Consider the following 52,026-nt stretch of genomic DNA (forward strand, 5'->3'; position numbering starts at 1 on the left):
ACATCACTGTTTCTGTGCAATCTGAGAAAGGACATTTGGGAACGCTCTTAAGAATATGCTGAAAAAGAAATACACTGCGATAAAAATCAGAAGGAAGCTTTTGTGAAACTTCTCTGTGTCTTGTGAATTCCCCTTGCACAGTTAAGCTTCTGTTTTCATTGAGCAGTATTCTAACACTATTTTAGTTTTGTCATCTAAGGGATACTTGGGAGTGCTTTGAGGCTTATGGTGAAAATGGAAATATCTTCAGCTAGAAACTGGAGAGAAGATTTCCGAGGAGCTGCTTTGTGACGTGTGCACTCCATTCACAGAGTTATACTTTTCTTCTCATAGAGGAATGGGAAATGCCTTTTGGAGAAAATGTTACCAGGGGACATTCGGGAGTATATGGATGGCTATGGTGAAAAAGAAAATATCCTCAGACATAAACTGGAAAGAAGCTCTCTGTGAAACTGCTTTGTGATAGACATGTTTATTCATTTCACATAGATAAAACTTTCTTTCCATTATGCATTTTTTTTTCAGATCATACCAGAGCTGACACCAGTTTCTACCCCAGCCCACATGAAGATGTTTTTATTCAATACAAACCGGAACAGAGGCAACACAATGGCCACAGAATGAGAACATAAGTGCACTTGAATTTTTTCTGAGTTCTGGCTATAGGCTCTGACAAGCCTAGCATTCTTTTCTTACCAGGTGAACAGAATCATCTGCTAATGCCAGAAACTTTAAAGCTCTTAATTCAGCTAGAAACAACTATAATTGAGGGCCTTTTTACTAGCTTCTTGCTTCCCAATTTAGGGTTGCCTAGCAAGTTAATTTCAACATAACAGGTCATCTGCCTGGCCACATCATGCACTAGTGCCAGGGGCAGGTTTAATGAGTTTTGTGCTCAGATCGCTGGGTCTCCTGGCTGCTCTTGTCCATCTCTGCACCTTGGTCCTGAGCATTCTGAGACTCAGTCAGCTGAGGATAAAAGGGACCTACCAGCCAGTTGAGGGGCGTGTTGTTAACAAGATAATCCATCACATCATCTAAAGATTCCTTCATTTTCTGCAGCTGCCCCTTGCTAGAAGTGAGGAGGCTGTCAGACACTTCCTTAAAGGAGGCAGCACTGCGGAACACTGAGTAGATGTCGCCTGCCATCACCCCCATGTGCTTGGCCTGATCTTGGATGTTCTGCGGTACGCCTTGGATGTTGGACAGGAGGTTGTGGCACGTGGTCTGGAGCTGCTGAGTCAGGTTGCGGGCAATTTCAAGAGTACGTGACTCAATGTGCTGAAAATAAAACTTAAAATTAGCAGTGGATCCAGCAGTGCTATGTTAAGTTAGTTCAATGACAGTAAGCTGGTTATGTGTCCACCACATATATGGATTCTTCGGCTTTTAAAAATCCTCATTACAATGCCGAGTGCAGCAGTATTATTCACATTTCATAGATGTGGATATAAGCTTAGAGTTTAAGTAGATGGCTTCAGTTAACAACTGGAAAACAGCTGGGTAGGGATTCGAACTAGTGCCTGAGTCTCCAAAGTTCATCATCTTAAACTGAAGAAACATATTAGGCAGGGGAGACCCAAAAGAATGGAAATGTACTTCATTCTAGTAATGTAATATATATATTCCCTCCTCAAATAAGATGACAAGACATGCTCCTTGCAGGAGATCGAGACCATCTTGGCCAAAATGGTGAAACACTGTCTACTGACTTCAGAGCTTTTGGGAAACAAAGAACCACTTTCTAGGACATTTCCTAGAATATCCTAGAGGATATTTCTTTCTGTTTTTTTTTTTTTTTTTTTCTTTTTTTCTTTTTGAGACAGGGTCTCAGTCTGTCTCCCAGGCTGGAGGGCAGTGGCACAATCATGGCTCACTGCAGCCCTGACCTCTTGGCTTAGGTGATCCACCCACCTCAGCCTCCCGAGCAACTAGGACTACAGGTGCACACCACCATGCCCTGCTAATTTTTGCATTTTTTGTAGAGATGGGGATTTCACAGTTGCCCAGGCTGGTCCTGAATTCCTGGGCTCAAGTGATCTGCCTGCCTTGGCCTCCCAAAGTGCTGAGATTACAGGTATGAGCCATTGCACCCAGCCAAGATGCTATGTCTTCTCTCCAGAACCTTAGTCACCTTATTGCCCTTTCACCTAGTTTATTCACCCATTAGTTCTCAGTTCACCCATTCATCTCTTCCAGGAAGCAATGTGACTCACCTACCCCTACTCCAAGGCTGCCTGAGATAGTCTTCCCATATATTTTCTTTTGTTTTTTGAGACAGAGTCTTGCTCTGTTGCCCAGGCTGGAGGGCAGTGGTGTGATCTCGGCTCGCTGAAACGTCTGCCTCCTGGGTTCAAGCGATTATCCTGCCTCAGCCGCCCAAGTAGCCGGGACTACAGGCGCGTGCCACCATGCCTGGCTCATTTTTTGTATTTTTAGTAGAGAGAGGGTTTCACCATGTTGGCCAGGATGGTCTCGATTTCCTGACCTCATGATCTGCCCACCTCAGCCTCCCAAAGCGTTGGGATTACAGGCGTGAGCCACTGCACCCAGCCAATAGTGCCTGTATTTATGCTGTTAAAAAACAACCGGACTTGGCTACTCTGAGCATACTGCCTATGGGATAGCCCTTTTCTGCAAGGAGCATTTGAAAAAAAAAAAAGGCACAATAGGACAGCATGGCTGGCTGTATCCCCTGTTATTCTGTACCCATTATGAGGGCAAGGCCTGTGTTTCTCATTTAGTTGTATCTCACTTGGGGCATATGTATACTCATAGGTTGTTAGATAAAATTATTCCCTGTCTAGTTTTGCTTTTCTGCCACATAACTAGCCACCTATGCACATGGTATTGTTCAACCTTTTGATACAGAAGAGTATTCTAAGACATAGTATGGAAGAATTGAAATGAAAAGTCTGACAAGAACTTCTTCAGAAATCAGCGAATGACTGTCCCAGTCATCTTACCTCAGCACAGTGGGACTCATCAGTATCATCGTATCCAATGCTCCTTTTCCACTCCACCCATGAGAGGTAGAGCTTATCCTGAGCATCCTGAATTTTCTGATTGGCACTATGCACATTCTTCCTGGCAAATTCAATCTAGACACATTGAAACAAGACAAAGGAACACGCGAGTCAGATATTCATGTTAGCCCATTTGCAGATGTATGATGTAAATCAGGCAATATAAAAACTAAGAATTGGCCGGGCGTGGTGGCTCAAGCCTGTAATCCCAGCACTTTGGGAGGCCGAGACGGGCGGATCACGAGGTCAGGAGATCGAGACCATCCTGGCTAACACGGTGAAACCCCGTCTCTACTAAAAGATACAAAAAACTAGCTGGGCGAGGTGGCAGGCGCCTGTAGTCCCAGCTACTTGGGAGGCTGAGGCAGGAGAATGGCGTAAACCCGGGAGGCGGAGCTTGCAGTGAGCCAAGGTCCGGCCACCCGGCCACTGCACTCCAGCCTGGGCAACAGAGCAAGACTCCATCTCAAAAAAAAAAAAAAAAAAAAAAACACTAAGAATTTCCTGGAGTTGAATGAGATCTATTCCTGCTATCATTGTTATTTATTATCAGTACGTGTAAATTAACCAAGCAGTAATAGCTCTTTACTGCCTCTAACTGTTAAATCACTGACTCCAAATTTACCTCCAGTTTAGCACAGGTAAAGCAACTAAAAAAAAATTTTTTTTTTTTTTGAGAGTCTCACTCCATCACCCAGACTAAAGTGCAGTGGTGTGATCACAGCTCCCTGAACCTCCATCTCCTGGGTTCAAGCAATTGTCCTGCCTCAGCCTCCCAAGTAGCTGGGATTACAGACATATGCCACCATGCCCAGCTAATTTTTGTATTTTTAGTAGAGATAGGGTTTCACCATGTTGGCCAGGCTGGTCTCGAACTCCTGACCTTAGGTGATCCGCCCACCTTGCCCTCCTAAAGTGCTGGGATTATAGGCATAAGCCACCACGCCCAGCCAGCAACTAAAATTTAATGTGTACATCAGTAAAGGGTAAGTTAGAATTACAAAACAGAAAGGAATTTGACCTCCTCCTTCCCTGTTGCCAACCACCTATTTCCCCTTCAAGGAAGAAATGGTTTTCTTATGGCAGTACAGAATGGTACATATTGTTCTCCAACTTGGCAACCTTTAATGGCTACAGTAGTCTATTGTGATATATCAATTTAATTAGTCCTATTAGTGGATGTGCATTGTTATAGTCTCTTGCAACTTTAAACAAATATACACATCCATAAGATAAAAAGTAAAACTGCTCAAAGAGTGGGTATGTTTGTAACTTTCCTAAAACTGTCTCTTGAATCAGTCCCTTAGAGCAAGAGCTGTATAAGTGTGGTTCTTTCTCTACACCGTTGCCAACAGCCACATTTCCCGTGTGGCAGGACAAGAGAGATGTTGGTACTTGACCCCTCAGAGCGAGATTAGCATTGCTTCATATATTTCAGCTATTTATACTTCCTTTTTCTGTGAGCTGTCTTCATATTCTTTGTCCAGTTTTCTATTGGGTTGTTCAAGTAAAAGTGAAATTCTTGGATTTTGTGATTACATTAATTCTTGGTCCTAGAGATAAATGAACCCACTTCAGATACCTTAAAATAAAGTTTTACTCACCAGGTGAACAGTGGAATGGAGCTGAGAAATGGTCTCTTGGCTTTTTTGCTTAGCTTCTTTAACCCTGCTGAGAGCCTGCTGGTAGGCACGGGAGCGAAGCTTGGTAGATAGGGATCCCAGTCTAACATAATAACTTGGCTTCTGAACCAGATCAAATCCTTCAACTTTTTTTGCTTCTTTTTCTGAAGTTAGAAATAAGAGATAAAAAAAACTTAAGGGATCACAGCGACAACTGATAAGGCCTGGACTCTAACCTGGGTCTTGACTTTCTCACTTCTACCCAATCACTTAGCAATCTTGTAGTCATTTTTCCAAGACTGCTCATGTCTGCTGCTGGACTTGACTACCCTGAACATATTACTGTATCTGCTACACACTGCATGCATCTACAGGTTTTTCCCACTAGAGTAAACTACCTTTTTTTTTTTCCTGAAACAGCGTCTTGCTCTGTTGCCCAGCCTGGAGTACAGTGGCGCAATCTTGGCTCACTGCAGCCTCAACCTCCCAGGCTCAACTGATCCTCTCACCTCAGCCTCCCCAGTAGCTGGGAATATAGGAACAAGCCACCACGCCCAGCTAATTTTTGTGTTTTTTAGGGTTTCGTCATGTTGCCCAAGCTAATCTCAAATTCCTGAACTCAAGTGATCTGCCTGTCTCAGCCTCCCAAAGTGCTGGGATTATAGGCATGCACCATTGCGCCCAGCCTACAGTGAACTTGAGCGGCATGGTACCTGGCACACATTACCTAATGATGATTCTTTGTAATGAGGATTTTATAAAGCAATCCATTAAAGACAATCCATTTACAGAAAATATTTTTCAAGGCCAATTTTTGCTAAAATTTGAAAACTTACTATGTACAATTCAATGTGAACTTTATGATTGCTTTAGGAAGGAAAATCTATAAAGGCAAAAAGATTAGTGGTTGCTCACATCTGTAATCCCAACACTTTGGGAAGTCAAGGCAGGTGGATCGTTTGAACCCAGGAGTTCGAGATCAGCCTGTGTAACATAGTGAGCTCCCATCTCTATAAAATTAAATTAAATTAAAAAGGATTGACTGCAAACAGGCATGAGGATCTTTTGGGGTAGCAGAAGTATTCTAAAACTGTATTGCGGTGATGCTTGCACAACTGTGTAAATTTAGACTAAAGATAGGAGTGTATGTCAGTGAAGCCGTTTAAAAAAGATTTAATATAAAACAGTATTTGAAGATAAAATTCCAGTTACCTAGTTCTTCCTCAGTGAGAGGGAGGTACTGTTCTACCAACAGCTCTGATTTGGTGAGTGCATTTTCTACGCCACTGTTCACGAGCTGCATCATCCGACTCCCCAGTACTGTGTTAATGCTGCCACTGACCACGGGCTTGTGCCTCACTTTGATCCACTGCCCTTTGGTCTGTCCATGCCTGTAGTCGTGCTGTGTACAGAATCATGGCTTGATCCGCGGTGGTCGTCACAGCATCTTTGCTGATCCGCGCAGCGGCATTGGCAGCAATCTCTATAAGTAAACGGATCGCGGCTGGTAAAGGCTTGCGCGGCAGGACATGCTCAAAGGTCTTAGCTGGTGGCACAAGAATTGAAAGAGAGTTAAAGAGAATCCCTGAATATCTCACTCTAGCTTTAGGTCTTGGGCAAGTCACTAAGAGTTGATGAGCCTGAATTTCCCTATCAAGTATATCTGCCCTACCTGCCAATCCTTGGGAATTGCTGGAGGAGCAAATGAAGTAAACAGATATGAAATCTGTCTGTTTGCCAAGGCTGCAGTGAGCCGTGATTGTGCCACTGCACTCAGCCTGGGTGACAGAGCAAGACCCTGTCTCAAACAAAAAAGAAAAAAAGAAAGAAGAGAAAAGAAAAGAGAAAAGAAAAGGTAAGTTATATAGCTTATTTCAAAGTCACATAATTTCAGAGAGGAAACTGAAGATCAAACTAAACCTGGCCCTCAGGGTGTTATTAGTATGCAGTTATTATACATGGCCAGCATGGTGGCTCACGCCTGTAATCCCAGCACTTCGGAAAGCTGAGGCAGTTGGATCACCTGAGGTCAGGAGTTCGAGACCAGCCTGACCAACATGGTGAAACCCTGTCTTTACTAAATACAAAAAATTAGTCGGGCGTGGTGGCACATGCCTGTAACCCCAGCTACTTGGGAGACTGAGGCAGAAGAATCGCTTGAACCCATGAGGTGGAGGTTGCAGCGAGCCAAAATTGCACCATTGCACTACAGCCTGGGCAACAAGAGTGAAACTCCATCTCAAAAACAAACAAACAATAAAAAAAAAAAAAAAAAGCTGGGTGTAGCGGGGCGTGACTGTGAATCCAGCTACTAGGGATGCTGAAGCAGGACAATTGCTTGAAGCCAGGAGGAAGAGGCTGCAGTGAGCCAAACTTGTGTTGGTAACACAAGTCACCAACATTTAAAGAAAATATCCAAAATGGAAAATAGCTCTCATCATTAGCATGGTCTCAAGAAATGTAAGTGAAAAATTTAAAAGATTTGCACAAGCATTCTAAAGGCTATACACTAAACTTATCTATAGTTGTGAACCATATAACATTTTGGTCAGCGATGGACCACATATTCGATTATAGTCCCATAAGATTATAATGGACTGCCCTATAACAGGGATACCTTTTTTTTTTTCAGTGTACCTTTTCTACGTTTAGATGCACAAATACTTATCATTGTGTTATAGTAGTCAGTGTAGTCATGCTGTGCAGGTTTGTAGCCTAGAAGCAAGCAACAGGCTATATACCATACAGCCTAGGTATATAGCAGGTTATACCATGAGTCCCTAACCCCCGGGCCATGGACCATTACCAGTCCATTACCAGTCAGAGGCGGCATTAGATTCTCAGAGGAGACCTAACCCTAACACCCTGTGAACTGTGCATGCACACGCGTGCAGTTGCATGCTCCTTATGAGAATCTAATGATAAATATAGTACACTTGAATCATCCCAAAAACACCACCTGCCCCCTGCCGATCCATGGAAAAACTGTCTTCCATGGAACCAGTTCCTGGTGCCAAAAAGCTTGGGGACCACTGGGCTCTACCATCTAGGTTGGTGTGAATATACTCTGTGATGTTTACACAATGGCAAAACCACCTAATGATGCATTTCTCAAAACATATTCCCATCACTAACTGACAGATGACTGCATTTAGATTATGAAAAGACACAGAGCTATATTTTTCCCTAACTGGTATCCTTTTGTGCCATTCTGTATTCTTAATTTGAAACAAAATTTTAGGACGTTATCTGAACCAAAGGATCACCAGGACAGATGAGCCTATCATTTTTGTCAACACTGGCTAGCTATCCCATGTGGATGGTAGTTCCTGGCAGCATTGTACAAGCCAGGTGAGAAAAGTTTATATATATATCACCTCTGCATTTATTTAATACCACAAGAGAATCAGTTACTTGAGACAGCAATTTCATCTACAGGAGCAAAGACACAAATTGATAGACATCACACTAAAAGTTTTCTAATCCAAAGGAGGTTAGTTCTTCTCTGCTTCATAGATACAACTTGACAACAGTTCAGGAAGTAAGGAAGCGGCCATTATTTTTCAAACACACATCCAGATCCAGGTTGGGAAAACAAGTTAAGTATTTGCTATTTGTGGTATATACAGCTTGTGCTAACAGATAGAACATGAAAACATGTGAAGTGTCAAGCCTCAGCACTTTTGTCCCAAGCTCACCTGAGTTGATGGCTGATTCAGAATAGGCAGTCTCTCCTCAATCCTGTCTAGCCCCTTACAGGCATAGATATTGGCTACTGCAACTAGAATCACAAATGGGAAAATGTTAATGTAGTACTGTAGGTGTAGAATGAACACACATTACCATACCTTATACTTTTAGCCTTATTTAAAAAATGGTAAGAATGGGCCGGGAGCAGTGGCTCACGCCTGTAATACCAGCACTTTGGGAGGCTGAGGCAGGCGGATCACAAGGTCAAGAGATCGAGACCATCCTGGCCAATGCGGTGAAACCCCGTCTCCACTAAAAATACAAAAATTAGCTGGGCGTGGTGGCGTGCGCCTGTAGTCCCAGCTACTTGGGAGGCTGAGGCAGGAGAATTGCTTGAACCCGGGAAGCAGAGGTTCCAGTGAGCCGAGATCGTGCCATTGCACTCCAGCCTGGGTGACAGAGCGAGACTCCATCTCAAAAAAAAAAAAAAAAAAGGCAAGAATGTTGATCTTATACAACAGAATGCATTGCCTGGTTTCTCTAGCTCTGACAGAAAGAGGCCTGGCAAGTTGCTGGCAACTCTCTTCTACAGATAAGGAAATATAGGGGTGTGAGGGAGGAGCAGGCAGAGGCAGTGACAGGACAAACAGGAAGCTGGCTCTGAAGCTTCTTCCTCATCAACTGGCCCCTAATGTTAATGCCAAGAGTATCCAGGCTTTCCCTGAACTCTCATTCAGAGAATAAGGTATCTGGAAACTCTCTTAAAGTTGGTATTCCCGAGCCAGTTTAATCCCTACCTACACTTACTTCAGCACGTGTCAGTGTATTTGGGGTTCTCACTAGGAAAGAGTATGCTAAGACCACCCTGGATCTCCCTAACAAGGGAGATTTTAGTGTGAGCTTCCCACTAAGAATACCAAGCCAAGTACAAGCACCAAATTCATTTAGGAAGTAGCAGAGTTGGAATGGCTGGTCTCTAAAGGCTCCTTATAATCCTACAAGTCCCTGGCTTAACCATTTGAAAGAATGATTTAAATCTTTATGCAAAATCTTTATGCAATGTGGAGACACTGGAGCCTCCATACAGTGGTGGTGGGAATGTAAAATGGTACAGCTGATTTGGAAACAGTCTTGGCAGCTCCTCAAAAGCTTAAATACTTATATAACTCAGCAATTCCACTCCTAGGTATATGCCAAAAAAACCTGAAAACATATGTCCACACAAAAACTTGTACATAAATGTTCCTAGAAGCATTATACATAATCTCCAAAAGTAGAATGAACCCAAACATCCATCAGTTGAAGAATGAATAAAATATTGTCTGTCTAGACAGTGAATTACTATTCCACAATAAAAAGAGATGAAGTACTGATATGATGTGACAAGATAGATTAACTTTGAAAACATTATGCTCAATGAAAGAAGCCAATCACAAAGATGAAGGGGTGGCCTGCCCCTCCACACCTGTGGGCGTTTCTCGTCAGGTGGAACAAGAGACTTGAGAAAAGAAAGAGACACAGAAACATAGAGACATAGAGAAAGGAAAGTGGGCCCAGGGGACCAGAGCTCAGCATACAGAGGACCCACGCCAGCACCGGTCTCTGAGTTCCCTCAGTATTTATTGATAATTATCTTTACCATCTCAGAGAGGGGGAAGTGGCAGGACAATAGGGTCACAGCAGGAAGAAGGTCAGCAGAAAGACATGAATAAAGATCTCTATGACCTGAGTAAGTTTAAGGAAAAGTGCTGTGCTTTGATGTGCATATATGCAAACATCTCCATAAACATTTTCAGTGCATAAAGAGCAGCATTGCCTGCTAGCACGTCCCACCTCCAGTCCTAAGGTGGATTTTTCTCCTATCTCTTTTCTCCTATCTCAGTAAATAGAACATACAATTGGGTTTCATTCCATTGCCTAGGGATGGGCAGGAGACAGATGCCTTTCTCTACCTTAACTGCCAAGAGGCCTTCTTTCCTCTTTTACTAATCCTCCTCAGCACAGACCCTTTACGGGTGTTGGGGCTGGGGGATGATCAGGTCTTTCCCATCCCATGAGGCCATATTTCAGACTATCACATGGGGAGAAACCTTGGACAATAACTAGCTTTCCTAGGCAGAGGTCCCTGTGTGTAGTGTTTGTGTCCCTGGGGACTTGACATTAAGAGAATGGTGATGACTTTTAACAAACATACTGCCTTTGGGCACTTGTTTAACAAAGCACATCCTGCGCAGCCCCAAATCCACTAAACCTTGAGTCACCACAGCACATGTCTCTGCAAGGACAGGGTTGGGGGTAGGGTTACAGATTAACAGCATCTCAAAGGCAGAAGAATTTTTCTTTTTTTTTTTTTTTTGAGACGGAGTCTCGCTCTGTCGCCCAGGCTGGAGTGCAGTGGCGCGATTTCGGCTCACTGCAAGCTCCGCCTCCCGGGTTTACGCCATTCTCCTGCCTCAGCCTCCCGAGTAGCTGGGACTACAGGCGCCTGCCACCACGCCCGGCTAATTTTTTTTGTATTTTAGTAGAGACGGGGTTTCACCATGTTAGCCAGGATGGAAGAATTTTTCTTAGTACAGAACAAAAATGGAGTCTCTTATGTCTTCTTCTTTCTATATAGACACAGTAACAGTCTGATCTCTCTTTCTTTTCCCCACAAAAAAGCCCACACATTTTATGATTTCATTTATAAGAAATATCCAGCATAGGCAAATCTATAAAGACAAAGTAGATTAGTAGCTGCCTCAGGGCGGTTGGAAGGAAATGGAGAGTGACTATTAAGTATGACAGTATGAGATTTCTCATGGAGTATGAGATTTCTATTTCTTTTTTATTTTGGTAAAATATACATAACAAACTTCACCATTTCAACCATTTTTAACCACGCAATTCAGTGGCATTAAGTCCATTTACAACATTATACAACCATCACCACTATCCATTTCTAAAACTCATTCACAGCCGGGCATGGTGGCTCACACCTGTAGTCCCAGCACTTTGGGAGGCCGAGCCGGGCGGATCACCTGAGGTCAGGAGTTCCAGACTAGCCTGGCCAACATGGCGAAACCCTATCTCTACTAAAAATACAAAATTAACTGGGCATGGTGGTGTATGCCTGTAATCCCAACTACTTGGGGAGCTGAGGCAGAAGAATTGCCTGAGTCCTGGAGGCAGAAACTGCAATGAGCAGTCTCAAATTCCAGGCATCAAGCGATCCTCCCATCTAGGCCGCCCAAAGTGCTAGGATTACAGGTGTAGGCCACCATACCCGTCCTCTGGGGGATTTTTAATTAAAGGATCATAAACATCTGCCAATGCTATGAAACAGGCCTTCTATGGACAGGCGCGGTGGCTCATGCCTATAATCCCAGCACTTTGGGAGGCCAAGGTAGGTGAATCACAAAGTCAGGAGTTAAGCCTGGCCAATATTATGAAACCACATCTCTACTAAAAATACAAAAATTAGCTGGGTGTGGTGGCGGAAGCCTGTAGTCCCAACTACTCAGGAGGCTGAGGCAGGAGAATCGCTTGAACCCAGCAGGCAGAGGTTGCGGTGAGCTGAGATCGCGCCACTGTGCTACAGCCTGGGCAATAGACCGAGACTCCATCTCAAAAAAAAAAAGAAAAGAAAAAGAAACGGGCCTTTTATGGTAATGAGGGTCACCTGAAAGTTTCTAGGTAAAGGCAGTGTATACCCCAGGAAGGGCTAAGGAGTTCTGGATGTTACTGCTGTGAGCTCAGGGGCTCACCACTGACCAGTCCCTTGACTGCATCTTGAAAAATCAGAACTCACTTTGCGGCTCTAGCTTCTGGATGATGGGCAGAGCACTGGTCATGGCCACGGAGGTGATGGTCTTCACGCCTTTCTCTGCCATCTCACACACAGACTTCAGGTAGGGATATTGGTCCTTTGTACTGAGATAGGCTGAGGACATGAGGTCATACGTGGAGCTCACCAAGGGCAGGTTGATCACCCGGGTCACCACACTCTGCAATCAAAGTAGGGAGGGTGTGCTTATTAATGTCTCAAAACACAAGAGGAGAGAAAGTAGGCAAAGGCTACTAGAAATTCATACCGGTTGTGGATCAACTGCAACGGATGCCATTTTTCTTCCTGGAGAAAGAAATCTGCAGAAAAGAGACTTATTTCAGAACACTGGGATGACTCTCCCAAATTCATTCCCCAACCCAGGCAAATGCTGATTTCAAGTAGAGAAAAATTCAGGGTGAGTTCCGTGCAGTCTTCTGTACTTCTTTCCTCTCTCCAGCTCTCAGAGTCCTCCTCCTGAAGGACCCACACCCCCACAGCCCCACTCCCTCTTTTGAGGCAAGGTTTCAGAGCTTATGTGTAAACTTGCAATACTCAGGAGGGAGAAGCAAAGTTGTTGACAAACTTGTTTTGTTTCTCCGTCAAGATAGAGAGATGCCTTTTGAAGGGCAGTATCTGTTGACAAAAATGCTAGCCAAGTTAAAACCCAGGTTAAGGCTAAAGAGAGATTTCAAGCAGAAGACATCTTGGTCAGCCGGGATTCTTGTGGGGATCAAGTGGGAACGCTTTGCAGGGACGTAATAAAACTTCCTTGTGAAAGGACGGAAGCTAGTTTAGGGGGGACAACGCAGAAAGAGAAGCACTTCACGACGCCTTTAAACGTCATCTTAGCATCCCCAAAGCCCATCCCCACACAAAGCCGACCGCGGCAGGAGCTGGGAGGGAAAGAACCTGCTTGCTGTCGTCCGTGCCTGAGCGGCCAGCTCACCCTCCCTTCGCCAAGAACGGAGCCGCCACTACTCTGAAGGCGGAAGACGCGCCAGTGTCGGTATCCCACTCCCATTGTGTATTCATAAAATGTGTACCCATAAAATGCGGTTTTCGGGCTGGGAGCAGTGGCTCACGCCTGTAATCCCAGCATTTTGGGAGGCCAAGGCAGGTGGATTGCTTGAGGTCAGGAGTTCAAGACCAGGCTAACCAACATGGTGAAACCCCGTCTCTACTAAAAATACAAAAATGAGCCAGGCGTGGTGGCGGGCGCCTGTAATACCAGCTGCTCTGGAGGCGGAGGCAGAAGAATCGCTTGAACCCGGGAGGCGGAGTCATTGCACTCCAGCCTGGGCGACAGAGACTCCGTCAAAAAAAAAAAAAAAATGCGGTTTTCTAACGCGTTTCCCTTTCGATAATGTCCCTTCGACAAATGTTAATTGTTTCCCCACAACCACCCAGGCAGGCCAAGGGACACTTGATAGCAATCGCCCTAAATCTGTTGGCAGGAAAGAAGCCTCAACTTACAAAGGCAAGGGTCGAAAGCGCGGGTTCAGGAGACCGCCCTACCCGGTCAGGATCTGGAAGCCGCGAGGGGAGCGGAGGGTCTCGGACCACCACCCCCGCGTCCCGTCCACCTTAGAGCCCCGTGGGGAGCAAGCAGCGGCCCCGAGGCCCCGGGGAGCCCCCCACCCCAACTGGGCGCCGCTGGGGACCTCGGGCCGGCTCGCTGGGGCGCCGAGTGGGCGCGCACTCACCGACGGACTGCAGCGAAAGGCGGAGAGCAGGCGCGTCCCGAAGGCGACTCCGGCTGCTACCACCCGGTCAAAGCGTGGGGCCCGCGGGCGCCCGGGCTATAAACCCCGCCTCGCCGCCCCTCCCCGAGCCTCCGCAGCACGTGACCCGCGGCAGCACGCCATGTCCTACCCCGAGTGTCACCCTAGGGCACATCCCGGCGCCCTCCCCCAATGCCTGCCCTCCTAGAGGGGTGGGGGCCCGGTCTGGGTGAGAGGGTGTGTTGCCTGGGTGAGGGGCCCCGCCGCGGGGAGAAGAGCCTGTCGGGAGCGGGGCGGGGGGAGGCCCAGCCTGGGGAGGCTGGGATTTGGAGGTAGCCCTGCCTGGAGTCGGGGCGCTGCCTGTGGGTACTGACAGACCCGGGGCAAATGGGGATGGCACCCAGGCTGGCTTTGGGGTTTTGAAAAATGCAAACAAATTCACACCGACTTGTTGAATGGCGTTAGTCCTCAGAATAGAACTCTTTAAAAATGGAAGCGGTGGCTCACGCCTGTAATCACAACACTTTATGAGGCTGAGGCGAGAGGATCTGTCGAGCCCAGGAGTTCCAGACCAGCATGTCAAAGATTTTTTTTTTTTTTTTAATTTTTAAAAATAGCCCAGCGTGGTGTCGCGCGCCTGTGTCCCCCAGCTACCTGCGAGGCTAAGATGGGAGGATCGCTTGAACCTGGGAGGTCCAGGCTGCAGTGAGCCGAGATCGCGTGGCGCTGCACAGTGGCTTCTACGCTGTTATTTTTAGCGAACTAATAACCTTTAAAAGTTTTGTGGAGGCTGGGCACGGTGGCTCACGCCTGTAATCCTAGCACTTTGGGAGGACGAGGCGGGCGAATCACCTGAGGTCAGGAGTTCGAGCCCAGCCTGGCCAACATGGCGAAACCCCGTCTCTCCCAAAATACAAAGAAAGGAGCCCGGCGTGGTGGCGCGCGCCTCTAGTCCCAGCTAGTCCCGGCTGTTTGGCGGGGTTGGGGGCGGGGGATAGGTGGCTGAGGTGAATCGTTTGAGCCCAGGTGGTCGAGGCTGCAATGAGTCGAGATCGCGCCACTGCACTCCAGCCTGAGTGACAGAGTGAGACCCTGTCTAAAAAAAAAAAAGAAAAGAAAAAGAAAAGACTTAACTCCAGATCACTCCAGAATGATAGCTGCGTAGGCTTATGTGAGATAGGCAACTTTTATGTGCAGGGTTATGCACTGTTTTCCAAAGACAACTTAAATCGTCATCTGAGTCCCAGTTGTGCTTTTTGTTTGTTTGTTTTGTTTTTTTCTCGTGTAAAATGCACGGATTTGGAACCAGATTATTTGAGCAGACAAGTTGTGCCACCGCCTGAGGCCAGGTAGGGCTCGTGGGACTTCCTCCCCCGTGAGTGACCAGGGATCTCCAGATGAAGCTGTCTGGCTTCGCCCCACCCCCCATCCCCCGCACGCGGCTCGCAGGGAGGGTACAGCAGAAGGGAGGGTTGGGAGGTGGGAGGGGAGCAGGCGCTGGCGCCGCGGGTCCGCCCCCTGAGGAGCCCACAGCGCTGGAGTCCCAGGGAATGGCTTTGTGAAGCTTTGGAGTTGCAACTGTAGGAAGCTCTCAGAGGCTTTTACCCCAATTTGTTTTCTGTCTGTTTGTTTTGTTTTGTTTTTTTGTTTTTGTTTTTGAGATGGAGTCTCGCTCTGTCACCAGGCTGGAGTGCAGTGGCCCGATCTCGGCTCACTGCAACTCCAGCCTCCCCGGTTCAAGTGATTTTCGTGCCTCAGCCTCCCGAGTAGCTGGGACTACAAGCGTGGGCCACCACGCCCAGCTGATTTTTGTATTTTCAGTGGAGACGGGGTTTCACCATGTTGACCAGCATGGTCTCGATCTCTTGACCTCGTAATCCGCCCGCCTCGGCCTTGGGAAGTGCTGGATTACAGGCGTGAGCCACTGCACCCGGTCTACCCCAATTTCTTAACCAATCTTGCATGCACACAGATACTGTTGATCATATCTAAAGCTCCAAACAGACCCATTAAAATGATATCCCTTATACCATTATACCTGAATATATAATGGTCCTTACTTGGCAAGAAAAAATACAGTATTTTTCCCCCACCTCCGCACATGTAATTCAAAATAAAATATAAAACTAAGCCATAAATACTAAACCATAAAATAAGTGTTACGAAATCCAAAAAAGTTCTCGTTTGGGTTTTTTCCTATGTTGCCATCTTCAGTGTTTTAAGCAATCAAATTATTACATTTTTCTTTTCTTTTTCGTGTTCCGGGGCTGTTTGCTCCCTAAGCAAATGTTTGCTCTGCTTATTGGTAATCCATCCCTGCTCTAATGACCTCTTATTTTGCATCAGAAGACTCTCGCCCTTTCACCTACAAAATGCCTCCATCTTTTCCTTTTTTGTTTTAAACCTGTGAGTCATTTCCTCACTTAAGGCTAAGCAAGCTTCTTTTTGCTTTTATTTGCCTGTGAAGCAGAGCGCCCCAGGGACTAATTTTGGGAACAAGGGACTCTTCAAGCCCACAAAGGATGAAGCACACCAAATTCTGCACCCCCAACTCTTTTTCAGCTTCATGAGTCTGAGAACATGAAACCAGTGGCAGGAATAACACCCAAGGTGAGATGCATAGTGAAGCAAACAAAAAAATTTTACCCCAGACTATACTTCTTTCACATATTTTGAGATGGCTGTTCAGAGGACCTGCAGGCGGAAGTAGTCCTATGAAGCTGTTTTTGTTTTTTTTGTTTGTTTGTTTTTTGTTTTTTGTGGGAGAGGCTTGCAATATACAGAGAAAATCTGCACTGATGCAGCCAGGTGCTCTCTGAGGCTTTCCCTTGTCCAGATATAGGAAAGGTTAGTGGAGAGTCTGACACCTTTAAAGGTCTGAAAGAAACATTAACCATCTATTCTCTCCAATGGCTACTACCTGTGAGGTTTCATCTACATCAGTGGTCCCCAACCTTTTTGGTACCAGGGATAGGTTTCATGGAAGACAATTTTTCCATGGACCAGGGCAGGGGGATGGTTTTCAGGAGGAAACTGTTCCACCTTAAATCATCAGGCATTAGATTCTCATGAGGAGCCGCAACCTAGATCCCTTGCATGTGCAGTTCACAGTGGGGTTCTTGCTCCTAAGAGAACCTAATAACAGCTGCTGACCTGACAGGAGGCAGAGCTCAGGCGGTATTGCTCACTCACTCGCCACTCACCTCTTGCTGTGCGGCCCTATTCCTAACAGGAATGTAAATGGCCACAATGTAAATGGCCCAAAGTTTGGGGACCCCTAATCTACATAATGAGATGACTTTTGCTAGCCAAGTTTCCATTTCTGTCTTGCCACTAAATCCTGATTTACCACCATTACCTGTTTTGGGGCATTCTCTGAGTCCCCAAAATTTGTGTAACCTCAGGAGTGGTATATAAGCTTCTGAACCCACTGAGAGGTGGAGTAATTACTCTGTGGTTCCCCCACATGCCCAATAATACATTTACGTCTTTTTATAATAATACATATACATCTTTTCTCCTGTTAGTGTGCTTTTTGCCAGCTGATTTTTCAGTGAACCTCCAGAGGACAAAGGGGATGTTTTTCCTTGGCCCCTGCGGTAGGTTGCCATTAGATAGGGTGCGTGCAGTGTGGCAGTCCTGGGGAGTGGCAGGACATTACCATGGATTTGGCGAACTTGAGATTCTTGGAGGTTTTCAGGGCTTTGTTTGGTTCCCTCCAGGATTCAATTTACCGTCATTCAGGATCTGGCTCCTGTCTCTTTCTCACCAGCTTCTTCTCTGGACTTTACCTATGTGAAAGAAAAACAAATCTTGGGACCCCCAAATCACTAAGCCAAAGGGAAAAGTCAAGCTGGGGATGTGTCACACAAACCTGCCTCCTATTCAAAGATAAGCTACATAAGCCAGGAGCAGTGGCTCATGCCTGTAATCCCAGTCCTTTGGGAGGCTGACGCAGGCGATCACTTGAATCCAGGAGTTTGAGACCAGCCTGGGCAACATGGTGAAATCCTGTCTCTACAAAAGATACAAAAATTAGCCGGGTGTGGTCGCATGTGCCTGTAGTCCTAGCTACTTGGTGGGCTGAGGTGGGAGGATCGTTTGAGCCTGGGTGGTCAAGGCTGCAGTTGGGGACTGCTATAATGGAGACACTGCACTCCAGCCTGGGTAATAGAGTGAGACCCTGTCTCAAAAGAAAACAAAACAAAAAAGCTACATACTGCCCTTATAATTTGCCCACTAGGAAATTCCTTGTGGGCCCTAAGATCTTTACCCTAAAACATTTATGTTGAATTTCATCCTCACACTGTAAATTGATAGCTTACATTCACAGGGGTGAGACATAGGACAGAACTCAACATCATCCCTCAGCTCACCTGAGACAAATTAATATCTAATTGCTTCCTCTGGCCTATGTTTATTTTATCGTATGTAAAAATGCAGATTCACTGAGCTAGATGAATGCGTGGCTATTCCTCTACCCCCCATCTCACATGTCAATGGCTAACCAAAGACTCAAAGGAATGCAACCATTTGCCTCTTATCGGCCCACACCTCTTAAAAATTTCTCCTCTCGGCCGGGCGCGGTGGCTCAAGCCTGTAATCCCAGCACTTTGGGAGGCCGAGACGGGCGGATCACGAGGTCAGGAGATCGAGACCATCCTGGCTGACACGGTGAAACCCCGTCTCTACTAAAAAATACGAAAACTTAGCCGGGCGAGGTGGCGGGCGCCTGTAGTCCCAGCTACTCGGGAGGCTGAGGCAGGAGAATGGCGTAAACCCGGGAGGTGGAGCTTGCAGTGAGCTGAGATCCGGCCACTGCACTCCAGCCTGGGTGACAGAGCGAGACTCCGTCTCAAAAAAAAAAAAAAAAAAAATTTCTCCTCTCCCCAATATCCACTCCTTTACCCTTTAGATATTGAAACCCTCAAAATCATCTTTGGAGAAAGGCACAGACCTGTCTCCCATGTGTGTGTCCTTAGCCTTGGCAAAAGAAACTTCTAAATTGATTGAGTCCTGTCTCAGATACTTTTGCATTACACCTGTCTTTAAACTTTAAGCTCTAGTCACACAGATTTACTTACAGTCCTTTGAACACATCCTAGTATAGGATTCCTGTGTGTCATCGCTCCTACTGTCTCCACCTTGTTCACTGGGAATTTATCCCTCAAATTCCCACCTGGGGGTGGTGGACAGATGCCACTACCCCCAGGAAGACCTCCCGACTACAGATGGAATCCATCCCTCAGACACCTCTGCACCTCTGTACTTTGTACACTTATGCTTGTCGTTTTTTGTTTGTTTGGTTTTTTTTTGAGACGGAGTCTTCACTCTGGAGTGCAGTGGCACGATCTCGGCTCACTGCAAGCTCCGCCTCCCGGGTTCACGCCATTCTCCTACCTCAGCCTCCTGAGTAGCTGGGATTACAGGCGCCCGCCACCTCGCCCGGCTAGCTTTTTTTTGTTTGTTTGTTTGTTTTTGTATTTTTTAGTAGAGACGGGGTTTCACCATGTTAGCCAGGATGGTCTTGATCTCCTGATCAATCTCTCGATCAATAGAACGAGATATCCTCTCAAAAAAAAAAAAAAAAAAAAAAAGAACAACTCCCTCAACACTCACAGACACACACACACTTCTTCCCCCACACACTACTGAAGCGGCCATTGCAAAATTGTAACTGAGACAGTGAAAGAGATCTGACCTAACCAACTCCATCTTGCTTCTCACCTCCAAGCTGTCCTTGTTCACTCCTGGGTGTAGGCTGAACTAACTTTGGGAGGAACTTAGTTTACAGTTTAGAGGTTTTTTTGTTTTGTTTTATTTTGTTTTTTTGATACGTTGTTTTGCTCCTGTTGCCCAGGCTGGAGTGCAGTAGTGCAATCTCGGCTCACTGCAGCCTCCACCTCCTCGGTTCAAGTGATTCTCCTGCCTCAACCTCCGGAGTAGTTGGGATTACAGACATGTACCACCACGCCCTGCTAATTTTGTATTTTTATAGAGATGGGGTTTCTCCGTGTTGGTCAGGCTGTTGGCAAACTCCTGACCTCAGGTCATCCACCTGCCTTGGCATCCCAAAGCGCTGGGATTACAGGCGTGAGCCACCATGCCCGGCTACAGTTTAGAGTTTAAAGCAAAGATGATAATACCCCTTTCCCAAAACAAACCCCCTTCTTGCCTAGGGATTAGACTGCCTTTATAGACCTCTCAAATTAGCCGCAAGATTAGAAATTATGGTTTAGGGCCGGGTGCGGCGGCTCACGCCTGTAATCCCAGCACTTTGGGAGGCAGAGGCAGGTGGATCATGAGGTCAGGAGTTCAAGACCAGCCTGGCCAAAACGGTGAAACCCCATCTGTATTAAAAATATGAAAATCAGCCGGGCATGGTGGCGGGTGCCTGTGATCCCAGGTACTCAGGAGGCTGAGGCAAAGAATCGGCTGAACCCGAGAGGCGGAGGTTGCAATGAGCCGAGGTTGTGCCACTGAACTCCATCCTGGGCAACAGAGCAAGACTCTGTCTCAAAAAAAAAAAAAATTATGGTTTAGGAGTCATGAAACTGGAGCCTACACGACTCTGACCCTCTTCAAATTGCTCCTGGGAATAACATCATCTAAATTTTAGGTTTAATGTAAAACCTAAAACCAGTGCTTAAGGTATTTTGCAGATCCTGCACTTGATGGATCAGCTGGCACAACCTAGATCGATAAACTAGCTCATTTGATCTTATAGCCCTCCCACCCCGGAACTGACTCAGTGCAAGAACATAGCTTCGACCCCTATGATTTCATCTCTGACCTGACCAGTCAGCACCTCCAGATCACTGGCTTCCCCTACCCACCAAATTGTCCTTAAAAACCCTGATACCTGGGGGGCCAGGCACGGTGGCTCATGCCTGTAATCCCAGCACTTTGAGAGGCCGAGGCGGGCAGATCACCTGAGGTCGGGAGTTCGAGACCAGCCTGACCAATATGGAGAAACCCTGTCTCTACTAAAAATACAAGAATTAGCTGGGCATGGTGGCGTATGCCTGTAATCCCAGCTATTCAGGAGGCTGAGGCAGGAGGTTTGCTTGGACCTGGAAGGTGGAGGTTGCAGTGAGCCGAGATCACACCATTGTACTCTGGGATAGCTGCCTCTGCAGTTTTGTTGGAGGCAAGTGCTGTTGCTAGCCACGTTTGGGAAAAAAAAGCAAAAAACAAAAAACAATAACCCTGAAACCATTTTTTTTTTTTTGGCTTAGTTTTTTTTTTTTTTTTTTTTTTAGAGGCAAAGTTTCACTGTGTTGTCCAGGCTGGCCTCAAACTCTTGGGCTCAAGCCGTCCTCCTGCCTCAGCCTCCCAAATAGTTAGGATTACAGGTGCAGACTTGAGAAGCCATGGACAGCTCAGGCTTGGCTTCCTTCATTTTTGTGAAGATGCCTGATCCTTTCATTTCTGAGTCCTATTTTTTGAGAGCCAGTAGGAAGTAGGAGTAGGAGAAAAGGAGTGAATTTTAATATATTAGTATGTTAATTTTGTAAAGAGAACTGAGCTAAAGTTTCAGGAATAACTTAACTATTATATTCACTGTCTACCTCAACATCCCAGCTCTGGAATTGCATTTGGCAAATATTCTTTTCTTAGGCTGGCTTCTGACAGGGCTAATATTAGTAGTTCTTAATGACTCAAAAACAACTGAGGGAGTTAGGGGAACTCTGACTTTACCAATCAATGCCAGTGTATCTCACTCTCTGAGTTGGCAGAGTGAAATTCTCAAGGTCAGGATTAATTTTTGTCATCCCTGGATGAGTCATTTCTTTTATCTGGGCCAATTACTCAAAGTTCCACATTCAATTTAATATTTCATTAAAGAAAAATCCAAAAGGCTTCACTATGTGAAGGCATAGGGTTGGTTGCATCATGATTTCCAAAGTTTAGCAAACATGTGATTACCACACTACTTATAAATGTTATGAAATCCATCAAGAATTCAGAATTTGTCTTCTAAAATGTAAGGCTGTATTGATGTCAAGTTAGCCTGATGTAATTTTAACAGATCTCTAAAACAAACACAAAATCATCTGATTGAGGCATGCAAAGAGGCAGAGAAAAATAAAAGAAGAAACAAAAAACAAATCAATGGCGGGTCTGGTGGCTGACGCCTGTAATCCCAGCACTTTGAGAGGCTGAGATGGGCAGATCACTTGAGAGGTCAGGAGTTTGAGACTAGCCTGGCCAATGTGGTGAAACCCCATCTCTACTAAAAATACAGAAATTAGCCAGGTATGGGCTCTCATGCCTGTAGTCCCAGCTACTGGGGAGGCGGAGGCAGGAGAATTGCTTCAAACTGGGAAGCAGAGGTTGCAGTGAGCTGAGATCATACCACTGCACTCCAGCCTGGGCGACAGAGCAAGACTCTGTCTCAAAAAACAAAAACGAAAACAAATCAATCTGTCTTTGAAGTTAGAGCACTGCAATGAAAAAATAAAAAAGGTTTGCGATACAAAGTTATGCTGTAAGAATGGCATCTACCATAGCAACATCACTTTTCTTTTTCTTTTTTTTTTTTTTTTTGAGATGGTGTTTCACTCTGCTGCCCAGGCTGGAGTGCAGTAGCACGATCTCGGCTCACTGCAGCCTCTGCCTCCTGGGTTCAAGCAATTCTTCTGCCTCACCCTCCCGAGTAGCTGGGATTACAGGTGCCTGCCACCACGCCCCGGCTAATTTTTTGTGTTTTTAATAGAGATGGGGTTTCACCATGTTGACCAGGCTGGTCTTGAACTCCTACCTCAGATGTTCCGCCACCACCCCCCCTACTCCTCCCAAAGTGCTGGGATTATAGGCATGAGCCATCACATCCAGCTGTCACTTTTCTTTTTTCTCTTCTTTTCTTTTTTTTTTTTTTTTTTGAGACAGAGTCTTGCTCTTTTGCCCAGGTTAGAGTGCAATGGCACAATCTCAGCTCACTGTAACCTCCACCTCCCGGGTTCAAGCAATTCTCCTGCCTCAGCCTCACCAGTAGCTGCTACTATAGGCGTGTGCCACCACACCGGCTAATTTTTTGTATTTTTAGTAGAGACGGGATTTCAGCGTGTTAACCAGGATGGTCTCGATCTCCTGACTTCATGATCTGCCTGCTTTGGCCTCCCAAAGTGCTGGGATTACAGGCATGAGCCACCGCGCTCAGCCTGAAACATCACTTTTCTAAGCTTCCAGAAATGTTCATGCTTGGGCTTTAGCAAATGAAATCACTCTAGTCTACTGTCAGAGGAGAAGAAACAGTCTATTGTTCTGAAACTGAAATACAGATCGGCCATGAACCTGCCCTCACTGACATTCATCACTCAGATTCTGATTAGATATAACTAACGGAAATGGAATACGAACTCAGAAACACTCTGCCACCCCTCCACTCCCGATATTAACACATCTCAGGCTGGCTTTACAGGTCTACAGATGTAACCCTGGAAATGTAGAATAGCTAAATCCAAATGTCTCTAGTTAACCAAGAGCTCTTGATTTTTTTTATTTAAGACAGAGTCTCACTCTGTCACCCAAGCTGGAGTGCAGTGGCACAATGTCGGCTCACTGCAATCTCCATCTCCTGGGTTAAAGTGATTCTCCTGCCTCAGCCTCCTGAGTAGCTGGGATCACCAGCGCCTGCCACCATGACTGGCTAATTGTTTTTTGTTTTTGTTTTTGTTTTTGTTTTTGAGACAAGGTTTCACTCCGTCGCCCAGGCTGGAGTGCAGTGGCGTGATCTCGGCTCACCGCAACCTCCACCTCTTGGGTTTAAGCGATTCTCCTGCCTCCCGAGTAGCTGGGACTACAGGCATCTGCCACGGTACCCGGCTAATTTTTGTAATTTTAGTAGAGTTAGGATTTCGCCATGTCGGCCAGGCTCACCATGTTCTTGACAGCTCTCCACCAGGTGAGCATATGAGGCTCATAACCAGTTCTTATTTATTTAATGGAGGGAGGGGGAGATTCTGATTGGGGTAGTCTCAGACCGAACTAAATTTTAATATATTCATGTTAGATAAATGATCTGGCTACCTAATAACACAATTTCCTATGAAAGATAAAAATCAAGAACTGAAGACTATTTCCCAGAAAAGGAATAGCAGTGATTTTATTACATTTATTCTTTCTCTCTTCCTCTTGTACCCACACATACACACAGATTGGGACATACACTCCAAACTGCCAAGGAATCTGTTTGTGGTGCAATTTTTGGAAGTCAAAGATATTGCACATTTTAAGTCACAACCTGGCCGGGCACAGTGGCTTGTAATCCCAGCACTTTGGGAAGCCGAGGCAGGTGGACGACTTGAGCTCAGGAGTTGGAGACCAGCCTGGGCAACATGTTGAAACTCTGGCTCTACAAAATATACAAAATCAACTGGGTGTGGTGGCATGCACCTGTTTTCCCAGCTACTCAGGAGGTTGAGGTGACAGAATGGATTGAGGCTGGGAGGTGGAGGCTGCAATGAACCAAGACTGCACCACTGCACTCCCTCCTGGGTGTCAAAACCGTATCCTGTCTCAAAACAAAACAAAACAAAACCGACACAATCTGCTTCAAAATCAGAAAGCATGCCATCTCAAGAGATATACCAAATAATTGGCAATGGTGATCTGGGATAGATGGGCAGGGATCGTAAAAAAACTTTCACACTTTTCATATTATGTATCTCTTATAATGTTGGAAAATGTTTAGTGAGCCTATATTTCTCCTTTTGTAAGCAGAAAGTATAACACAGAGAATTTTTAAAAACAAAAGCAGCACGTCACATCTCTTAGCAGTGGACCACATACTACCATCATTCACTTCATGCCGGACTTCTTGTGATAGTTCTGCCTGTTCATAAGAATCCCTGATTCACAATCTCCAAGCAGCTGTGAGGGTCCCTGAAAAGATTTGGCAGCTCCTTACCAGTCCTCTGAATGGGCAGAAAATCATGCATGCAGTCCAGGTGTGGTGGCTCACAGCTGTAATCCCAACACTATGGGAGGCTGAGGCGGGTGGACCACAAGATCAGGATTTTGAGACCAGCCTGGCCAACATGGTGAAACCCTGTCTGTACTAAAAAAAAAAACAAAAATTAGCCGAGTGTGGTAGTTTGTGCCTGTAATCCCAGCTACTTGCGAGGCTGAGGCAGGAGAATCGCTTGAACTCGGAAGGCTGGGGGTTGCAGTGAGCCAAGATCGCACCATTGCACTCCAGCCTGGGTGACAGGGCAGGACTCGTCTCAAAAAAAGAAACAAAACAAAACAAAACCAAAAAAATCACACATGCAGATACAAATCTGGGACAAAGTAGAAGCCCTTGGGCTTCCTTTCCTTGTAAACTTTTCCCTCAGGTCTGTCAGGACTGTCTTCACCATCAGAATGAGCAATTTCCCTGTAAGTCCTCGCCTATCTTCTCACCCCCATATGCCTTTTGTTTATGGTTGATTTCCCAGGTCTCTCTGCAAATGGCTAAGGGACACAGAGGTTTAATCTGGTATTGACTGTCAGCACTAACAAACCTCATGCTTAGTGAAAGATGTGCTTAGAACTGAACTGTTAGGTAGAGCCCTAAAAATATGTGGAGGAAGAATGTTGAAGATGAGGTGGGGAACTTTCGTGCTTTGGGGCATGGAAACCATTTAGCATAGTGCACATTGGCAGGATGTCAAGAACCTGTTTTCCAAGATGCCCAAAAGAATAATATACTGTATTCAAGGAGGCCCTGGCAAGTGTGCAGCCCTGTATTGGGTAACATTAGGGGATCAATAGAGGTAAAATTCATGACCCCTCGGCCGGGTGCAGTGGCTTATGCCGGTAATCCCAGCACTTTGGGAGGCCAAGGCAGATGGATCATGAGGTCAGGAGTTCAAGACCAGCCTGGCCAACATGGTGAAACCCTGTCTCTACTAAAAAATACAAAAATAGCCAGGCGTGGTGGCATGCGCCTGTAATCCCAGCTACTAGGGAGGCTGAGGCAAGAGAATCTCTTTTTTTTTTTTTTTTTTGAGACGGAGTCTCGCTCTGCCGCCCAGGCTGCAGTGCAGTGGCCGGATCTCAGCTCACTGCAAGCTCCGCCTCCCGGGTTCATGCCATTCTCCTGCCTCAGCCTCCCGAGTAGCTGGGACTACAGGTGCCCGCCACCTCGCCCGGCTAGTTTTTTGTATTTTTTAGTAGAGACGGGGTTTCACCGTGTCAGCCAGGATGGTCTCGATCTCCTGACCTCGTGATCCGCCCGTCTCGGCCTCCCAAAGTGCTGGGATTACAGGCTTGAGCCACCGCGCCCGGCCTTGGCAAGAGAATCTCTTGAACCCAGGAGGTAGAGGTTGCAGTGAGCTGAGATCACACCACTGCACTCTAGCCTGGGCAACAGAGCAAGACTCTGTCTCACCAAAAAAAAAAAAAAATCATGACCCCTGCTCTTGAAGAGTCCAGAATACATAGTTAGTAACTGAGATATCTGTTGTAAAGAAGCAAGGCAATACTGTTCTCTCTCTTTCTCTCTCTCTCTCTCGTGTGTGTGCGTGTGCATGTGTGTAAAGTACTGATTCCTTACTACGCCGACTCAACAAGACCAGCTCATCACCAGTTTGCTACATAGACAAGTTCCTTGAAGACATTCTTCACGTCTTCACCAAGTCACGTACTGCTGCCCAAGCCTTCCCTTTCCTGTGGCCCTCTGGCTTTGGCACACTCTTCCTCGTCTCTAGCCACGCTTGCTGTCTCTGTGGGGACGCACGAGCAGAAGGGCTGCTTTCACATACCTCAGCTTACCCCAGTTGCTTCAAACTACTCTCCACCTCCCTTGCTTGGTAGCCTTTCTTCCATGCATCACTTCAGTGTCAGCCACTGCTAGATTATTAGCCCTTGAGGGCTCCTGCTTTCTTTTCCAGCCAAGCACACTTTAGAAAGAAAGCCCTAATTGTTCTGACAAAATGTTCTGTTCAACCAGAATGAACTCATAGTGGAATCCTGGGAACTCAGGCAAACAACTATTGCCAATCAGGTTGCTGCCAGCCAACTCCAAGAACAGTCTAGAAGTAAGAGCCTGCTGATTGCTCTGCCTCCTCCCACCCTATGTCAAATGATGTCCTGCTCACAGCTGACAATGTCTCCATTCTCCTGGTGACACCTTTGACCAGCATGTGCGGGTTGATGACATTCCTTGCCAAGCCACAAGGGCCACCTGCAAATGGTAATTCTCCTGGCCTGAGTAAGTTCCCAGAACCCCTAGGTTGGCCATATAATTACAAACTCCAGAGCGTTAATAAAGAAAAGGAAAAGTGAAGTGGCTCGTGCCTGTAATCGCAGCACTTTGGGAGGCTGAGACATGAGGACTGCTTGAGCCCAGGAGTTCCAGACCAGCCTGGGCAACAGAGTGAAACCTCATCTGTATAAAAAAATTCAATAATTAACCAGGCATGGTGGTGTGTGCCTGTAGCCTGTATTCCCAGCTACTAAAGAGGCTGAGGTGGAAAGATCGCTTGAGCCTGGTTGCAGTGAGCCAAGATCGGGCAACTGCACTCTAGCCTGGGTGACAGAGCAAGACTCTGTCTCAAAACAAAAAAAAGAAAAAAGAAAAAAGAAAAGTGGAGTGGACAATGTGGCAGGACACATTATTTTACAAAGAACAACAACAACAAAAATACTTTGAAGTCTTCATAAACACTAAATAGCCAGGTTTGGGCCGGGCATGGTGGCTCACACCTGTAATTCCAGCACTATGGGAGTCTGAGGTGGATGGGTCACTTGAGGTTAGGAGTATGAGACCAGTCTGGCCAACATGGTAAAACCCTGTCTCTACTAAAAATACAAAAACTAGGGTCCGTCACAATGGCTTACACCTGTAATCCCAGCACTTTGGGAGACTGAGGCATTTAGATTACCTGAGGTCAGGAGTTCGAGATCAGCCTAGCTAACATGGTGAAACCCTGTCTCTACTGAATATACAAAATTAGCTGGGTGTAGTTGTGCACGCCTATAATCCCAGCTACTTGGGAGGCTGAGGCAGGAGAATTGCTTGAGCCCCAGAGGCGGAGTTTGCAGTGAGCCAGGATTGCACCACTGCACTCCAGCCTGGGCGACAGTGAGACCTCATTAAAAAAAATAATGATACAAAAACTAGCTGGGCATGGTGGTGCACACCTGTAATCCCAGGGCTCGGGAGGCTGAGGCAGGAGCATTGCATGAACCCGGGAGGCAGAGATTGCAGTGAGCTGAGATTGCCCCACTGCACTCCAGCATGGGCAACAGAGTGAGACTCCATCTCAATAATAATAATAAATAGCCAGGCATGGTGGCATGTGCCTGTTGTCCCAGCTACTCATGAGGCTGAGGCAGGAGAATTGCTTGAGACCAGGAGTTTAAGAGTGATCATAGGCGATCACAGTGCTGTCATGCACTATGATCACACCTGTAAACAGCTACTGCATTTTGGCCTGGGCAACACAGTGAGAACCTGTCTTTCCTCTTTTTTCTTTTTTTTGCGGGGCAGAGAGGGTCTCACTCTGTCACCCAGGCTGGAGTGCAGTGGTATGATCTCAGCTCACTACAACCTCTACCTCCCAGGTTCAAGCGATTCCTCTGCCTCAGCCTCCCAAGTATCTGGAAGTACAGGCATGCACCACCATACCCAGATAATTTTTTGTATTTTTGGTAGAGACAGGGTTTTACCATGTTGGCCAAGCTGGTCTTGAACTCCTGGCCTCAAATGATCCATCTGCCTTGGTTTCCCAAAGTGCTGGGATTACAGATGTGAGTCAGTGTGCCTAGTCAATTGTTATTTCTTTTTTTTTTTTTTTTTGAGACGGAGTCTCACTCTGTTGCCCAGGTTGGAGTGCAGTGGCCAGATCTCAGCTCACTACAAGCTCCGCCTCCCGGGTTTACGCCATTCTCCTGCCTCAGTCTCCCGAGTAGCTGGGACTACAGGCGCCCGCCAACTCGCCCGGCTGGTTTTTTGTACTTTTTAGTAGAGACGGGGTTTCACCGTGTTAGCCAGGATGGTCTCGATCTCCTGACCTTGTGATTCGCCCGTCTCGGCCGTCAATTGTTATTTCTATGCCTATGTAATATGCCACACAGAATCACATGTATATGTAAATATTTTTAATAAAGTATGCAAAATGATAAGCTGGTAGGAAAAAAAGATTTGCCTATCTAATGACTCAAGTTGAAATTAATTTCTGAAGACAAAGACAATATATTGCAGCGATTACAAGCATACCTAGAATCACCCAGATCTACGTTTAATGCCAACATAGTATTCAACTTGCAGGAAATGCGTCTAAGAGAAAATGGGAAGGAGCCAGGAGAGGCTGGCAGGCCCATCAGACTGCGATACAGACCTCAACCCAAGTGAAGAAGAGAGGAAAGGAGGGAAGGGTGGGTAGAAGCACGTTACGTTATAGTGTATTCTAAGGAAAGCTCAGCGAGGCTGCGGGAGCATTGCAGTCATCAGAGGAGTCCCGTATCTCCAAAGTATCAGCCTGCCTTAATATCCCTGCCACACTTTGTCACTGGCTGGAAGTAGCCCATGGGTGCGTGGCCTCGCTCACACGTGGTGATGGAGTTCAGAAGGCAGCAGGGGCCCTCAGTCAATTGCTCCCTGCAGTTGGAAGGATATCTGAGCGGTGTGTCTCATGGTCACCACACTCAGTTTTCCTCTTTAGTAAGACAGGACAAAATCCTTGCCCACTTGCCATCCAGAGAAATTGGATGACTCAGAGAAGGCAATGTCTATAAACACTTTGTAGGGCCGGGCGCGGTGGCTCAAGCCTGTAATCCCAGCACTTTGGGAGGCCGAGACGGGCGGATCACGAGGTCAGGAGATCGAGACCATCCTGGCTAACAAGGTGAAACCCCGTCTCTACTAAAAAATACAAAAAACTAGCCGGGCGAAGTGGCGGGCGCCTGTGGTCCCAGCTACTCGGGAGGCTGAGGCAGGAGAATGGCGTGAACCCGGGAGGCGGAGCTTGCAGTGAGCTGAGATCCGGCCACCGCACTCCAGCCTGGGCGACAGAGCCAGACTCAGTCTCAAAAAAAAAAAAAAATAAACACTTTGTAAACTTTAAGTATGGAACATGTAAAATATTCCTGACACAGGACTATGCCCCAGTTGTGACGTGTAGCTCTTCACTCCCTATCTTTGTCTACATCCTTTAACACACACCTACTAGACCTCCAGTCTGCCTCTGGCTATACAACCTAGATACTTCGTGAGCTCAGCCTGACTGGAACGCAGGAATGGAAAATGCAGTCCTTTGGCTCATAACTAAAAATGTCCTCAAATAGATCGAGTCAGCTGGCTGTGCACAGGTCAATTCAGCCTCATTATGTACCACTTCAATGAAGCTGGACGTTGACCTCTTTGATAACCAAGGGTCATGCACAGCAAATTCTGCAACTTAATGATTAAACTGCTTGGAAGAGAGGCAAACTATTAGACTTTGAGACCTCTACGTTTTGATTTTGATTTTATTTATTTTGAGATGAAGTCTATCTCTGTCACCCAGGCTGGAGTGCAGTGGCGTGATCCTGGCTCACTGCAACCTCTGCCTCCCAGGTTCAAGCAATTCTCCCGCCTCAGCCTTTCAAGTAGGTGGGATTACAGGCACCTGCCACCACACCTGGCTAATTTTTGTATTTTTAGTAGAAATGGGGTTTCCCCATATTGGCCAGGCTGGTCTCAAACTCGTGACCTCAAGTGATCTGCCTGCCTTGGCCTCCCAAAGTGCTGGGATTACAGGTGTGAGCCACCATGCCTGGCTATAATTTTATTTATTTTTGAATAGGTAATAACACATGATCTGATATGTAAAACTTACAAAAAAGAATATAGTGAAAAGCCTCCCTTCCATTCTGTCGTCTACTCACAAAGTTCTCCCTCCCTGGAGGCAATCACTGCTATCCTTTCTTTTCTTTTCTTTTCTCTTTTTTTATTTTATTTTATTTTTTTGAGACGGAGTCTCTTTCTGTTGCCCAGGCTGGAGTGCAGTGCAGTGGCGATATCTCGGCTCACTGCAACCTCTGCCCCCCAGGTTCAAGCAATTCTCCTGCCTCAGCCTCCCGAGTAGCTGGGATTACAGGTGCCCGCCACCACACCTGGCTAATTTTTGTATTTTTAGTAGAGACAGGGTTTCACAATGGTGGCCAGGCTGGTCTTGAACTCCTGACCTCAGGTGATCTGCCCGCCTCGGCCTCCCAAAGTGCTGGGATTACAGGCGTGAGCCACCACGCCTGGCCCTCAGGAATATTTTACGTGTATTTCTGCCTCTGAAATAATTTATAAAACTGCTAAAAGAATGTCCCTTAGAGAGTAACTACTGTTCAGGCTGGGCTAATGTTATTTACATTCCTCTATTTTACTCTAATTTGTCTAATTTCAACCTTATTTGGAAGCATATTTTTTTCAACATTTCACTATGAAGATTTTTCAAACATACAGGAAAGTTGAAAGAATTGTTCAATGGGGCCGGGTGCGGTAGCTCATGCCTCTAATCCCAGCACTTTGGGAGACCAAGGTGAACAGATCACTTGAGATCAGGAGTTTGAGACCAGCCTGGCCAACATGGAGAAACCCTGTCTCGACCAAAACTACAAAAATTAGCTGGGTGTGGTGGCAGGCACCTGTAATCCCAGCTACTCGGGAGGCTGAGGCCGGAGAATCGCTTGAATCCCAGAGGCAGAGGCTGCAGTGAGCTGAGATCACGGCACTGTACTCCATCCTGGGAGACAGAGTAAGACTCCATCTCAAAAAAAAAAAAAAAAGAAAGAATTGTTCAGTGAACACTCCCACTCCCACCACCTAGATTCTGCAATGACTAATTTGCTACATTTGCTTTAGGTATTGTTATTATTATTCTCATTTTACCGCTGATGAAACTGTGTCTTGTTGCAAAAGCTCTAATGCTATCTTGCTTAATCTTTTTTTTTTTTTTTAATTATTCCAGCATCTAAACCAAGGTCCAAAGAGATTAACGTTCCCTGAGAAGAATTTAAATCCAGTTTCTGTGTCTGAATATGGTCTGTAGATAAGCCCCAAAGAACACAAGTTCTCTTTTTCACTTGTAATTTCTCTATCCTTTGGCCCTTATCATTCCACGTGGTGCTATTCTCCCTAACAGAGTTTAACCTCCCTCAGCTGACCTCCTTCTTCTTGAAAGTGTGGTAGTTTTTAGACATGTGCGGGAAGCCGACCAGGCATCCCAGCTGACTCATCTGTTTTTATCTCAACGGCCTACGTGGACGACCACTTTTCTACTCACAGTGTGGTTCACAGACCAGCAGAATTACCTCATAAATGCATAGTATCAGGCTCACCCAGACCTATGGAATGAGAATCTGACATTTTACAAGATTCCCAAATGATTCCTATGCACATGCCACATCATTACAGTCTCACTTCAGCCACAGTTAAAAGGAGCCCAATGTGATTTGCTGGTCATACATGGGGAAAAAAAAAAAAAAAAAAAGCAGTAGTTCATGACATTTATCTTGGCCAGGCGTGGTAACTCATGCCTGTAATCCTAACACTTTGGGAGGCCAAAGTGGGATGATCACTTGAGGCCAGGAGTTCGAGTCCAGCCTGGGCAACAAAGCAAGACTATAAAGAAAAATAAAGACATTTATCTTAAAAACAACCCTTTCCTTCTTTTTGTTTTTTACATCTCATTTGCCTCTTTACTCCCTTTCTTCACAACCTGTAATTCCACTTATTGGGCCCCTGCTCTGTATGCTATGTATGAGGAACATTATTCCTAACCCTCAGAGCATTACAGAAGATATTTTATTCCTAATTTACAGACGAGGCTCAGAGGATTAGAAATCCACCTAATATTAAACAGTTGTAAATATTAAGCATGTTCTTTTCCAAGACCTGCTGCTCTCTTTGTGCTGTAAAACAATGTCTTTCCACACTCTGGCAATTGCCTCAGCCTAGACCTTGCCCACTTGGGCCAGAGAGCTTATGTCTGCCTGTCATCCAAGGCTTGTGGACTTGTCTCTCAAGCCCCTTTCTCATGTCTTGTTCACTGCTAGTTGATCTGGATCTTGTTCTTTTAGCTCCCAGGCATCAACCAGGTGTTCTTATAATCTAAGAACTTAGGTAACACTTGTGCATTGTAAAGATAGCCTCCCACAGACAGTGAGAGGAGGTGGGAGTGAGAAGATGACAGACAGGTGAAGAAATATTTAGTGAGGTAGGATGCACTCTGCCAGGGCATGCCCCATTTCAACCTAAATAAAGAGCTCAAATAGCTGCTGTGGATATGGTATCATGCTAATGCCTGTTCTGGGTACAGAGATCTACAAAATGTGATTCCTGCCCTTAATAGGGATAATTAATCCAGCTGGGGAGTTAGAACATGCACACATAAAAGCCCCATGAACAAAGTACAGCAGGAACATAGAAGAGTGGGTGGTGAAATAGATGATTCTGCGTGGTGAAATAGATGATTATAAAGAGCGTGGGATGGGAGGCAGAGAGCCTCCCCAGGCAAGGGGAGAATGTGCAGAAAGAGAAGGAAGGAAAAGCATCTTTGGGGAGTCTCCTGCACAGAGCCCTGGGTGGCTGATGCAGAAGGTATGTTAGATTAAGGAGGATGCTTGGGATTGGCTCACAGGGAGTCAGTGAAGATTGATAAGTAATGTGATCAGAAGTGGACAGTTCTGTTACTACTTTGGCAGAGAATGTGGATCAAAGCAGACAGTGACTAGATTGAGGGAGGTGACAGATTCATACCTAGAATGAAACTCAGAGAACTGGTAGACAAGCAGCTTTCAAACTTTTTGGCCCTGAAACCCTTTGTGCAAATGAAACCTTAGCCATTGTAAACAAATAGATTAAAGCTAAATTGCTCTGGTTGGAATAAATGGGAGGGAAGAACTGAGCTCTCTCCTCCCTCTCATTTCTTTCTTTCTCTCCTAGTGGATTTTGAAGGGGTTTCTTGTATGAAAATCAATGATCAAAGGACTTAGCAAACCGCAACCAGCTCCTGCCTGCCACCTGTTTTTGCAAACAGAAATCTATGGGGATACAGCCATGCCTCTTTGATTTCATATTGTCTCTGCCTGCTTTCATGTTACAATGACCAAGCTGAATAATCAGGACAGGGAAACCCCACGGTCCACAAAATTGAAAGTATTTGCTATCTGGCCCTTTAAAAACAAGGTTTGCCAACCTCCCATCTAGGGCTTTGTTACAATGCACAGGTATTACCTATGTTCTTGGTCTGTGGTCTAAGTGTCATCCTTAGACACCAGCACATAATGTCCCTCTGTGCACAGATAGCTCAGGGTGGTGAAGGTTGATTTAGGAGTCATTTCCTTGGAGTTAGCAGTTAGGAGTTGTGTGAGATGGCTTATGGTCAAGGGAGAGGGTCCAGAAAGAAAAGAAAGGAGGTTCTGAGAAAACCTTAAGTAATAGCTAGATTTAGAGGACAGGCTGAGAGAATCACAGGAGAAACCACTGGGAAAAGTACCAATTCTCATTGATGCCAGAAAATTATGACAACTTGAAAGCCTTTTCTTTCTCCTTCTCCTTCCTCTTTCTCCTCCTCCTCTTCCTCTTCTTCTCTCTTCCTCTTCTTCTTTTTCGAACAGGATCTCTCTCTGTTGTCCAGGCAAAAGTGCAATGGCATGATCACGGCTCACTGCAGACTTGACTTCCTGGGTTAATCCTCCCACCTCAGCCTCTCAAGTAGTTGGGACCACAGGCGCACACTACCACACCTGACTAATTTTTTTGTTTGTTTGTTTGTTTGAGATGGAGTTTTGCTCTTGTTGCCCAGGCTGGAATGCAATAGTGCGATCTCAGCTCACTGCAACCTCAGCTCCCCCGGTTCAAGAGATTCTCCTGCCTCAACCTCCCCAGTAGCTGGGATTACAGGCATGTGCCACCACGCCTGGCTAATTTTGTATTTTTAGTAGAGAGGGGGCTTTTTCATGTTGGACAGGCTGATCTCGAACTCCCAACCTCAGGTGATCCGCCCACCTTGGCATCCCAAAGTGCTGGGACTTTTTTTTTTTTTTTTTTGAGACGAAGTCTCGCTCTGTTGCCCAGTGTGAAGTGCAGTGGTGTGATCTCGGCTCACTGCAACCTCTGCCTCCTGGATTCAAGTGATCCTCCTGCCTCAACCTCCTGAGTAGCTGGGACTACAGGCACAAGCCAACGTGCCCGGCTAGCTTTTGTATTTTTAGTAGAGATGGGGTTTGTTGGCCAGGCTGGTTTTGAATTCCTGACCTCTGGTGATCCACTCACATTGGCCTCCCAAAGTGTTGGGATTACAGGCTTGAGCCACTGTGGCCAGCCATCTTACCTTTTTTTTTTTTTTTTTTTTTTTTAAACTTGACATAAATGTCAGGAAAGTTACTACACAAACTTGAAAAATGAATGAACGGCCGGGCGTGGTGGCTCAAGCCTGTAATCCCAGCACTTTGGGAGGCCGAGATGGGCGGATCACGAGGTCAGGAGATCGAGACCATCCTGGCTAACACGGTGAAACCCCGTCTCTACTAAGAAATACAAAAAATAGCCGGGCGAGGTGGCGGGCGCCTGTAGTCCCAGCTACTCGGGAGGCTGAGGCCGGAGAATGGCATGAACCCGGGAGGTGGAGCTTGCAGTGAGCTGAGATCCGGCCACTACACTCCAGCCTAGGCTACAGAGCGAGACTCCGTCTCAAAAAAAAAAAAAGAAAAATGAATGAACACCTTTTCATAATCCCAACCTTTATGTGCCTGATTTTTACTCTGTATATCTTGCAAAAGGCCTACCGAAATATGCTTTCACGATTGTTAATTGCTTTTAAGATGCATCATTCTGATACTGAGGTTTTCTCAAAGCAATTTTTTTCTTTCTTTTTTTTGAGACATACTTTCGCTCTTGTCACCCAGGCTAGAGTGCAGTGTTGCAATCTCAGCTCACTGCAACCTCCGCCTCCGGGGTTCAAGTGATTCTCCTGCCTCAGCCTCCTGAGTAGCTGGAATTACAAGTGCCCACCACTACACCTGGCTAATTTTTGTACCTTTAATACAGACAGGGTTTCAACATGTTGGCCAGGCTGGTCTCAAACTCCTGACCTCAGGTGATCTTCCCACCTTGGCCTCCCAAAGTGCTTGGATTACAGGCATAAGCCACTGCCCCCACCCTCCCAGAACAGTTTCTTAATGATATACAAACTAACTCCAGGCCGGGCGCAGTGGCTCATGCCCGTAATCCCAGCACTTTGGGTGGCCGAGGCGGGCGGATCACGAGGTCCGGAGATTGAGACCATCCTGACTAACAGGGCGAAACCCTGTCTCTACTAAAAATACAAAAATTAGCCGGGCGTGGTGGCACTCGCATGTAGTCCCAGCTACTTGGGAGGCTGAGGCAGGAGAATCCCTTGAACCCAGGAGGCGGAGGTTGCAGTGAGCCAAGATCTCACTCCAGCCTGGGCGACACGGCAAGACTTCATCTCAAAAAGAAAAAACAAAACAAAACAAAAAAAACAAACAAACTGTAACTCCACTGATTTGTACCAATGATCTTTCCAGATCAGTACTGTCTGGTTGAACTTTCTACAGTGATGGAAATGCCCTGTATCTGTGTTGCTCATACACTAGCTGCCAGCCAGATACAGCAATTGAGCACTTGAAATGTGAATAATGTGGCCAGGTGTGGTGGCTCACGCCTGTAAACCCAGCACTTTGGGAGTCCAAGGCGGGAGGATCACCTGAGGTCAGGAGTTTGAAACCAGCCATATCCAACGTGGCGAAACCCCGTCTCTACTAAAAATACAAAAATTAGCTGGGTGTGCTGGCATGCGCCTGTAATCCCAGCTACTCAGAAGTTGAGGCAGGAGAATTGCTTGAACCCACGAGGTGGAGGTTGCAGAAACCTAAGTAGAACATGCAAAGGGATATAGAAATGAAATAGTGTCAGTTCTCAATCTCAAGGAGCCTACATTCTACAACAGATGATAAACAGCAAAATGTACTACATGGGGGATGGAATGTGACCTACAGAGAGAATCAGATATACCATGCCTTGAGGACACAGCTGAAGGAGCAGCTCATTTACAGTCAGAGTGGCAGGAGGAATGAGGTCAGTGTTGCAAGGAAGGTCTCACAAAGGGGCTGGATTTGGAGCAAGGTCTTTAACCTCAGCTTCTTGGGAGGCTGTAGCATGTAGATCGCTTGAGCCCAGGAGATCAAGTCCAGCCTGGGCAACATAGCAATACTGTCTCTTAAAAAAAAAAAAAAAAAGGCAGGGCCTAGTGGCTCACTACTGTAAGCCCAGCACTTTGGGAGGCCAAGATGGGTGGATCACCTGACGTCAGGAGTTCAAGACCAGCCTGGCCAACATGGTGAAACCCCTTCTCTACTAAAAATACAAAAAATTAGCTGGACATGGTGGTGGGTGCCTGTAATCCCAGCTACATGGGAGGCTGAGGCTGGAGAATCATTTGAACTCGGGAGGTGGAGGTTGCAGTGAGCCAAGATCGTGCCACTGCACTCCAGCCTGGGCGATACAGTGAAACGCTGTCTCCAAAAAAATTATTTATTATTTTTAAACGTAATTTAATTTTTTTGAGATGATTTCTTGTTCTGTCTCCCAGGCTGAACTGCAGTGGTGCGATCTCGGCTCACTGCAACCTCTGCCTCCTGGACTTAAGGGATTCTCTTGCCCCAGCCTCCTGAGTAGCTGGGATTATAGGCGTGCGCCACCATACCTGGCTAATTTTTTTATTTTTAGTAAAGACGGGATTTTGTAACGTTGGCCAGGCTAGTCTCAAACTCTGGACCTCAAATGATCTGCCCACCTCTGCCTCCCAAAGTGCTGCGATTACAGGCATGAGCCACCATGCCTAGCCAAAAAAAATTTTTTAATAAAAAAATAAAATGGGGATAACAACAATAGAGCCCACCTCGTGAGAGTATTACCTAAAGGGCTTAGAACAATACCTAGCATGTGGTAAGGACTCTATCAATATTAATTATTACTGTTTCCACAAGATGAAAATTATAGACCAGTGCTGTATTTTATGGGTGAGATGGAAAAAGGAGTTTTGGCCAGTTGCAGTGACTCACACCTGGAATCCCAGAGCAGTGGGAGGCCGACGTGGGTGGATCATTTGAGGTCAGGAGTTTGAGACCAGCCTGGTCAACATGGCTGAAACCTCATCTCTATTAAAAAATACAAAAAATTAGCTGGGCATGGTAGCGTGCGCCTGTTAATTCCAGCTACTTGGGAGCGTGAGGCACAAGATTCGCTTGAACCTGGGAGATAGAGGTTGCAGTGAGTAGAGACTGATCCACTGCACTCCAGCCTGGGTGACAGAGCAAGACTCTGTCTCACACAAAAAAAAAGAAAGAAAGAAAGAAAGAAAGGAGTTTTAACTTACACGTATTTGCTAATGTCTATGAAGTGTTTAGATATCTCAAAATCCATGAAGTAAAGAGGATTATTAGGCCCACCTGCAGTACTGTTAATAATTTCAGGGAATCAGCTATCTAGGTGAAAGTTCACAGGGGAGTACAGTACATGTCATTGTAACGCAAATTAGACCAAAGTTCAGGAAGTGACAGTTACTGAGTCATTTATCTATCTTAAGACCAGTAAGCCTCTTAGCACCACAAAGTAGATGTAACATTTTAACAGGAAATGACTCCAATCTAGAGCAAAGTTAGTCCCATGCACAGTGAAAGGTTGTGCAAGACAAAAATGATCTGTGCTACGTGTCACACACGATCAGGTGGCATATTGCTCAAGATGCTGACATATAATCAGTCTTTGCAAGAGTCAGATCATTGTCTCACCTTAGGAAAGGCTTTCCATGTGCCCTACACAGACACTTTCCCCTTCTGGGATGCTTCCTAAAGTACATTCACCTTAACTTATAAGCAAAGGAAATCTTTCTCAGGTGGTCTGAGTTTATTATTTCCTTTTCTAGACTCTGTGATCAGGGTTATCTGTGTGTGGATGAGGTTCCCAGAGAGGATTGCTGGAGGACATTGAATGTTTATGAATTTCACAGGTATTCAAGAGTGCTTGCACCTGGAGCTGGGAGCTGAGCATCAGGAATATTAAAACATAAAGTATGCTCATAAAATTGAGACGAGTGGGCCAGGCGCAGTGGCTCATACCTGTAATCCCAGCACTTTGGGAGGCCAAGGTGGGCGAATCACCTGAGGTCAGGAGTTCGAGACCAGCCTGACCAACATGGAGACATCCCATCTCTACTAAAAATACAAAATTAGTGCAGCATGGTGGCACATGCCTGTAATCCCAGCTACTCGGGATACTGAGGCAGGAGAGTCGCTTGAACCTGGGAGGCGGAGGTCGAGGTGAGCCGAGATATCACCACTGTACTCCAGCCTGGGCAACAAGAGTGAAATTCTGTCTCAGAAAGAAAAAAAAAAATGAGAGTAGTTAGGAAGAATCATCTTCTCAAGTCAATTAACAACATATTGGGAGGCAGTGTGGTGCCACAGTTTAGTGGCTTTACACTCAGATTTGGTTTATAATACCAGCTTTTACCTTTGCAAAATGCCATATGTACAAGATAATTCACAGCAGCATTGTTCACAATAAAAAATGACTGGAAAGATACTAAATGTCCATCAGTAGGGAACTAATTAAATAAATTATGGGTATAACAATGTAGAAAGCTGTCCAAATGGAAAAGCAAGATACAGAGCAGGGTATAAATTGTTACCCTTTGTAAAAAAATAAAACGGGGGCAGGGGAATTTTTTTTTTTTTTTTTTTGAGACAGGGTCTTGCTCAGTTGCCCAGGGTGGAGTGCAGTGGCATGGTCACAGCTCACTGCAATCTCTGCCTCCTGGATTCAAGCAATCCTCCCCGCTCAGTCTCCCAAATAGGCTATACCAGCAGGTACCATCATGCCCAGCAAATTTCTTTCATTTTTAGTAGAGATATGGTCTCATATGTTGTTCAAGCTGGTCTCAAACTTCTCAGCTCAAGGGATGCTCCCACTTTGACTTCCCAAAGTTTGGAAATACTTACTTCATAGCTGCTTGTTTAGGAAGAAAAGTATCTCTGGAAGGGTACTGAAGAAGTTAGCAATGCCGATTGCAGTGGCTCACGCCCATAATCCCAACACTTTGGGAGGCTGTGGCAGGAGGATCACTTGAGGCCAGGAGTTCAAGACAAGCATGGCCAAAAAGATGAAACCGGTCTCTGATAAAAATACAAAATTGGCCGGGCACGGTGGCTCACTTCTGTAATCCCAGCACTTTGGGAAGCCAAGGTGGGCAGATCACAAGGTCAGGAGTTCGAGATCAGCCAGACCAACATAGTGAAACCCTGTCTCTACTCAAAATACAAAAATTAGCTGGGCGTGGTGGCACGCACCTGTAATCCCAGTTACTTAGGAGGCTGAGGCAGGGGAATCACTTGAACTTGGCAGGTGCAGGTTGCAGTGAACTGAGATGGTGTCATTGCACTCTAGCCCGGGTGACAGAGCGAGACTCCGTCTAAAAAAAAAAAAAAACCACAAAATTAGCCAGGTGTGGTGGCACATGGATGAGGCAGGGAATCACTTGAACATGGGAGGCGGAGGTTGTGGTGTGAGCCGAGATCTGGCCACTGCACTCCGGCCTGGGCGACAGAGTGAGACTCTGTCTCAAAAAACAAAAAAAGATTAAAAGAGAAGCTTCATGTATTTTTCAAATTTGAATTATGACTGTCACCTGCTCAAAAATTTAAAAACAACCATTTTTAAAGAAAAGGTAAGGAGCATCTGGTAACAACTTACAAAAAGAAAAAAAAGAATCCCAGCTTTCTGGCTGGGCACAGTGGCTCATGCCTGTAATCCCAGCACTTCGGGAGGCTGAGGCGGGCTGATCACTTGAGATCAGGAATTTGAGACAAGCCTGGCCAACATGGTGAAACCCCATCTCTACTAAAAATATAGAAACTAGCTTGGCGTGCTGGCATGTGCCTGTAGTCCCAGCTACTCTGGGGGCTGAGGTGGGAGGATCACTTGAACTGAGGAGGTCAAGGCTGCAGTAGGTTATGAATGTGCCACTGTACTCTACCCTGAGCAACAGAATGAGATGCTGTCAAAAAAACAAAAACAGAATCTCAGCCTTCCTTTTTACTAGCTTTGCATTCATGGACAAGTTATTTAACGTCCACAGGACTCAGTATCCCTTTGTATTACTGTGCCTATCACCTAGGTTTGAGTGAGGATTAACTACTAATGTGCATTAAAACATTCAGTATTATATAGCCAGGCGTGGTGGCTCATGCCTGTAATCCCAGCACTTTGGAAGGCTGAGGCAGGTGGATCACCTGACGTCAGGAGTTTGAGACCAGCCTGGCCAACATGGTGAAACCCGGTCTCTACTAAAAATACAAAACTTAGCTGGGCATGGTGGCGTGCACTTGTAGTCCCGGGGCAGGAGAACTGCTTGAACCTGGGAGGCAGAGGTTGCAGTGAGCCGAGATTGTGCTATTGCACTCCAGCCTGGGTGACAGAGTGAGGCTCCGTCTCAAAAACAAACAAACAAAACTTTAGTATTATATTTACATTAGTGATATCATACCTCACTCACAAATAATAAATATATATTAGCTACAAACAATACATTTTTAAGATTCTGGGGCTGGGCACGGTGTCTCATGCCTGTAATCCCAGCACTTTGGGAGGCCGAGGAGAGCGGATCACCTGAGGTCAGGAGTTTGAGACCAGCCTGACCAACATGGTGAAACCCCAACTCTGCTAAAAATACAAAATTAGCCGGGCTTGGTGGCACATGCCTGTAATCCCGGCTACTCAGGAGGCTGAGGTGGTAGAATCGCTAGAACCCTGGAGGCAGAGATTACAGGGAGCCAATATAGCCCCATTGCACTCCAGCCTGGGCAACAAGAGCAAAACTCCGTCTCAAAAAAAAAAAAAATTAAAAAAATTATGGTCATGAAGGCACTATTGAGAGGTGACAAAGATATACGCATATATGGAAGATATGTACATAACATAAATCCCCACCGTAGTTATCAGTAACTCCACTCTTGTTTCTCTTTTTCTTTTTTTTCTTTTTTGAGATGGGGTCTCACTCTGTCACCCAGGCTGGAGTGCAGTGGTACAGTGATGCAATCGTGGCTCACTGTAACCTCTGCCTCCCGGGCTCAAGCGATCCTCCCACCTCAGCCTCCCAAGTAGCCGGGACTATAGGCCCATGACACCATGCCCAGCTAATTTTTGTATTTTTTGTAGAGACGGGGTTTTGCCATGTTGCCCAGGCTGGTCTCAAACTCCTGGCTTCAAGCGTTTCTCCTGCCTTGGTCTCCCAAAGTGCTGAGATTACAGGTGTGAGCACAGTGCCCAGCCACCAACTCCACCCTTCCAACAGTTCAAGCCAAAAATCTTGGCATCATCCCTGAATCCTCTCTTTCTCTCATACCCCACATTAAAATATCAACAATATCTGTTGATACTATTTTAAAAATATTTCCAGAATCCAAACCCTTCTCACCACTTCCTTCTATACCACCCTGGTCCAAAACATCATCTTTTTTTTTTGAGACAAAATCTTGCTCTGTCACCCAGGGTGGAGTGCAGTGGTGTGATCTTGGCTCACTGCAACCTCTGCTTCCCAAGTTCAAGCGATTCTCCTGCCTCAGCCTCCAGAGTAGCTGGGATTACACCACGCCTGGCTAATTTTTGTATTTTTAGTAGAGACAGGGTTTCACCATGTTGGTCAGACTGGTCTCGAACTCCTGACCTCAAGTGATCCACCCACCTCAGCCTCCCAACATGCTGGGATTACAGGCATGAGCCACTGCACCTGGCCTAAAGCATTTTCTTCTCTTGCCTGATCTTCTACAATAGTCTCTTAATTATAGAATCCCCATCTGCCACCTGGGCCCCTGTGGAAAAATTCATCTTTTTTCCCATACTTGTATATAATTGATATTGTTTGGGTATGTGTCCCCACCCAAATCTCACACTGACTTGTAATCCTCACTCTTGGAGGAGGGACTAGGTGGGAAGTGATTAGATCATGGGGGTGGATTTTCCCTTTGTTATTTTTGTGATACTGAGTTCTCACGAGATCTGTTTTTTGTGTTTTTGTTTATTTTTTATTATTATTTTTTGAGACGCAGCCTTGTTCTGTCGCCCAGGCTGGAGTGCAGTGATGTGATCTCAGCTCACTGCAACCTCCGCCTCTGGGGTTCAAGCAATTCTCTGCCTCAGCCTCCCGAGGAGCTGGGATTACAGGCATTTGCCACCATGCCCGGCTAGTTTTTGTATTTTTCTTAGAGACAGGGTTTCACCATCTTGGCCAGGCTGGTCTTGAACTCCTGACCTTGTGATGCACCTGCCTTGGCCTCCCAAAGTGCTAGGATTACAGGTGTGAGCCACCATGCCCAGCCGAGATCTGGTTGTTTAAAAGTGCATAGCACCTCCCGCTTTGCTCTCTTTTCCTCTGCTCTGGTCATGTAAGACATGCCTCCTTCCTCTTCACCCTCCGCCATGATTGTAAGTTTCTTGAGGCCTCCCCAGTCATGCTTCCTGTACAGCCTGCAGAACAGGGAGCTAATTAAATTTCTTTTCTTTATAAATTACCCAGTCTCAGGTAGTTCTCTATAGCAGTGTGAGAACAGACTAATACAATAGTTTTCTTTTTCTTATTTTTAAAAATTTCAACTTTCATTTTAGATGTAGGGGGTACATGTGCATGTTTGTTACATGGGTATATTGTGTGATGTGAAAGGTTTGGGGTGCTACTGAACCTGTCACCCAAGTAGTGAGCATAGTATCCAATAGGTAGTTTTTTTTCACTCCCTCCTCTCTCGTAGTCCCCAGCATCTATTGTCTCATCTTTATGTCCATGTGTAACCAATGTTCGGCTCCCACTTATAAGTGAGAATATGTGGTATTTGGTTTTCTGTTTCTGCATTAATTTGCTTACGATAATGGCCTCCAGCTGCATGCATGTTGCTACAAAGAACATGGTTTCATTCTTTTTATGGCTGCATAGTATTCCAAGGTGTATGTGTGTGTGTGTGTGTGTGTGTGTGTATATTTCTTTTTTTTTTTTTTTGAGACGGAGTCTCGTTCTATGGCCCAAGCTGGAGTGCAGTGGCACGATCTCGGCTCACTGCAACCTCCACCTCCTGGGTTCAAACAGTTCTCCCTGCCTCAGCCTCCCGAGTAGCTGGGACTATGCGCGCGTGACACCACACCCGGCTAATTTTTGTATTTTTTAGTAGAGACGGGTTTCACCATATTGGCCAGGCTGGTCTCGAACTCCTGACCTCGTGATCCACCCACTTCAGCCTCCCAAAGTGTTGGGATTACAGGCGTGAGCCACCGTGCCCGACCTTCCATGGTGTATATATTTCATCTTTTCTTTATCCAGTCCACCACTGATGGGCACCTTTTGGCAGAGTCTTTAAGGGTTTTCTAGGTATAGAATCATATTGTCAGTGAAGAGAGATAATTTGACTTATTTTCCTACTTGGATGCATTTTATTTCTTTTTTTTTTTTTTTTTTTTTTTTGAGACGGAGTCTGGCTGTGTCACCCAGGCTGGAGTGCAGTGGTGCAATCTCGGCTCATTGCAAGCTCCGCCTCCCGGGTTTACGCCATTCTCCTGCCTCAGCCTCCCGAGTAGCTGGGACTACAGGCGCCCGCCACTTCGCCCGGCTAGTTTTTTGTATTTTTTAGTAGAGACGGGGTTTCACCGTGTTAGCCAGGATGGTCTCGATCTCCTGACCTCGTGATCCACCCGTCTCGGCCTCCCAAAGTGCTGGGATTACAGGCTTGAGCCACCGCGCCCGGCCTGCATTTTATTTCTTTCTTTGGCCTGGTTGCTCTGGCTAGGACTTCCAGCACTATGCAGAATAGGAGTGGTGAGAGAGGACATCCTTGTCTTGTTTCAGCTCTCAAGGGGTATGCTTCCAGCTCTGGCCCGTTCAATATAATGTTGGCTGTGGGTTTGTTATAGGTGGCTCTTATTATCTTCAGGTATCGAAATTCTATTCTTTAAACGGCATCACTGAATCCTTTGTTCAAAAAACCCTTCAGAAATGACTCAGCTCACTCACAGAAAAATCCAAGGCTTTACGACATGATCCCGCACCACTTGCTTCTTTGATTTGAACTCCTACTCTTCTTCCCTTTACTAACTCCAGTTGAATCTCCTATGGGCCTCCTTGCCATCCCATGAGCATGCCAAGGTAGGAGATGGTAACACATATCTCAAAAAGGAGAGCTCAAGCCAAAAAAAAGATTTATTAAGAGTATGAAGATTTGTGCAACACAATTAAAACAGCTCCTCAAATGACCTACATAGAACTATGAAACCAAATATTAGAGAAAAAAACATACTTTTCAAGCACAAAGGATTATTTAACAAAATTGACAAGGTGCTAAGCCAAAAGAGAGGTCTCCTGAAATTAAAAAGTCAATATTATATAGACCAGATCCTCAGATCAGAATACAATAAAGTAAAACACTGATAACAAAAAGATAATTTAAAAATGAACTAGAAAAGAATAATAGTTCAAAAAATAGCAAACCACCCATATTTATGCAGTCTTTGACTTTCAAAAGGGCACCAAAGCAATCCAATGAGTAAATGAAAGTAATTCAATAAATTATGCTGCATATCCTTATGGAAAAAATAAATCCCTTCCACCAGCTCATAACACAAAAAAGTCATTTTGAGATAGATCATAAACCTAAATGTAAAGCTAAAACCATAAAGCTTTTAGAGGAAACATGTGAAAATAACATCTTGACTTGTGAATAGGGGAAGGTTTGAGAAAGTAGTAGACTTCATCAAAAAGAAATACTTTTGGTTACCAAAAGCCACCATTAAGCTAGGCATGGAAGGCTGGGGTAGGAGGATCACTCGAGTTCAGCCTAGCTTGGGCAACATAGGGAGACCCCATCTCCACAAAAAATAAAATAAAATTAGTGTGGCATGGTGGCACGTGCCTATAGTCCCAGCTACTTGGGAGGCTGAGGTGGGAGCATCTCTTGAGCTCCGGAATTTGAGGCTGCAGTGAGCTGTGGTTGCTTCACTGTACTCATCCTGACCGACAGAGTGAGACCCTGTCTCAAAAAACCAAAACCCAAACAAAACAGGCTGAACGCAGTGGCTCATGCCTGTAATCCCAGCACTTTGGGAGGCCAAGGCAGGCGGATCATTTGAGGTCAGGAGTTTGAGACCAGCCTGGCCAACATGGTGAAACCTCCTCTCCAGTAAAACTACATTAATTAGCTGGGTGTGGTGGCGAGGCTCTAGTGCCAGCTACTTGGGAGGCTGAGGCAGGAGAATTGCTTGAAGCTGGGAGGCAGAGACTGTAGTGATCCGAGATCATGCCACTGCACTCTAGCCTGGGTGACAGAGTGAGACTGTCTCAAAACAACAATAAGCCATCTTTTTTTTTTTTTTTTTTGAGATGGCGTCTTGCTCTGTTGCCCAGGCTAGAGTGCAGTGGTGAGATCTCGGCTCACTGCAACATTCACCTCCCAGGTTCAAGTGATTCTCCTGCGTCAGCCTCCCAAGTAGCTGGGACTACAGGCACCCACCACCACACCTGGCTAATTTTTATATTTGCAGTAGAGATGGGGTTTCACCATGTTGGCCAGGCTGGTCTTGAACTCCTGACCTTGTGATCCACTAGCCTCGGCTCTCAAAGTGCTGGGATTACAGGTGTGAGCCACTATACCTGGCCATTTATTTTTTATTTTTTATTTTTTTTGAGACAGCGTCTCGCTCTGATGCCCAAGATGAAGTGCAGTGGCTCGATCTCAACTCACTGCAATCTCCACCTTGCAGGTTCAAGTGATTCTCCTGCCTCAGCCTCCTGAGTAGCTGGAATTACAGGCACATGCCACCACGTCCGGCTAATTTTTGTATTTTTAGTAGAGACGGGGTTTCACCATGTTGGTCAGGCAGTCTCAAACTTCAGATCTCGTGATCCGCCCACCATGGCCTCCCAAAGTGCTGAGATTACAGGCATGAGCCACTGTGTCCAGCCCAACAAGCCACCATTAGGAAGCAGATGCAAGCCACACACTGGGGAAAAATTATTAACAAAATATATATCAGATAAGGTTCCAGTATCCAGGATATATAAGGAATTCCTACAACTGAATAATAAAAAGACAACTCATTTTTTTGAAAGGGAAAAATATTTGAACAGATACTTCACCAAAGTAGGTATGTGGCTGGCCGTGGTGGCTCACGCCTCTAATCCCAGCACTTTGGGAGGCCGAAGCAGACAGATCACCTGAGGTCAGGAGTTCGTGACCAGCCTTGCCAACATGGCAAAACTCTGTCTCTACTAAAAATACAAAAATTAGCCAGGCATGGTGGCACACACCTGTAATCCCAGCTACTTGGGAGGCTGAGCCAGGAGAATCCCTTGAACCCAGGAGGCGGAGGTTGCAGTGAGCCAACATTGTGACACTGCACTCCAGCCTGGGTGACATACACACACACACACACACACACACACACACACACAAATAATAATAATAATCAAAAGAAGATATGTGAGTGTCCAGTAGCACGTGAGAAGATGGTCAACATCATTAGTGTTCAGGGAAATGCAAACTAAAAACTGAATGACATACTACTACACACCCACCAGGATGGCAAACTTTTTTTTTTTTTTCTCTCAGATGGAGTCTCACTCTGTCGCCCAGGCTGGAGTGCACTGGTGTGATCTTGGCTCACTGCAAGCTCCGCCTCCCGGGTTCACGCCATTCTCCTGCCTCAGCCTCCTGAGTAGCTGTGACTACAGGCACCCACCACCACGCCTGGCTAATTTTTTGTATTTTTAGTAGAGATGGGGTTTCACCGTGTTAGCCAGGATGGTCTCGATCTCCTGACCTTGTGATCTGCCCACCTCGGCCTCCCAAAATGCTGGGATTACAGGCGTGAGTCATCACGCTTGGCCTCAAACATTTTTTAAATAGTGAAGATGTGGAGCACCAAAAGCTCATAGACTCATTAGTGGTCATTAAAACTTAAAAGTATTTTAAGAAAAACTATTTGTGACTTTCCTCTGAATTTTCTTCATGTCTATCAACATACACTACAGGCAGGCAAAGAGGAAAAGGATGGGGGCAGCGGGAAATGTGAATCACAGGAAAAATGGAAAAAGTTTTCCAAGGATAGAGGTGAAACAGAGAGAAAAATAATGAGAGGAAAGTAAATAATAGAGACAAGAGGTAAAAAGTAGGAGGCAGAGGCAAACTGTGAGCTACAGAAGGAAGAGGCAGTTAGGAAGAGAATAGACATGTGAAGCCAAAGAGTAAAAATGAGATGATATATAAAGCGCCTAAAATAGTGCCTGGCATATAGGATTACATAATATTCAAATACAGTTATTAACTAGAAATCAGAGGGAAAAGTAAAATAAATGCTAAGTATTCGATAACTGCTTTTTTTTTTTTGAGACAGAGTCTCACTCTGTAGTCCAGACTGGAGTACAGTGGTGCAATCCTGGCTCACTGCAACCTCTGCCTCCCAGGTTCAAGTGATTCTCCTGCCTCAACCTCCCAAGTAGCTGGAATTACAGGCGTGGTCCACCATGCCCAGCTAATATTTGTATTTTTAGTAAAGACTGGGTTTCACCATGTTGGCCAGGCTGGTCTTGAACTCCTGACCTCAGGTGATCTACCCACCTCGGCCTCCCAAAGTGCGGAGATTACAGGTGTGAGCCACTGCGCCCAGCCGATAGCTGCTTATTGAATAAATGTTTAGATGCCCCAGTGATGCATAAAGTACATTGGTTATATAAGTGTTCTGTGCTATATTAGCATTGTAATATTGCTAACGTTAGTTTCCCTCAATCCCATAGTTCTATTTCTATCTTAATTTGAGCCCGCTATTGTTTTAGGTCTATTGTTGAAGCAGCAAGGAGTATTCAGGATGTAATTTGGTTTCTCATTTCCTGGCAACAATCACGTGAGAGGCAAATGAGAGCCTTTTGCTGAAAGGCTTTTTAAATCTGTAGTAATGAGAACAAATATTAAGTAATCCACTTGTGGATAAATAAAAGCTGCAATGCTATAATTCAATCTTCATTTGATGAAACCAAAGTTCATTATGAAACCATAATTACACTCAAGATTCTGTACTGCGGCAGTGCTTGGTGACTGATGCCTATAATCTTAGCACTTTGGGAGGCCAAGGCAGGAGGATCCCTTGAGCCCTGGAGTTTGAGACCAGCCTGGGCAACATAGGGAGACCCTGTCTCTATCTTAACAACAACAACAAAAAAGATTCTGTACTGAAAAGTGGTGTAAGGTTGGAACACTTCCTGCATGGGAAAGTTGCAGGTGATGCCTGAGTTTCCCTGTGCAGGTTGTGAAACATACAACCAATTAAAAATTGCTTTATGGCCAGGCACGGTGGCTCACACCTGTAATCCCAGCACTTTGAGAGGCCGAGGCAGGCGGATCACGAGGTCAGGAGATCGAGACCATCCTGGCTAACACAGTGAAACCCCATCTCTACTAAAAATACAAAAAATTAGCCAGGTGTGGCACGCTCTTTTAGTCCCAGCTACCTGGGAGCCTGAAGCAGGAGAATCGCTTAAACCCAGGAGGCAGAGGTTGCAGTGAGCCAAGATTGCGCCACTGCACTCCAGCCTGGGCAACAAAGCGAGACTCAGTCTCAAAAAAAAATTACTTTAAAGCACTCCTCAAGTATAAAAAATATCAGCATTCTTTTTTCTTTCTTTTTTTTTTTTTTTGAGACGGAAATCTCGCTCTATCGCCCAGGCTGGAGTGCAGTGGAGTAATTTCAGCTCACTGCAACCTCTGCTTCCCGGGTTCAAGCAGTTCTCCTGCCTCAGCCTCCTGAGTAGCTGGGATTACAGGTACGCGCCACCATGCCTGGTTAATTTTTGTATGTTTAGTAGAGTCGGGGTTTCACCATGTTGGTCAGGCTGGTCTCAAACTCCTGACCTCGTGATCCACCCGCCTCAGCCTCTCAAAGTGCTGGGATTACAGGCGTGAGCCACTGTGCCCAGCCAATATCAGCATTCTGCAAAATGAAGAGGACTGAAGGTGGTGAGTGCCAGGGCATTCTTCTTCTCTGAGACGAGAGATACGGCAAAGGATGCCAATTTAACGATAAGATGCCTAGTGTGGTTGGTTTAGGACTACCCACAGGTGTTTGGCAGTGTACGTCAGACTTTAATCACCCACCTGCCAGTTGTCACACTTCACATCACCCCTCCAGGTCAACATTTCCCTTCCCTGACTCGAGTCTGCCAAAAACGCATTCGTGCTACTTTTGTTATCCTTCTCATGCCAAATCTTATCAGTTTATTAGCCTAGGACCTGGAGCGGGGAGCAGTAAGTTTGGGGGATCACTTGAGCCCAGGAGGTCAAGGCTGAAGTGAGCCATGATAGTGCCACCACACTCCCGCCTGGGTGACAGAGTGAGACCGTGTCTCACAAAAAAAAAAAAGAGAGATCTCTGAACTGTCTTCTATTAACAGTAATCATAAACCAGTGTACACTCCCACTAAAAATATATGAGAATGCCTATTATTCTAAACCAAATGTCTTATCAGAACTGTTGATATTTACCATCTAAGTTAAAATAGCATCTTTTGTAGTTTAGTGTGTATTTCTTTTATTATGAAGGAGATTGGGAATCTTTTCCAGAATTTGGAGAGGTAGGTATGTAAACCAACACAATACAAAAGTACTGTGACAAAGAGTTTTCTATAGCGCTTTCGGTTAGGAAGGGCAGATAAGGTCCTACAGAGGAGGTAGCATTTGATCTAAGTCCTGAAGGATGAGGGGGAATTCCGCCAGGGAGCTTATTGATCCTGGTATGTAGTCAGCCAAAATCTTCAACAACTATATGTTGACTTAAGTGATAAAATTAGCCAGGTGCAGTGTTCCACGCCTGTAATCCTAATCCCAGCACTTTGGGAAGCTGAGGTAGGAGGACCCCTTGACTACAGGTGTTCAAGACCAGCCTAGACAACCCAGGGAGACCTCATCTCTCCAAAAGACACAAAAATTAGCCGGGTATGGTGGCGCACGCCTGTTAAGTCCCAGCCGCTCTGAAGGCTGAGGCAAGAGGATGACTTGAGCCAGAAGCTTGAGGCAGCAGTGAGCTGTGATTGTGTCGATGCACTCCAGTATGGGGAACAGAGACTCTGTCTGAAAAAAATAAAAAGAAGTGATAAAATTGAGATGTTTGGGTTGAGGTGGGAGGATTGCTTGAGTACAGGAGTTCAAGGTTGCAGTGAGCTATAATTGCACCACTTCATTCTAACCTGGGCTACAGAGCAAGACCCTGTCTCCTTAAATAAATAAATACATAAATAAGATGTACAGGCAACAAGTTTTCTGGATGACTAAGGGGATTGTTTTGCTATATGTGGCAAGACACCGACACACAAATACCAGTACATGATTAAGCAAACCACCTAGTGCGACTGGGTCAGCCCCCGGGGACCCGGGCAGATTTATAGTGTACATCCGGTTTCTTCCACTTTTTGGATGTTGAGCGACATCTAATGGCCAAATAGGAAAAAGTCTATGTATTCAGTTTTTCTTTCTCTTTTCTTTCCCTTTTTTCTTCTTCTTTCTCTTTTCCTTCCTTCCTTTGTCTTTCTTTCTCTCTCTTCCTTCCTTCTTTCCTTTCTCCTTCCTTCCTTCATCCTTCCTTCCTTCTTTGATTCTTTCTCCTTCCTTTCTCTTTTTCTTTCTTTTCTCTTTCTTTCTCTTTCTTTCCCTCTTTCTCTTCCTTCCTTCCTTGCTCTCATTTTTTCCTTCCTTCCTCTCCTTCCTTTCTTCTTTTTCTTCTCTGTCTCTTTCTCCCTCCCTTCCTTTTCTTTCTTTCTTTTTCTTTCTTAATCTTCTTTCTTTCTTAATCTTCTTTCTTTCTTTCTCTTTCTTTCCTTCTTTCCTTCTTCTTTCTTTCTTTCTTTCTTTCTTTCTTTCTTTCTTTCTTTCTTTCTTTCTTTCTTTCTTTTCTTTCTTTCTTTCACAAGGTCTCACTCTGTTGCACAGACTGGAGTGCAGTAGCACAGTCACGGCTTACTGCAGCCTTGATGTCCTGGGTTCAAATGATCCCCCCACCTCAGCCTCCTGAGTAGCTGGGACTATAGGCAAGTGCCACCACTCCTGGCTAATTTTTCCATTTTTTTTGGCTGCCCAGGCTGGTCCAGTATTTT

At 45.7% G+C, this 52,026-nt stretch overlaps 1 protein-coding gene across 1 annotated transcript; it reads right to left on the reverse strand.

The window, feature by feature from the left end:
* Window positions 1–784: 784 nt before the first annotated feature.
* LOC116268533 (perilipin-2-like) lies at window positions 785–14,048 on the reverse strand. Its single transcript, XM_031662321.1, is given in 10 exon segments — window positions 785–1,281; window positions 2,967–3,101; window positions 4,631–4,812; window positions 5,861–6,010; window positions 6,013–6,066; window positions 6,069–6,129; window positions 8,347–8,429; window positions 12,129–12,324; window positions 12,412–12,463; window positions 13,850–14,048. Coding segments are annotated over 9 exon segments (1,293 nt in total). The 5' UTR covers window positions 12,442–12,463; window positions 13,850–14,048; the 3' UTR covers window positions 785–879.
* Window positions 14,049–52,026: the final 37,978 nt, after the last annotated feature.

This window comes from Papio anubis, unplaced genomic scaffold (genome assembly GCF_008728515.1).
Source record: "Papio anubis isolate 15944 unplaced genomic scaffold, Panubis1.0 scaffold549, whole genome shotgun sequence".
Taxonomy (NCBI): Eukaryota; Metazoa; Chordata; class Mammalia; order Primates; family Cercopithecidae; genus Papio; species Papio anubis.